This window comes from Microtus pennsylvanicus, chromosome 12 (assembly GCF_037038515.1).
Source record: "Microtus pennsylvanicus isolate mMicPen1 chromosome 12, mMicPen1.hap1, whole genome shotgun sequence".
NCBI classification, from domain to species: Eukaryota; Metazoa; Chordata; class Mammalia; order Rodentia; family Cricetidae; genus Microtus; species Microtus pennsylvanicus.
In genome coordinates, this window is record NC_134590.1 from 4,628,073 (window position 1) to 4,689,517 (window position 61,445).

The window sequence follows — 61,445 nt, forward strand, 5'->3', positions numbered from 1 at the left end:
TTCACTTTCGTCTCATGACAATCTCATGCTACATTTGCAGGCAGAAAATTGGATTTTATAAATTCAGTAACTTCCATCAAGTCACATAGCCAGTGGGTGACAGAGAACAGCTTTTAAACCCAGGCAATCTTGCAGCTTCTCCCTAGCCCAAAACAGAGCCAAAGTCCAGACCTACACACACAAAACCCTGTAGACAGGGACGAAGAACACAAGACAGCTCGATTCTGTTTCATCTTCTGAACAGTCTTCCTATTCTGCCTTCTAATTCAGCAAGAGAGCCTTGCAATATAAAATTAAAACAACTCAACAACCGTGAACCATGGGATGGGTGGAGGGGGGTGGAAGTGGAATTGTTTTGTCTGATGAGTCATCTTTGTCCTTGTCTGGTAAAAACATTGTTTTGTCTCTCTGTGGCCCTTAGTGGTATTTAAGGTTGTACCTAGAGATATCTTGAGCTTGTCGTCTTTGTCTGACTATAAAAATAAAGCCAAATGGCATGCTGCTGGTGCCCGTCCGCAAGGTGAGCCCATGAAGGTGGGGGCCATAAGAAGTAAAATGAGTGCCAGGAAGTTTCTTAGCCAAACGAGTGCAGTGCCTTTCCTTCTTCCTGCTGTGTGTCTGTAACACACGCACCCTCGACCCCACTTGGAAAGAGCTCCCTATGTCCAGACATGTGCCCACACTCTGGACCCTTGTCAGCAAGGCAATTCTTAGAAAAGATGACAAAGTGCAATGTGTCCGGTCAGCACCAGGACTGTGTCCCTTCTGAACCAACTTGACGTCTTCCACCTTCCCTCTTCATAGTCCCAGCCCCGGGTCTTGGTTTCTGCTTAGCTCATGCTTATGAGGAGCCAGGCGCCATTAGGTTCTTGAGACATTAGTAACAAAACAGACAAAAACTCATCTGGAGAAGTTGGCATTCTAGTGGGGTCAGGCAGGAAGTAAACACAATATCATATAAATGACTATGCTGTTTAATTTGCTAGGAGCTTGTTAGCACTGTAGGGAGAGATGGGGTGGAGTTGGGCACCACACGGAGGTGAGAGGAGAAGGGACAGGTGTGTCCTGCAGCCTTAGGAGTATGATGAGAGGGGGTGTCACAACTTGAGGCTCACGAGAGCATAGGCCATGTGGATAAGAGGAAAGAGCATTTGAACAGAGGATGCCATAGTGGATTTCTACAGCCGTGTGTTCTGTGACCCTCTCTGGGCTTACTGAAGGTCAGCTGACACACGGTGCTCTGCCTCCTAAGCCGTTTGCAAGTGCAGCCTTGATGGCCAGCCGTGCATCTGTAGACACAGTTCTGAGTAACACACAGTGATAAGAATCCCTTACTGGGACTGGCACTGCAGGGGCTCACGGGGCTTTGTGGTCACTGTCACCACAACCCTGTGATAGCATCACAATAGCAATGAGAGAGCAAGTGGCTTGAAAGGGAAGCACTGGCTCTATCACAGGGCAACGTTTCTCAGCATGGTCTTGGGCACAGGGTGGAAGCTGTAAGAGGGGAACTCAGCCTAGGTAGAGGTCTCTGTCCCCAGAGACACTAGCAGGATCTTCCCAATTAAAACGGTAAAAACGTCTCCAGACTCTGATAAACACCAAACTGCCTTCATTGAGGCCCAGCTGTCCTGGAAGGACCCTAATGGGTCATACTTCACTAAGTTCCTTCTCAGTCTCAGAATCTATCTTCTGGTGCCGGTAAGAGCTGGCTTAGTGGTTAAGAGCCCTCGCCGCCCAAGCCTGAGGACCTGTGTGCAAATAGCAGCAACCACACAACAAGCTGGCTAAGGCTCTACGTGCCTGTAACTTCAGCACCCATGGGAGATGATGACAGAAAGGTTAAGGGGGCCTTCTGCTTGCCAATGTAACCAGAACCAGCAAGCGCCATGTTCAGCAAGACTGTGCCTCCAAGTTATTAGGCAGAGGGTGATGGGGGAGGACACTGCACACCTTCCTCTGCCTCCCCATTCACGTGCAGACGTGTACACCCACCTGTGTGCATATGTGTGTTTGTTTGTGCATACACTATGCACATACACCACAGTTACACATTCATAGACACAAAATTAAATAAAGATAATTAATGTTTGAATACTAACTATTGAGCTAAGTGGGCGGTGTGTTCCCACCCTGTGTCTCCATTTCACAGGAAGGAATGCGTTCATCTTCTGTCTAAGGGCACCCACCTGTAGTGGGTGACAGACATGGGCTTTTAAATCTACAACTAAGGTGTCAATAAAATATAATAAAGAGAAATAAAACCGACAGAGTTCTGATTGGGTGTTCTCCGCCTTCCGAGTTTTTTGCAGGGACTGTACAGATGTTTTACACAAGCAAGGAACCACTCAGCCTGGGCTTGCTAATGCGATTAAGAGTTCTAAGCAGATGAAAGCATTTCATCAGTGTGTGAAAGGATCAAGGAACCCTGCCCTTAGACAAAAGGTGAGCTTATTCCTTCCTGCGAAATAGAGACACCGTGTGGAAACACACCTGCCCACTTGGCTCGATAATTAAGTCTTGTCTGGATGCAGTGTAAAAATAGGCATTCCTCTGTCTGAACATGAAAATAGCCCTTCCCTAACAAAAGCCAAACGTTTCAGGGCTAAGAAGATGTTTACTTTCGTGAAAAAGTCTTTTCCTCTAGGGATAATTTTGGGTCTATGTAGGTGTCTGTCCGGCAGGGGTAAGCAGGTATATATGGCTGAGAGGAAGCTGTCTGAGCATGCTTCCCGCTGAGAGCAAGGTGACAGCAATCACACCGGAGGGCAAGAACGTGTGCTCTGTGAGGCACACCCTCCCCCTTTCCAAAGCTGGGGCTGTGTGGAAATGACAGGGACCGTAGTTGATGGAGCTCCTGAGACTCACCCGGTAGCATGTACCCATTCAGCAGATACAGCCTGGCACGGCTGCTCCCTGTAACATCCCAAGGAATGAACAAAAATCTCCGACCTAGCAGAAATTTCTTGAAAAGGTAAAAATAGTCAAACACAGAAGGAAGCTCCTATAATCCCAACACTTGGGATGCGGAGGCAGGAGGATCTGGAGTTCAAGGTCAGCCTCAGCTACACAATAAATTTGAGGCCGGACTGGGCTACATAAAACGCTGTCTCAAAAAATGAATGAATTATATAGGTAAGGGGATGGAAATGATTGCAATTATACAAATATCTCCAGGGTGTGTGTGATAATTGAAGCCAAGAGAAAACCGAGCAGGACGACACTGGGAATTTACTACAAACGGAGTGGGAAAATATTTTAGGCGTTGTGGACCAAACAATCTTCCAGCTCTGCAGCCATCTCCAAGGTCTAAATATAGAAACGGTCTTTGTTCTAGGAAACCTTTAATTGAAGATACAGATGGCTCTAGGTCATAATTTGCTAAACCCCGAGATAAGGTTAAAAAAAAGATCTTGGTCTCAAGGAAATCACAGATTTAAATGAGGTTTGGGGGTCTCACTGGAGAAGAATGTTCTCCCCCAAACCAGAAAAAAGTAGGGGAAAAAATCAGGTCTGTGTTTATAGCGAGTCTGATAGCGTTCAAGGGGCAAGTGGGAAAGTCCTGAGGCAGAGACATGTCTGGTGTGTTTCCCACGTTAGGAGGAGACTCTGTCTGTCTGGGACGGAATAAAGGAGCAACCCTATCCACCATCATTCCACCTGCATCTCCAAGTCATCTCCGGTGCTCTTCCGCTTTCTCCCTTTTCAGTAAAAAGAAACTGTGTTGCGACAATGAGTAAGGGCTCCAAGAAAGGCTCTTTCCTGACCTGGGGAGATAGGAGGCATCAGTTCATCATGACTTGTTTCCATCATGGCCCCAGGGGGGACTCAGTACCAAAATAGAGATGGCAGACGAGGACAAAACCACCTGATCCCAGACACCCCTCCCCCCAGCCCTTCACCAATACAAGATACTCATGACTAAAGCCTGGTGACCCAGTAAGCAGCCACAAAGTATTATCTCGCTGGCCTGGCGATGTCTTGCTCCTTTCTTACGCGTTTTCTAGACTAGGCCAATGATTTGAACCATTCACAGGAGCAGAAGGACAGCTGTTTTTCTAAACCCAGTACACTGTGTTCAATAGTTCTCTGGATGCTGAGGCTTCCATAAGAGCAAGGCCAGGCCACCTCAGGGGTCCATGGACTTACTAGTGCAGAACAATACACCTGCAGCCATGAGTGACCACCTGAAGTGGAGGTGGTGGTGGTGGAGGTGGCGGTGGAGGTGGTGGAGGTGGTGATGGTGGTGGTGATGGTGGTGGTGGTGGTGGAGGTGGTGGTGGTGATGGTGATGGTGGAGGTGGTGATGGCGGTGGAGGTGGAGGTGGCGGTGGAAGTGGAGGTGGTGGCGGTGGAGGTGATGGTGGTGGAGGTGGTGGTGGAGGTGGCGGTGGAGGTGGTGGAGGTGGAGGTGGTGGAGGTGGCGGTGGAGGTGGAGGTGGAGGAGGTGGAGGTGGCGGTGGAGGTGGAGGTGGAGGTGGAGGAGGTGGTGGAGGTGGAGGTGGTGGCGGTGGTTGTGGAGGTGGAGGTGGTGGCGGTGGTGGAGGTGGTGGTAGTATGTGAAACGTGTTTTCATTTCATCCCAGATGCAGTCTGCATGGGATACAAAGGGAATAAAAAAACTTTACTTAAACCCTGTGTTGTTCCCCAAAAGAAAAAAATGTTTCTGGATTGAAGATGCTAAGTCATAGCTCAGGTTCCAGAGACAGGAGATTCTCCTCAGGATTCTGGCTGAATACAAACGGAAAATAACAGAGAAACTAGGGCAAGAACTGCATGCCCTTCAAGCTCTTTGTAAATAAATTCTCCTGTCAGGATTAGGTTGGCCTGCACAGTGAAGAATTGAAGGTCACATTCTCTCTGAGCCCAGAAGTCAGGCCCTGCTCAGCCTTAGCTGGGAGGGTGCTATGGATGCAGGGAAGGAAGGGCCTTTCTCCCTCCACTCAGGTGGAAGAATGAATGACTCAGCAGTCCAGCCTACTCCTTCAGAAGACAGAGGCTCATACTCCCCTCTTGTGGCCACTTGCTCACATGCTGGCCTGTGCATGGGAGGGCATGTGAAGCACGTTTGTTTACTATTTCAGACCCTTTTAAAAACCTGGGGATGTTTAACACCTTAAAGCAAGGGTCCTGAGTTGTATTAAGTTTTCACTGATCCTGAACACAGCCTTTGGCTCTCCACCTCCGTCATCTTGGTCCTCCTCAGGGAACGTGACTGTAAGAGAAAATCACTGCTTGAAAGCATTTAGTATGGAAGGGAGGCCGCCTGTACAGAGGACCATGACATGGGACAGAACAAGGGGAAAGAGGGATGACATCCGGCTGTGACACCTGCCACGGTTTGGACTGGAAAGTGAAGTGGGAAATGGATGAACTGCTTCTCCTGAGCCAACTCTCAAATGCAGACAAATACTGACACAGCCCTACTCTCTGCTGGGTATCTCAGCGCTTTATCAGAAAGAATGTCTTGGCAGGTGTGCCGAGTTGTAGAACCCTTACCTAAGACAGGGATCTGAGCTTCCTCAGGCCTGCCTTCAACATGAGGGAATTTTATATAACCCTCCTATATGGGCTATCGAATAGGCAAGCAGAAGTGGGGAGACGGATCAGTCAGTGAAGTACTGGTCAATTAAGCATTAAGATCTGAATTTAACCCCCCACATAAAAGCCAGGCATGGCAGTGTGTGATTGTAATTCTACTACTGGGGAGGCAGAGACAGGAGGATCCCTGGGGCTTAGTGGCCAGCCAGCCTAGCCTAGTTGGTGAGCCCGAGGACTCAGTGAGAGGCCTCATCTCAAAACACAAGGTAGTAGGCCCCTGATGTTGACCACTGAGCCTCTGAACACAGCTGCACACCCACAAACATACATATACACACACAAACTAAATAAGCAAAAAATAAAATATAATATATAAAATAAAATATAATAACTATATTAGTCAAACATTTAATCATAATTAAATTAAAATAATTAAATCATAAATAAATTTAAAATAATTTTGATACACATATTTTACCATGTATAAAATATGAGAGAATTTGCACAGTAATAAAATGGGTGTGCTTCTCTATTTTACATAAATAATTAAATCTCAGTTGAATATCTGATATTGTAAGACGTAGAGTATCGCCAATGTTTTTCAGAGATTATTTTTACTTTGATTTTACAATCACCTGTACTGAGAATACTACTTCACATGAATATATACTACAAAATGGCAGAAGTATGCTTAGGACCATTTTAAAAGTTGCTGGAATACAGGCAGCTAAGGACTTCTGAGAGAGAGCAAGTTCCTCTTTCCCGAGGATGAACCCCTTAATTGTTTATTCTGAACCACGTGGTCAGCCCTGAAATCATACACACAAGCAGCACTACACAAAATCAGCAGGGTGATTTATGTATTTATGCATTTATATGTAACAGTAACAAAGAAAAACAGCCATGGGTATGAGAGGGAGGCAGGGATGGGGTGGGGAGGAATGGGAAGGGTCGGAGGGAAAGAGAGAAAGAGGAGATGATGTAATTATGTTTTACTTCTTAAAAATAAAAATTACTTTTTTAGAGAAGGAAAATTTTGGAAGTTCTGCCTTAATTTCAACCTGAAATTCATTTAAGGATTTTTTTTTTTTGTGAAACTCAAGTCAACAACTCAAACAGTAATGATACACTAAAATACAGCACTTACATGCTAAGGAACATGATACACTAGGACACAGCACTTACATGCTAAGGAACATGATACACTAAGGCACAGCACTTACATGCTAAGGAACATGATACACTAGGACACAGCACTTACATGCTAAGGAACATGATACACTAGGACACAGCACTTACATGCTAAGGAACATGATACACTAGGACATAGCACTTACATGCTAAGGAACATGATACACTAAGGCACAGCACTTACATGCTAAGGAACATGATACACTAGGACATAGCACTTACATGCTAAGGAACATGATACACTAAGACACAGCACTTACATGCTAAGGAGCATGATACACTAAGGCACAGCACTTACATGCTAAGGAGCATGATACACTAAGGCACAGCACTTACATGCTAAGGAGCATGATACACTAAGACACAGCACTTACATGCTAAGGAGCATGATACACTAAGGCACAGCACTTACATGCTAAGGAACATGATACACTAGGACACAGCACTTACATGCTAAGGAACATGATACACTAAAATACAGCACTTACATGCTAAGGAGCATGATACACTAAGGCACAGCACTTACATGCTAAGGACATGATACACTAAGGCACAGCACTTACATGCTAAGGAGCATGATACACTAAGGCACAGCACTTACATGCTAAGGAGCATGATACACTAAGACACAGCACTTACATGCTAAGGAGCATGATACACTAAGGCACAGCACTTACATGCTAAGGAACATGATACACTAGGACACAGCACTTACATGCTAAGGACATGATACACTAGGACACAGCACTTACATGCTAAGGACATGATACACTAGGACACAGCACTTACATGCTAAGGACATGATACACTAAGACACAGCACTTACATGCTAAGGACATGATACACTAGGATACAGCACTTACATGCTAAGGAACATGATACACTAGGACACAGCACTTACATGCTAAGGAACATGATACACTAGGACACAGCACTTACATGCTAAGGACATGATACACTAAGACACAGCACTTACATGCTAAGGACATGATACACTAGGATACAGCACTTACATGCTAAGGAACATGATACACTAGGACACAGCACTTACATGCTAAGGACATGATACACTAGGACACAGCACTTACATGCTAAGGAGCATGATACACTAGGACACAGCACTTACATACTAAGGAACATGATACACTAGGACACAGCACTTACATACTAAGGAACATGATACACTAAGGCACAGCACTTACATACTAAGGAACATGATACACTAAGGCACAGCACTTACATGCTAAGGAACATGATACACTAAGGCACAGCACTTACATACTAAGGAACATGATACACTAAGGCACAGCACTTACATGCTAAGGAACATGATACACTAAGGCACAGCACTTACATACTAAGGAACATGATACACTAAGGCACAGCACTTACATACTAAGGAACATGATACACTAGGACACAGCACTTACATACTAAGGAACATGATACACTAAGGCACAGCACTTACATACTAAGGAATACAGGCAGAAAAAACTTGGCTTTGTTTTCTGTGACTAAGCCAGAGCAGGAAGCCCTGCACACACAATAGAAACACTGCCATCTGTAACATGCCTTAGTCTCATGTCTGAGCTGAAGCGCGTTGTTACCTGTGATGTTACCTGTGAGAGGGCATGTGGAATGAATTCCCTGTCTGCTGTGTTCCAGAACCAAGGCTATGATGAAGCCGGCTACCTGCTGTAACTCCTCAGATTTGTTACATGTTTGGTTCTAAACTAATGTTTTAGTCCTTGCACACGCAAAGACTGATTGATACTGCAAAAATTTTAAGGACCCTTGCATCCACTTTAGAGGGCTGTGGCTCAGCATATGTGAGGGGCTGGTTTCAATCCTATCCCTGCCTCACACTCCTTCTGGCAGGACCTCCTCTCTGTGACTGACTGCACTCAACTATTGGCCAAAAGAAACCTTCCCTTCCTTCCTTCTTCACATTGTCTTTGGGAGGTATTGTGTGACACAAATGTGAACAGTACATCATGCAGATGTGTTAGCTCTGGAGTGGGGAAGAGCACCTGGAACTGTGGTCAAAAATCAGCATTCAGTGACCCTCCTTAGCTCTAAGGTCTGTCTTCTCTGGCCCAAAGTGGATCTGTCAATAACTGAATAGCTGAATGTCTTAGTTAAGGTTTCTATTGCCATGAAGAGACACCACAACCACAGTGACTCTTACAAAGAAAACATTTATTTGAGAGGCTGGCCTTCAGTTTCAGAGGTTCAGTCCATTATGATCATGATGGGGGCATGGCAGCTGACTGTCCTGGAGCCGAGAGAGCTACATCTTACAGGCGACAGGAAGTCAACTGACTGGGTGGTATCCTGAGCATAGGAAACCTCAAATCCCACCCCCACAGTGGCACACTTCCTCCCACAAGGTCACGCCTCCTAATAGAGTCACTCCTTTTCAGGGTCATTTTCTTTCAAGCCACCACACTGATTTTTCAGATTCTGACTTCTCTTAAAACAGTAAAATTACCTGACAGCCTCAGACTGTGATTTCTCCATGACAACATGACCACAAAAGATGATGGCAGCTTCCCTCTTCAGAGTCTATGTTTTCCTAATTCCCAAGTCCTGTGAGCTCCTTCATGCTTTCCTGACATGAAGGCCAGTGCCGGCTGCCAGTTATCCAGCCCCCACCCCGTGTGTGTGTGTGTGTGTGTGTGTGTGTGTGTGTGTGTGTGTGTTGTGTGTGTGTGTGTTCTTCCTTCTGACCCTCTGCATGAGTTCACACGACCTCCCAGCCCCTCAAGAGCAACTGCATTTGAGAACATGAGCCCAGAGTAGAGTGGGATGGGAGAGGATAGGACTCTCATCAGGGACTAGGTAGCAGTGATGGAGCATTGCAGGACACATTTGCCCTTCATTGTTTCTATAACACAACCCAGACCTTAGCACGACTGACACCATAGTGGAGGTACCATTCAGGCTTTAGACCCAGCACGTAAGCAGCAGCAACTTGCCAAAATGAGAACAAAGACCTAGCCCATCCAAGTCCATAGTTCTGGGAAGATCCCTGAATGTACTAACCTTGCCTTTGACTTCTGCGGTTCCACTTTTGCCTGGCTGTTCTTACTAACTGAAGTATGACTTCCTAAGATCTGGTTCTGCGCTTAAAAGCTTGCCCTGAGAGAGGCTCGGGACGCCACTCAGACCCCACACACACTGTGGAGTCGCCAGCCGGGTAACCAAGGCTTTCTATTTGTTTAAACTCTGTCCCAGTAGTCTTCTCTGCTGTCTACCTCGCATTTCCAAGTCTCAGCCGAGACGAGAAGAGACTATAGTTACCGGAAGTTGATTTTGTTTCCTGGGGAAAAGCAATTGGGATCTTTTTAGAAATCTTTCTCTGCATCATTCCTTCATAAGAGTTTGTAGAGCTGTGAATGACATTCACATAGCAGAGTTCCACAGGAACACACGTGTGACTCAGTTTCTCCCACCAGAAGTTTCACTTGCCAATTAATGATACCACAGCAAACTGTGTTTTCAAAGACCTTTTTAATGTGGAATTTTTACATATTATTATTGTGGACGTTTGTATATTTGTATGGTAGTTTTGCATGTGTGTGTGTGTGAGTATGTGTGTACTTGTGCAATGGCATGAGGGTAGATCTCGGAGGACAATTTTGTGGGAACTGTCCCCTCTATCCACCCCAGCCTGAGCTGAGATCCAGAGAGTTCTTAGGTTGCCTGTCTTGTGAAGGAAGTGCCTTCAGCAGCTGGACTATGTATGTTGCCAGCCTAAATTTTCTATTTCTAAAGCCCGAGACATATTTCATTTAATTGCTGATGCTTCTTAGTCAAGAAGGCAGGAGTGGGTGGAAGGAGAGCAGGCATTTTAAAATAAACCTGAGATGGATAAGGTCCTCAACTGTCATCAGGCAGGAGTTGGAGTACACTTGGGGGAAATGTTCCAAAAGCCCCTTAGGGAATAAAGATGAAAATAAACTTCTGGAAAACACTAAAATACCCGATACACCCTAAACCATTCATTTGGTCCTCCTTGCCAAGAGCCATCTAGTGCATATGCCACCAAGTAGCTTCCCTAACATTTGCAGGGAAGCCACGTGTGCTAGACCAGCAAAATCTCTCTATACACCCTAGCTCTCTCAGGCCTAAAAACCCACGCTCACCGGAGCCAGTTTCTGCTGCAAGCAGCCTTCCGCTATTTAAAACAATGTGCTATGGGAACCAACACTGCAGCTAAGAAAACACCAGACGGACTTGGAGGAGGGAAGCGTTTGGCTAATAACAGCATAATGACCTCACCCATGAGAAGGCTGTAACCGTCTGTCTCCATGGGTCTAACACGCCCTGCTAACCACATGCACAGAGACAGTGAAATTCGGCAGCATCTCCCTTGAACACCGGGTGTGTTGATAAATGAGGCTAGATAGGTAAGTCTTTCCCATAAAGTCAGAGCAAGGGGGGAGTTATGGAGCTCGTGTTGCCTGTGTTGCCAGCACACAGCTAACACCCCCTCCCAAACTCGATGAGGTTCTGTCTCAGAAGAGACCGCGTGGTGCTCCCTGGATTGTGTGAGCAGCTGCAACTGCAGAGCCTGGCCAAAAGGATGTATTTCATCTCATCTTCCTGAAAGCAGTGTTCCTCGCAGAGTGCACCAGGCATTCGTGTGAAAAGAGGAGGCGTTCTATATCCTATTACCTCCGTGACAGTGTTCAGCAAGGTTTGGCCTCCTGATTGGTGCCCATCGTCGTTTTCATGACTTATTATAATAACATATCAGGCAGAGCTCGATGGGAATACCATCCCTTCCCTTCTCAGTTGCCTAGGGCTGGAAATCATCACCATCCACATTTGCCGGAAGGAGGGATCTAGGCACAGGGACGTTGTGTAAGCTGCCTAAGGTCACAGAGGTCAGGAGTATCAGAAGAAGGATGCGAAGTTAGCTGTGATTCATCATTTTCTACTAAACGTCTTCCAGAAAAATAAAATGACTAGGGTATGCCCTTGGGGACACTGAGTGTGTAAGTCAACTAGGGAGCTGGCACACCTTCTTCCTGGCCGTAGCCAATGGCCTCTTTGATGTCCTTTCTTATAGGGCAGTCACCGTGACTAAAGGACAAGAAAGTGGCTGACATTGTACTTCAACTCCAAATAGCCTTCAAGGTAGCATTGCCCAGGTTCTAAATCAAGGTGCTGGGAATCTATGCCTTTGCATAAGTCTCTGGGCTGCACTGATGTAAGCTAGCAATGGATTTGACAGAGAATGTTCTGGACCAAATGTCACCAAAACTTCCAGATAGAAATGGTTTCTTGCTATTGTAATAGACGAGTTTGGTGAAAACAAACGGAAACAGAACTTAGTAAAAATCCACTCACACACAGGTGCAAAATATCATCAGGAAAGCAGCTGTGGACTTTGACGCAACTGAGAATGACCTTAAGCCATTCCATGAAGGGAAATCTGCATTAAATTTTACGTTTTCCTCAGCTTTTAGCCCTCCACCTCAAGTCACGCTCAACCATCATGTTTTGTAGGCCCTCAGAGGTGTCTTGTGGTTTCTCGCTGCACTCACTCTGGGGACCATGAGTCTGGTACCCCTCGGGCCACCTACCAACAGGCATCACCCCCACCTGACAAGTCCCACAGTGCTTTCCAGATAGCACCAGTTCCAATGGACACCGTTTCCTTCACTGTCCACTGTCAGCCTCCTCAGGAACTCTGCCTCCACCGTGTTCTGCCACTGCCAGTCATTGATTCCTCCACCAGCACTGACACGGTGTCCTCCCACCCACAGATGGACCTTGTTAAAGCTCAGAGCAGAGCTTCAGTGCTAAAATGGCTCCAAGAGCTCTGGAGTCGCCCGCATGCAGACGTTGGCTGTGTTTCTGCTACACTCGGTCATGTGTAAACCAACACCAGGTCCCACATGTCCAAAAGTCCTCGAGAGATTCCATTAAAACAGCTGTCCTGTTTATGTGGAGAATCCTTCTTTCAAGGATGCAGGGAGCCAGTCCTCCGAGAGTTAGGGCTGGGTCATGTGTAGGAGAATTAAACAACCAGTTACTCTAGCAATGACCCTAAGGAGCTAATTGTGTCTGTTTAGCTTCCTGCTCACTTACAAGGAACCTTTCCAAGGAATTCTTGCCTCCTCCTAAACGACCATCCCAGTCAACTTTCAGACCAGTCCAAGTTCATGCAGTAATGTGCTAACACAAGGCTCAAACTGACCCAAAAGTAGAGATTCAAATCTAGCTGCAGATACAACTAACAGTTGAAATTTTGCTAAATGCTAAACTGAAAAATAAAGACTGAGCCATAACTGATAATTCCTTCACAGCTGTGGACTTCAGCCTTGTCACCATCCTCCCGGGAATATTGTAGGAAACAAGAAAGTGAGCTTACTATTCGAAAGGCCTGCTGGCTGGCACGGCAACTTGTGTGTTTATATAAGACGGTTGACCTTCTTTGTCAGTTTGGCCAGATTTATAATCACCATGGAAACACACTTCTGAGCATGGCTGTGGGAGTGTCTCCAGAAAAGTCGAATGAGAAAGGAAGATTCACCATGAATGTGTGAGGCACCATCTCAGGGGTTGGAAGCTAAGAGCCAGTCCCTCCCACACACTATAGACACAATGTGTTCAGTCACTTCATGTTCCCATCACATGTCCTCCCCACCATGATGGACCGTACCCTTCAAACCTGAGCCAACATAGACCTTCCTTCCCTCCCTTCTCCAGCTTCTTGCCAGGAACTTGGTTACAAGAGCAAGAGCAGGGACTAACGCAAGGGTGTTATAAATCATTTACTTGTGATTTAGAGCAGCCAGGTTTCAAGTTAGATTTTCAGCCCATCGTGTAGTAGGTTAAGCTGTATCCTCAAAATACGTGTTCAGGCCCCAGTTCCTGGGCTTGCGAATGTGGCCTGATATGGAAATAAAATTTTGTAGATATTGTCAAACTAAGATGGGGTTTTATTAGATTAGGGTAAATCCTAAATTCAGAGGCTGGCATCCTCTGAAAAGGTGAGGAAAACAGGGACAGGGAGATGGCTCAAGAGTTCAAACCACTTCCTGCTCTTTCAGAGGTGCAAGGCGCTCATTCTCGGGCAGCTGACAGTGACCTGTAACTTCAGCTTCAGGGGGCCTGACAACCTCTTCTGGCTTCCAAGGACACTGCACAAATGTGGCATACACTCACATAGACATACCCTCATACATATAAATAAAAGTAAATATTTTTAATCAAAAAGACACAGAGATTTAGAGGAGACCCAGAGGGAACAGGCCATGTGGAGACAGAATTGGCACCGCTGCAAAACAAGGCTTGCAGAAGACCACTGGGAGCCACCAGGAAGGAAGGGATAGTGGAAGATTCCATGAAACCTTTGGGAGGAGCACAGCTTTGAAATTTTTACATTTAGCCTCCAGGATTCATAACAAAACAAAAGTAACTTCTTATGTTTTGAAGCCGGGCAAATTTATGGTGATGTTACTCAGCCTTTCAAGCTAAATTGACTTTGGTATTGACAACAGCGGACTATCTTAGGTACTTTTCTGCCTCTGTGATAAACACCATGACCAAGGTAACTTATCAAAGGAATGAATCATCTGGGGCTCCCAGTTAAAGAGTCCAGCACCGTCATGGCTGGGAGCATGGCATTAGGCAGCAGGCACAGCATTGGAGCAGCAGCTGAGAGCTGACATACCCTTCCTCAAACAGAAGGCAGAGAGCACAGTAGGAATGCAGAGCATTTTGAAACCTGAAAGCCAGCCCCCAGAGACACACCTCTTCCACCAAGGCCATACTTCTTAATCCTTCCCAAACAGTTTCACCCAATACCAGGCTCCAAGTATTCAGATATGTGACTAAGGGGACCATTATCATTCACACCGCCACAGGAGCTACCAACATAAATTTCAAAAGATATTAGAGTGGCTTTGGGTAATTGCAATGGTTGGAAGAATTTTGAAACATAAGAAAAGCATAGAAGACCTTGAAGGATTATTTAAAAAAATACAAATGAATGAAAATGAGGACATAGCCACTCCTAGGTAGGATTGAGAAGGCTTTTATTATAGATATGAGACAGAGAACAGTCAGGTGATGTGAGATTCCCCTCTATGTGCTGTGAATACCATTGGTTAATAAAGGATTGCTTTGGGCCTATAGCAGGGTAGAACTTAGCTAGGTGGGGAAAACTAAGCTGAATGCTGGAAGAAAGAAGGCAGAGTAGGGAGAAGCCATGGAGCTGCTGCTGGAGACAGATAATATAGTTTCTGTGTGATTATTTTGGGACTGAGCAGCCAGGAACCAACAAGCGGCCCTCCTTACAATAGTCAAAGACATCTGGAAGAGTCTAGACTGAACATGGCCAACAGAATAGATGGACCACGAGAGGAATGAGAGTAGGGGAGAAAGAAAAAGGTAGTGAAGAGAGAGAGAAGAGAAGGTAAGAGAGAAGACCAGAAGTCAAGAGCACCAAAAGAACCTAAGGAACTATAGATGAAATGGCTGGAGTTATATAGTGAGGAGAAGCTGGTGAAAGGAAAGTTCAGGGGCTGGAGAGGTTGGGGGTGGGGGTAGGGTGAGAAGCGCTCAGAGAAGTCAGGATTTTAGCAGGAACATTCTGCTGAGAGCCAGGTGGCCAGGGTCTGCTGTGATATGTTAAGTAGGCCCCTCAGTTAACCATTTGTCCTGAACTTCTTTGAGACCTAACAATGGACCTTAAAGAGTCTACCAAGGGCTCAAAACAGAAAGAATTAGAGCCCTAGGAAAATCCGTCCTCCTAGTTATCCTGGCTACATTGTATTATGACCCAAATGTTTACAGAAATATCAGTGTGCTTCTGAGGAGAGCTAAGAAAGAAAAGCATGATGTTATTGAACCCTGGAGGAAAAGCCAGGCTTGCTAGAAGGCATCAGAAATCTGCATTATGTTCTACTGCTGGGTAGAAAGCAGGGCTTCTAAGTGATAAACCTCACTATTTAACTGAGGATATTTCCAAACAAGGCGTGGGAAGTGTGGCCTGATTTCCATTTGCTGTTTATAGTGAGAAGTGAGAGGGAAGATATAAACAGAGCAAAAACCGTTAAGCAACTTGGTGATTTGGAAAAGTCTCAGCAAAATACGAGATTTGAGAGAACGGGGCAGATGCAGGGCAACAGCACTTCACAGTGGAGACAGAGTGCTGACCCTGGCCAGGGAACCTAGACAACCTCTCCAGCAGAAATCAGAAGTCCAGATGGGTGCATCCTAGACACAGCTTGTAAGGGACTTACTTGGGCCCCATGAATCCCACACAAAGAATCAGCAAGTCCTTAAGACTGTGACATCAGCAGATACACTGGCCTGGGAAGAAAGGGACAGACATAAGACAAAAGGAAGGCTATGGGGCCTCCAAGGTTCCTTATAGCTGCCAACATGTCTGATGTCAAGGAAAAGGGGAGTGACTCCCGCTGAGATCAGTTTGTCCCCTCCCAAAATCTCTGTGTTCAGACACCTCAGAATTCAACTCTATGAGGAGTTAAGATCGTTAGTAAGTAAGGTAAAATTCCTAATCCAAAGTGGCTGCTCTCCTTAAAGGAAGATTAGAACACTGACACATAGAACAAAGACCATGTGAGAACTGAAGAACAGGGCAGATCTCCACAAATCAAGAAGAGGCTCTACCTAGACCAATACCTGGATCTCAAGAGTTCTAGAACTATGACAAAAAATAAGTTTGTTGTTTTAAGATAGCTGGGCAGCCATGTTTGTTATGGTAGTCCTGGCAGCTTCAAAGGTGGCGTAGGGTGCTGGGACCTCTGTAGGCCCAGGGAGCATAAGATGTCTTTGCGGTCCAGAGGCCAGAGCACAGAGCCGTCGAAGACCATCTGGCCGAGGAGCAGCACTTGGTCCTGCTGAGCTTTGAACTTGCTTGGGACAGATGATCCTTTGGTTCCTCCCATTCTCCCTCTCAGAATAAGGATGTCTCCTTATTTTATCATATTTTGGAAAGCAGGTAATATTTTTAGTTCAGAAATAAATCTTCCATACCCCTAATCTAAATGTCTCAGATGGGGAGGGTTGGAGGTTTTTGAATTGGTAATATTTCTGTGAGATGAGAGACTTGGAAGAGCCTGGAGAGGTGTCTCCGTGGTCAAGAGCAGCTGTTCAGTTCCCAGACTCCCACAGTGACTCCAGTTCCAGGGAATCCAATGCCCCCTTCTGACTTCGGTGAACACCAGGCATGTGTGTGTTCCACATGCACATGTGCAGGCAGAACACTCATACACATAAAATAAAATAAATAATTCTTAAAATGAGATTAAAATGAAACCTATTAAGGATATTGAAGTGGCAGGAATGTGCCGTGGCACGTGGGAAAGAGGTGAATTGGGGGGGCCAGAAGGCAGACTGTGCTTGAATTGTAACCCCCCCAAATGTGTGCTCCAACCTCTGACTCTGGCACCTATTAGTAAGACCTTACTTGAAAGTGGGTCTTCACAAATGGAGTCTGGGTAAAATTAGTCATTACTACATGATGACAAACTCACTCTAATGACTTGCAAAGACAGAGACTGAGGAAGAACTGAGGACTATGCCTATTTAATGATGACACATTTTATGAATATTCTTTCTGATTTGTGGTTTGTAAAATTTACAGATCCAGAAACCATGGTTATGGAATGAAACCCTTTGCTGAAATGTGTTCTTCAATCTTTCCCCTAAAATAGGGTGTTAGCCCCCCTCAGAGACCAAAGTGAGGCAAGAGGTGGGAAGTGAATACCCAGCTTCACCCTGACAGTTGAGCAGAATACTAGATGTTGGCCTGTGTCAGGTCTCCTGGCCAATGTTGACATCCTGGTGACATGGTGTATGAGGTCCTAAAGCCTACTCTGTCAAAGTTCTGACGCTTCCTATAGAGATTGGGCATGTTTTCTGTGTCTGGCTTCCGGCTCCATCTGTGAGGCGGGCATTGTTGTAGGTTCATTGTCCTCTGCTTGGAAAACTGTAAACCGTTTTAGAAATGACAGTGTCAGAAACAATGAAAGCTTGGCTGTCTGCCAGTGAACATTCCCAAAACAAAGCCGTACTTTAAAGACATCGTGGGCTCCACACCCTTTTCAACTGTTTTCAGTCACTCTTCCTTCGACCTCAATTGTAAGAGTTTGTATATATTACAGTGTTCTGAATTTCTTATAACTGAACAGTAGATCTTTCCAGTCATAAAACTGAGTCAAATCCCTCAAGTTTTATAAGCTAAAATAGCTCTCTTCATATACAAATTACACTTAAAGCATAATTCCAGTTTGCCTTAAACAATCTGTCCGTAAGGAAATCCATTTTATCATTTTTCCAAAATATGTCAAATTTAGAATTAGAAAAAAAAATTGAGTTGGTCAAAAGTTTTTTTAATGCTCTCTAGCTAAAACTTTCTCTTTATTTTCATTGGATTAATCCCATTGCCTATAACTGATCTCATAAAGATACCTTAAACAAATGGGAGATGCTAATTCAAATAAGTTAATATTTGAAGCGTCTGAGAAAATTCTTTAACCAACAAAGTCAAATCCTCAGGAGTGCTTTTCGATATAGCCTGAATGGTCTCACCTCTCCCAGGTCCCTTAGGGCACTATTGCAAAATGGTGCCAGGGCTGTCTACACTGCTAAGACCAGAGAGATGTGAACAGAAAGGGGGAGAAACAGAGACTAACACAGCCACCCCTTCTCCTTCCTCTTCGAGCGGCTCACACTCCAGGCCTGGGCTGAGGAAAAAGATCCCATTGTCTAGGCACCAGGGCGTCATATCCTTAAGCCTTCCATTAGGCGCAATAATCCTGATCCGGGACACGTGCGCCCCTTCCCAGCTGTGCGGGCTCTCGGGCAAACTGCCGGACTTCCTCTGCTCCCAGATTTCCTCACTGCAAAACAGAGATAAGTTTTGTTACCCTTCTCTCTCAGTGTTCTGAAAATAAATAAGGCAAATGTTTCTGGGGTCCTTGGAGAGCACTGGCTGAGGCGTCTGCTAACATTGTAGCTAAGAGCTTTGTTTGTTTGCTTTGCTTTGCTTTTTATGAGTCTGTTTTCCTGATGACTCTGTCATGCATTCAGAAATCCCAAGTTCAGTTACAACTCCTCATCTAACTTTAATGAAGAAGCACAGCATCCAAACGTTTGTCTGGACACCTAGAGACTAGAGCAGCACCCCCACCTGCAGGGGATGCCGCAGTTGCTTTCTCAGTTGACTAACACAGGTGTGAAGCCGGGAATCCCTCTTCACTGGTTACAGTTGGAGGCCCTGGAGAAAGCACAAGCCTTCCCAAGCTTTGTGTTGTCTGACGTAAACCAGAACAGTGAACGCTTGTTGAGTGTCCACTACATGGGAGTGGGTTTGTGTCGTTTATTTGCATTAAATTATTTAAACTCGGAACAATTACCTGATCCTATGATCTGCATCTGTAGCGTCATCTTATGGATAAGAAAGCTGAAGCATAGAGATGTCATGACCCCATTCCCAGGTCTACACAGTTAGGGTGAGAGGAAGCCGAGCTGCAAACCCAAGCTCCCTGGACTTCAAGCCTATTGATATATCCATTATGCTGAACTACCTTTCAAGAGGAACATAGTGAGACCTCCAAAGACGTGTCAGAATCAAGAGGCGTGAAGCCTAGAAAGCCGTTAGCATAGGGCTGGACCTACAATAAATGTGCAATAAATATAGACAAAATAACTGAAATAGTCAGACACATAAATAAAGAACCAGGACACAGGACCAGGCCTTCTGGTGTATTATTACCTTAACCCTCGGAGGCAGAGGCAGACAAATCTCTGTGAGTTCCCGATTAGCCAGGGCTCCATAGTGAGACCCTGTCTCAACAAATAAACACCACAATGCAAAGTCCAAAGTAAGCACAGCTAAGGTCTATTTCCCAGGAAGACCTCTTCTTGTCCACCTAGCTTTATTTACCATCGTGGACTTACAGGAGGTGATGGCTGGGGACGAGCACGCAACCTAAATTTCCAGAGCTGCTTGCACAGCATTAAGTAGCCGGAACGCTTGGCTATTAACATTCAGGCTGCATCTAGGAGGACAGTTTCCAATCGAGCGTATAAAAAATGCATCTGCTACAAGAGTCCTCCTCTCCTTCAACCCCGACTTCCCAGTCACCCTGGGAATAAACAACTGTGGGGAGTCTCTTTGCAGCCTCTTAAAGTCGCACCCCACCCCCACCCCAAGGGACCCCAATCATAGGATCTCACAGATCGTTTGAAAAAAGAAAAAAAAATGCATGAGGAGCCAAGAGCTTACGTTCTGGCCAAGTTAGGAGCCTATGAGAACAAGAGCTTAGGGGAGGGCTGTTCACTCCGTGCGTGCAGCAGAATTAGCTCTCTCCCTCTGGGTCTGCTCTGCCTGCAAAGCTCAGCAGCACCGAGGGAGAGAGATTCAGGAATCTGCAACAAAAACGATGACAGCCTGAAATAGCCCCTGGTGCCAACCTCCAAATTCTCATCTGTCACTTCAGACCCTGACTGGCTGGCGGGGCAGCAGAATTTCAACTCCAATAAACCTGAATGTGCTTCTAGGCAAAGAGGCCAAGCTCTCAGGAGGAAGGGGGTTGAAAGAGTTCCTCTTGGGCTGCTGTCAGACTTTTACTTCCTGCTGTGTGCACAGAGGGGATTCAACATCTGCTGAAGCCACCAAGGCACTGGATCCAGCCACTTCTCCGCAGGTAAATGTTAATGAATTCCCTATGCATGTGTTAGACTGACTTCTGTTATCTGAAAGGGCTGGTTAATGATTTTGATTAAATAATTCAAAGCCATTTACTTATTTTAAAAATCCATTTTGAGTATTTTATAAGGTTAAAAAGAGAATTTTACTTTTCGTAGTCATTTTTCTTTGCCTCCTACAAAATTAATAAACTATAGTTTTAATGATGACCACACCAGAAATAAATACTTCAAATCAAACAGTATGCATGTTTCTTATGTTTAAACTATCTGCAGTTATCCATCATCGCGGTGTGCTTAACGGCAATGTGGGACTGGAAAGCTTTGTTTTTTGGAAGAGTTAGGAACTCTCTCTGATAGCATATTCTGTTTCTGCTACTTTTAAGTTATCCCTTTCCTGGTCTCTCTCTCTCTCTCTCTCTCTCTTTCTCTCTCTCTCTCTCTCTCTCTCTCTCTCTCTCTCTCTCTCTCTCTCTCTCTCTCACACACACACACACACACAGTTTAGCAGGTTTTTCTCGACTCCTGTGCTCATTAGTTAAGATGTCCACAAGGGGACAGGAAATTTGCACCACTCCTGATAATGTCTTCGTTAGGCAAACAGATGCAGAAGGAGCGTGAAAAGCTAAGAGCAGCCGTGCAGTCTCTCAGACGCTTCTCCTATCTGGCTCTTCTCAGACGCAGCATTTTCCTGGGAGCCCCGCTTGCTCATTCCTCCAGGTCCAGATTTCCATGCTGGAGAGAGCTGCTCGCTGCTTTTGTCTGCAGAGCAATACAGTTGACAAGGTGCCCCAAGAAGTCCTGCTACAGTCTCATGAGCACTGCCTTTGTCTGCAAAGAAGTTCAGTATGTCACTTTGACATTGTATCTGCCACTCCTCTGGAGCAGGCCCTGACCTCTCGGATTAGAAATGACCCCACAGTCCGCACTCCCCCCCCCCAAAAAAATTTATTCTCTCCTTTCTCATGGACACCAGGGTTTTTTTTAGTCCAAAGCTTGCTCAGCTAAATCTTTATTATATAAGACCACATAGATGTGATTTATATGCACATTGTCACACTAAAAAGGTTTTCTTTGTTTTTCTTCAACACCCCCTTCTTAGAGAACATTTAAATTTAGGATTATCTCGTGAAGTCTAGCAAGGTAGAACTATCTATTTCATCTTCTTGTCATCCAATCAACTAACGCTACTTCCTACATCCGGGAAAAGAATATGTGTGTTGTTCAAAGATCGTGCCCCTCTCCCCTTGATTCACAGCTTTTGGACAGTCATCGAGTGGTTAGAGTATTGGGGGCTGTCTTCAGTTTAATCTCCGGCAGGCATTATGGTGCAGGTCTATAGCAAAAACAAGAAACAGCCATGACAGAAAGAGGCGTGTCGTGCAGAAGCATCTGGGCAACTCCAGATGTGGCTTCTCTCACTCCCTCTTGACTGTTATGTTTTCCCAGCTGACTTGCAGCCATGCATGAACATGTCTGCTTTGGTTAAGTTTTAGCATGATGTCCAGATATACATTGAGGACATTTTTTCCCTGTCAAGCATGACAAAAACAACTGATCACAAAGCCTGAGGCATGTTGGACTTTCTTATTTTCCTGGAACAATCTTCAGGGGGTAAACCAGGAGAACCTCTTACAGATCTCATAGGATGCCTTCTGTCCCGGCTGCATTTGTACCTGATTCCCACCTAGCCATAGCCTGCTTCTTTATCCTGGACATCAAGGGTTATACAAAACTCTGACTCTGGAAGAGACTGGCCGCTTCAAAGATAGCCAATAAAATTAACATGAGAAAGACACTGGCCTCTGGTTTCATAAGTGATGATCACATAACTCTGACTTATATAAGACCATATAGACGTGGTTATATGTGCACATTGTCACGCTAATTAGCTCACGGACCCTAGACAAGTGACTTTACCTTTTTTGTTCTATAGAACCCTTAGTGATGTCATCGGAATCATAAAAACAGCATTAGATAGTGCTGAGATATGATGTGAGAATTAAGTGGAAAAAAATCTACGCCTGGTATATATTAAATAATCATAGCAACTATGAAAGGATTGGTCTAGTTTTTCCTTCACTGCGTAAACTGTGGAAAGGGAAGGAACTCTAAGCTTTCCTTCGTACTTATGCACTGTGCTCTAGCAAGTCCTCAGACTCAAGCTAAAATCCCCAAGTCAGCATGGCAGAGTGGACAGACTTGGGCTGCCCCTGAGCTGCAACCTCAGCTCCCTCTCACAAGCTGTGTGGACTTGGCCAGTCACTTCCCACCTCCACGCCTCAGCTGTCCATCTCTTAGGCAAATAATCCCCAGAGGTGAGGTTGTTGTAAGGGTCAAATGAGATATTTATGAAACACAAGTGTGTGTGGTACCAGCTACAACACTAAACTCCCCAGAAACGCTACAATCGCCACAGGAAACCTCATGCCCCAAGCTGTCTATTATGATGTTGGAACGAGGCTTCTAGTGGCATTAGAAACGAATAAGGAAATATTCTTTCAGTTATCTTTTCTTTATTCGAAGAAATGTAGAGGAAACCATTTTCAGGGCCTCAACACAGGTGCTTGTTCCTGAGTCTCCATGCTCCCTCGGTTGGCAGCTTCTGAAAGGACCCAGTCAAATGGGAGGGGCCGCTTTTCAGGCCAGCTCTTCCGGAGGCAGAGAGGAGCCATGCTGCACTGTGGCCAGCTCTGGTTTAGGGATCTCCTTGGACAAGGGGGTGGCCCCAACACTTTTCCTTTCAGACCTTTCTGGAAGGCAAGAATAGAGGTTTTGACTTGCTCCGGGGGTGTGTTTTCCTCTCTGTTGACATCCAAACAAAAAGGCTTTTTTGGTGCTGGTTGTTGTGTTTTTTGTAAACTTCTCCCCTATTTTCCTAGCACTGAGATGTCAGCTGCTTTTTCTGGCTATGTAAAGTAGGAGCTGCCTGTTGTCATAGTGATGAAAGGGTACAGAGAGAGTCCCAAGTCATGACCAGCTCTGTGAAACAGCTCTTGTTAGTCTTAAAATCTTTCAGTGGAGATAAGGTGTCCAGTTCTGGCTCATTTCTTGCCTATTATGCAACCAACTTATGTGCAGCAGTAGCTAAATGTTTCCTTTAAAGATTCAGTGAAAAGAAGGTATTAAGAAAGCAACTAAAGCAGCAGCCATCTCCTGTGGGGGGCAAGGGGGAAAACCGGGGAGAGAAAGGAGAAATAAAAGTCACCCTACCCAATGGCACACACTGCAGTTGTTACTCAGCATCAAGCCTGTGTTAAAACCAGCGGCTAAACTCAAAGGCCCTGGCTTCCCCTGTTTTTCCAAGGGGGAACCGATCGTTGTAAGATGAACTGGGGCGATGGATGAGAGCTGAGCAAGGATTGGTTTTACTGTTCTTTTCATGATGAGGTCTAATGCTGACAGAGATGGACTCTCCCAGAGAGAAAATTGTAATAATAGCCTCAGGAAAAAAAATTGCTTACTTGACCGGTAAATTTGTAAAGGAAAAAGAAAGGGAATAATTATCGGTTTAGGGGTTGGTATTTATTTATTTATTTATTCATTACGTTTTGAAGAATATAAAAGTCTTTTCTTGTCTTAGTACTAGGACAAAAGGTATAAGCCATTTCATCTTCCCTGAGATGTTAGGTTTCCTAATATCTTAGGTCAGACAATTACCTAAAGAATGCTATTTTTACCTGCTGCCTCAAACTACTGATGCATTCAGTGTTGCTTATCCTGTGAAATGTCCGGGGGTTGGGATGGGGGAGCAAGGAGATGAGCCGGAGCGAGGCTGTGCTCCTCAGGGCCCGTGTGTACTGAAACAGTCATTAATCAAGCCATCCCAGGAATGGAAATTGCATACGCAAGCATGAGGTGGCCTTGAGGACAAAGCCATCTTCATCTTTCTAACGGTTCTGGCCAACCCGAATGTGCAAATGGACAATGTGTGATAATGTGTACTGCAGATCTCTAACCTATTATTCACGTGCCAATTTTAAATACCATTTCATCTTAGTCCATTTTGTGTGTTTTATCATCTCATGTTTCCTGCCTTGTGTGGAGAATCTCCACGTGTGTCTTTAACATCCGTGTCTGTGTGGACTGGGTCTGCTCTGTCATTGCCTGACAGCAAGCATTCTCCATCCTGCAGACTGTGATTCACCTTTGCAAACCTGCTGACGCTGCAAATGCAGCTCCGGGCGCAAGTTCTCACCCCACGGTGATGCCATCCAGATTTTAATTACTTAGTGTTCCGCCTCTCCCAGTGCTCTTTAACGGGCTTATGGAAAACCACTTAAATCTGTAAGTGAAGCTCTAGAATTGTGTGGTTTCCACACTTGCAATAATGAAGTCATGCCCTAAGAATAGTGATTAAATCTCCTTTATCTCTTCCCTCACCTGTTTGGTCAAGGTTGGTTTCCTAGGAATGAAAACGGGCTGTGCTTGAGGCTGCTTCGGATTGGTTTCCTTAATAGTACTCTTTTTTGCTCAAAATGATGTCATTCAGACCAGGGGCTCTCATGAGAGAAAATGCAGAGGCACCAAATACAATGAATCTGTATTTTTATACAGCATGAAAAAATTCACCCTACCTCTGAACACATATTGCTTGCAATTGTATACTGAGATATATGTTGCATGGTTAAAGCGTGTTTGTTCTAAGAGAATTTGATGGAGCTTGACAAGGTCAAAAGTGACTTCTCCCTGCTCCCACCCTCCCTTCCTCCCTCATCTGAAGGCTAAAAATAGGGGTTGTGTGTGGCAGGGTGGCTGGGAGGAATAAATGTGAGCAGGAAGGATCACAGCCTATATGATGAACAAGCAATTGACCCATCTGGGAAAGAAGAGCGAAGGAGACTTGAATCTAAATTCCCCCCGCAAAGCACTTCACTGCTATATTTGGGGACTCTGTTTGATTCAGGTTGCATGTGCATCTCAATATCTCTGTGGATTTCTTGTCAGATCCAAAGACCCAGTGACCATGAGCCTCGTCTACCCCAAATGAAGAACCACATGGGAGTCTGTGGTCTGGGAAAGTCTGAGAATAGCCCTGGACAGGAGCACCTTGATGTCAGCTGGTGGCTCAGCAGAAAACTCAAAATAGAAAGGTTTTGTTTGCCTTCTTTGGGTGACTTTAATGCCAAGCTCTAGATCTCCTCCTGGAGACTCATTAATACTTTAAAAGCCCTAAAGCACAGTGTTAACTCTAGATCAGGTAGCAGCACCCATTGGGCAGGTGAAGTATGACTAAAAGCTTTGCTCTCAGAAAGCAAAGCCTGTGACTCTCACGCAAGACCAGGAGAGCACTGTTCGAGTCTGACTAGGAAGTGCCTGTAATAGTCATCTCGTTTGCACCTTCTCAGAAAGGAAATTCTCCATAGCTGCCCTAACTTCTAAAAATAGTGGCCTACAGGCTTCCTCTGACACAAACAACCTCCACGGAGGATACCTAGCCTTATTTGGAAGTGTGGATGTACATGTTCCAGGAAATAAAACACTAGCAAGAAGGAGAAATCAGGGAGACTAGTCGAGGCAGGAGTCTCCCTTTTAGGGTCTCTGGTAGCTCCTTCTCAGGTCCCTTAACTTAAACAAAGATGAACAGATCAAATGCCTGTCAGCCCTCAAGATGAGCCGCTGAAGCCAGTCTCCTTGGTCAGGAAGAAAGGGGCTTAGCTGCTTGATGACTCAAGGCACAATGAGGTTAATTCAGGAAGGAGGCAAAACTACCAGCACTTAAATCCCCACGTAGCAGTAGTGACCAGTAGACAAGAGGACTCTCTCAGAGGTACGGGCGACTGTAGAGGCGCCCTGGCTTTTAAAGTGGAGAAGAGAGAGGGACAGTAAGGTAAGGGTACTCACAGGGGACATGTGGGTTAGTCTAAGCAGGTTTAAGTGGTGAGGCAATCTAGAACTTAAGAAATTTAACTTAATTTCAATGAATATATGTTCCTAATTAATATGACTTAATTAATGTTATAAAAGCTATATGAACTAAAAAGAAATCAATATAAAAGTCTCCCCTGCCCTATCCTTACTATAAATCTCTACAAAATGTTGCAGAAACTGAAACGGAAGCAATTGCAACCAAAAAAGGACACACAATGAATTTATTATTTAATTTGGATAGAGAGTGATGATCTAGGGTGTGCCAAATTTTGGATACCTTGTCCTCTAGAAAGCAGACACTTGTGGACAGAGATAAAGACCAATCAGAGGGTTTCCTTCAAAGAAATGTCCCATTTTCCTACCAAATGCAATGAAGAAGTGCTGTGTGGCTGTCGGAGGCCCAGCAACCTCTCTTTAGTCTCAACCTCCTCACACTCTCACGCCCAAAACTAGAATTGCTCCCTCAGAGACCAACAGCGGTTGACGCATGCACAGCCGCTCCATGGTGCCTTGCAGCCCCGTGTCTCCAGGCTCGTCTGGACTCTATTGACAGCTGAAGAATAGGACATTCCAGCTCTATGGCTGGCTTTTCCAAGCCTGGAGCTTGAGTTGCTGCTGAGAAATCTAATTACTCCTTCCTTTCATGGTAAAATCCAATTACAACCTCTCCCATGGTGAAAGCCAATCCTTTAAACACAAAAAGGAGCCCAACAGAGGGTCTGTGTGTGTTCTTCTCCATGAGGTGGCTATGCAGACAGGACGCAGGGGCCTTGCTAGGGACAGTCATCATAACCTACTGCTATCCACTTGCTATCCCTTTGCCCTTTAGATGTGATACCAGGAATTTGAGGAAATTTCCTAAAGATCTATTAGTTATGCCAAAGCAAATTTTGAGCCAGCATCTAGTCCCTCCACACATATTTTTTGATTCGGAAAGATGACTTTTCAGAGCTGAAGAGATGTCTAGCATCTAAGAGCACTTGCTGCTCCTCCAGTGATCCTGAGTTCAGCTCCTAACACCTGCAGATGGTGGCTCACAGGCAACTGTAATGCCACTTCCAGGAGATCCAACACTCTCTTCTGGTCTCAACTGGTGCTTACAGAATCACAGAAATATATGTAAATAAAAATAAATAAGTTGGACCATTTTTTGGTTTTTTGAGACAGGGTTTCCCTGTATAACAGTCCTAGCTGTCGTGGAACTAGCTCTTGTAGACCAGGCAGGTCTTGAACTCACAGGGATTCACCTGCCTCTGCCTCCCGAGTGCTGGGGTTAAAGGCACCATCACCCCCCAGCCAAGCTGAACTATTTTGAAAAGATGGCTTTCCCTGTTGAACTTGGAATAAATCAAATAAATTATTTAGGCCAAGATCTGTTTCTGACATCCTTAATGCTGTAGCTGTAGCTCAGACTGTGAAACAGCAGTGTTGTCTGGAGAAGGGTCTCCAGACTTCCTAAAGGCCAGCTGAAATGAGTGGAGACAAGCGTATTTATAGAAATGTGTATTTTGTGCTTGCTTTGGCAGCATATATACTACAAATGTATATTTTATAAGTACTGTACATAAATATAAACCAGCTAAAATAATGAAATTGTTTATTCCATTCAAATCTCTACTAGTACAACCTAATCGCTGCAATGGGTCTAGTATCCCGGTTTGTAACTTGCAAAGAAAAGAGGTGGCAAATGCTGGAAGAAGCCTCCAGCCCACTACTGGGTTTTAAACAAAGACAAATGGAATACGGCGTGAGAAGCGGTTACTTTTCATAATAGCATAAACATTACCCTAAATGCCATCAGAATCTGTTCTACAGGCACACACACACACACACACACACACAGAGAGAGAGAGAGAGAGAGAGAGAGAGAGAGGGAGAGAGAGAGAATAGCTCTAAAATCAAAGCCATGTTTCTGTATTGATTCAACGTGAGCTGCCAACCTACTGATGTGATATGACAGAAATTCACTGAGAGGTAACCTGAGATTCAGAAGAAAAACAACCGTAAGAATTGACTTTATTTACGACAGTGGAAGCCTATAATTGGTTTAATGCCACCACGCTGGCCAAATATTCAGGCTATGCTGTCACACTGGAGCCATTTGTAATTCTGGAGCGACCGTTGGTTCAGTGCCCTCCACCAAGCTTTCATTCGCCACCAAACAGCTCTGAGTTAACTCTCCCTGAATCAATGCAACATTCTGTCACATTCAAAAAGAACAAAACCCCAAGTGTCCTCCATTTTCCCCTCTTGCCCCTAGCTCTAGCTCACACAAATACACACAAATACATTTGAAGACCTAACCCTGGAGTCCGGCTTAATCTCTCTATAAATCTTTCCAATCGTTTCCTAAAGCGTGGAGAGAATAAAACACTAGGAATTTGTTTAAAGCGAAGAAACTTTTAGTTTAGGCCTCGGTGCCGCCAGTCATTGATCCTTATTCGGGGGGGCTTCCTGACTGCTTGTGGCAGGGTCGTCATAGCCACTGTGAGCTAAAGATGGGAAGTGAGCCATTTTTCTCTAAGTGTTTTGTTATCATTTGATGTTTTGTTTTTCTGGGCAAGAATATAAATCCATGAAATCTAGATGTTGCAATTTTTTGTTCCCACAAGGAACAGAACACCAGCCTCTGCTTACACTGTGTTTTGGTTCTTTGTCGTGGCGTTTTTCTCAAACCCCATGCGTCTGTAGAGTGACTGTTAAGGTCCAAGAGTGAGTCACATGGGAGATGTCTAATTCACCCCACTGCCTCCAGCATCACGAGAGCAAGGCTGAGGGCTCCAGAATTCATATGCTAGTACTTGAAGGCGGTGGGTGCATATTTTTGTGTTATGAAGTCAGAAATAATTGTCAAGAAAATATTTCCATGTCCACTATTAATCAGCCAAATTGCAAAATATATTTGCATTCGGCTAATTGGACCCACTCTTTACTAGATAAAATGTTATGGGTCCTAGGACAGAGCACAGTGTGAAAAGGGGCTGGAGACAAGTTGAAATTGAGTGAGCTAAGTAGCACTGAAGAGGCCCAAGACAGGGCGTCCCTCGCTGTATGAGAGCTGAAGATATGCAAACCCATGACTCCTGTATTTTTACTCAAAGTGGTTATCAATCCAAAACACAAAAAGGAAACGGTGATTCCAGGCGACAAACTCCGATCTGAGAACTTGAGGAGAATCTCATTGGAAATTATTTACCAAAGCGTGGGAAGCCATGGAGAAGCTACAGGGCTCTTAGGGACAGGGTGGTCAAAACTGAGTTTGTAAATAAAAGGGGAGGAATTCTCTGAATCCAGAGAAAGCTGTCGCAAAGGGCCACCTGAAGGGACTGAAAACCACAGGCCCTCGCCTTCTGCACCCTTGACTCCTCCTTTCAGGGTCCCTGTTGGCTGAACCCAACAGAAAGTGGGTAAGAAAGTCTGTTGACCCAACCCTGGGAAAGAAGGGTGTGGGTGTAGAGACACACATGGACAGAGACTGTGTCAGATGTAAGGGAGACACCCCTTCCCAGAGTGGGAGGCACACAATGAACAGACACGTTGCGGTGCAGTTGTGAAACAGCTGAGAACCAGCTGTGAACCAGCTGTGCTTTTGCCTCTCTGGGTTCTTTCAAAAGGCAAAAGTAAACCTCAGCCTCTCCCCTTTTCCCAAGAAATTCTTCAAACTAACTCCAACCATAAAGCTCCTTAGGATTAGTTGCCTCCGCACCTGTGAGTGATGAGCTATGTTATATCAGTGGGCAGACAACTGGCATCCTCAGAAAAACCGTTGGCCATGACAAGTCTACATGAGATGCTTCCACCATGTGCTAAGACCTGGAGCCGGCTCCTTGGAATGAGTGTTTTTATCCGTAGCTTACACAAAAGACAAAACCTTCTCAGAGCACACCACGGTTCCCAAAGAGGCCCCGTACCATGAGAATCAGGCTACTTGGAACTGTATTTAGGTATTAATTTGCTGTTTTCCTTAATCCTGAAAGAGAGCTCTCTCAATGAATTATTCTTGGTTCATTCACACAGTTGAAAGCACTTGAAATCCCTCTCAGTTAGAACTGAACAACTGACTTATTAACGAAACGGACAATTTCCACTGAAGCCAGCGGCTTTATTTTATACTCATAGAGTTTAACTAATGAGAGAAATTCAAAGAAAAGCAGTCAGATGAGAAGGCCAGAACCAGGCATCCAAAGGAGAAAAGCTTGGTGGTGGTGGAAGGGGGAACTAAAGGGAGAAAGAGAATAGAGTATCTGACCATGGCAGGAGCCAGCCTTCAGGCAAGAATGGCCTTGCTTTTAGCAGCATGAAGCACATTGCCTGTTTTATTAAGCCCCTATAGTATCACAAGTGTGAGGAGCTTTCAGAGGAGGCTGCTGAGAAGCACATGTGAGATCCATGAAGCTGGGAGTTTGTGCAATGTGTGGAGCCTTCTTCGTTAAGATAAAGGAGTCACCATCAGGTTTTGAACTTTGTGTGGCCCCTGTGCAAAGGAGGGATCTGAAACTGGAGGTTCTTGGTTTTGTGATCTGTCCCTTAGGTAGCTAGGTAGCTAGCTAGAAGATAGATAGATAGATAGATAGATAGATAGATAGATAGATAGATAGATAGATAGATAGATGATAGATATGATATGATATATGATGATATGATATATAGATGGTTGAATAGATAGATGATACATGGATGGATGGATAGATAAATGATAAATACATAGGTAATGATAGATGATAGATAGATAGATAGATAGATAGATAGATAGATAGATAGATAGATCTCAAAAATATGCAAAAATACTATTGAACAAGAAATAACACAAAAATGAAAAAAGTCTGTATTCACAGAGAAGGGGAAAGAGGGCGGAGGCCGTAACCAGAACTGAGAAACGTTAATACAACCAAAATTACTTCCCTAATTACACTATGAGACAGAGCAAGATGAAGCCATTCTAAAGGCAAATTCTCGAGGGAAAACAACACTGAGAACTGCTTTGTGAGTCTGGGCGTGTGGAGGTGGGGATGAGACACAGGGGAATTAGTGTGCGGTAGCAAATGAGGGCCTCTGAGAGATGAGGAGGAGGCGTGCAAAGGCCTTCATAGCAACCCTACCCTGGAAAGCCCGCAGGATCCTCTGAACATAATTAAAGTAATCCCTCAATAACAGGCCCCAGAAGACAGGGACTGCCCTCATTTCTTCTGAGTGAGAGACGGGGGTTGGGGGAGCCTTCGGGGATGTCCTTGAAAAGCACCCCAATAGGGGTGACCAGATGGGAACAGTGGTGAAAGGGCATGTTGGCAAAGTGAGGTGCTGGGCAAGTTTTCCTTGGTGGGCGATGCTGAGAACTGGAGGTGTGAGGTCACAGGAGGAGCGCCTGAGTGTCACACAGGGAGGGTGCTCACCACATCACCTGGCATGAGGTATTATTAACGTCGGTGGAAAGAAGGTACTTTTTCAATAAAGTTATACTTCGGAAAACACAATCAATACTAAGAGACTCAGCTTCCATTTCTGTCACCTATTACTGAATGCCAATATATTGTCCCAACACGGAAGCCCTTGTATAACATCGGAACGTTTTGTGGGTCAGGGGTCTAGTCTCACCAGGAGTACTGACCTGGTGAAGGACTGTCCCTCACAGGTCGGTATGCGTTGTCAAGGACACGTGGAAAGCTGAAATCATTAGGACTGGTAAACGACGTTCAATGATGTAACAGCCCAGGACAAGTGGCTAAGGGCTCCTGAAACAAATGTTCTGAGAGGGAAATATTAAATTTTTGTGACCCGGATCCAGAAGTCTGGACCATCACTTCTGCCTTAAGCACTCAGTCAAACAAGTCACTGAGGACAGCCCAGATTTGAGGACAGAAACAAGATGACATTCAGTGAGCAACCAATACCTTAGCGCCTCCACAGAGAAATGGAAGACGTGGTCGCTTGGAATACAGCTCGGGCCTGTGGAGCTTTGCTTCTTAGGAGGATATTTCTTTCTGCTGCCAAGTGTTTCATCTGGATATTTGTTGTGGTGACACAGACTGGCTGGCGAATAGGGGTGTTGGATTTGGGATTCTAAATTGCTGGTTTCCGCAGAAAGGCCTTACCTAGAGCAAGAGTCTAGCTGGCATGCTTTAAAGTTTCAGCTGAAGTCGCCCATCTGGCAAGAGCCATCCTGTTCCTAGCAGAAGAAAAAGGCTTCTTCTCTTTCTTTTCCACCACCCTGCATCTTCAGAGTTGCTGGGTTTATGACAGTAAACACTGGTGTGAAGGAAGGAAAGAGCCAGAGAGCGCTAAGGGACAAAAAGATTCCAAATCTGTGAGTTGTTAAGGACCAGAGTTGTTAGGCCATTTTCTGCCTTGGAGCGTTTCAGGAAATTGAAAGGTTCTCCATTGTCACAGGTGTTAGGAATCCCTAGATGCTCTCCTTTGAGTCTCCTGGGAAAATTCCTCCAGCCCTGTCTTGTAGATAAAGTAATGAATGACCTGGCCAAGGTCTCTGGGCAGTGGGGAGACAGTTCCGATCTAAAGCTCAGATTCCACTTCCCGGCCAACCCTTCCTTCCAAACGTTCTGCAATGAGCCAGCTTGTAGATTTGGAGAAGAGCTCCCATCATCTCATGTCAGTACACAAGGTATAATTCCACACATGCAAAATTGTGTCCCTGTCTGCATCTCTCGTGTCTAGAGCCTCATCTGCTCTGAAAACAAAGTCTGCATTTGTAGAAACAGCACACTAAATCTGACTGTCTCAGAATAACTGATTTTTTCATGTATCCCGGAATAAATGGTACTCATCGTCCTGAGCGAGGACGTCATGGTTTTTGTTTTCGAGCACTTTGCAAGAGTCAGCAAATCGAGCCTCCACCGTCTTCAGTGTGGCGGTTGTTCTCACAGCATCTCATTTCCTACCATAGGCCTCACTTCTCTACACAAACCCGAGCGTCTCAGTGATAGCCTACAGACCGTGAAATCGTTCCCATCACCGTGCGACAAACACAGTTACCCTGACGAGGCAGCAGGATCAGCCACTTATCCCAAGACAGAGAACACACTAGAACTGTCTCCTGCTACTAGTGTGTCCTCTTGGGTCATTTTCACATCACATTAAACATAAAATTTGGAAGTAAAGAAAAAGGAAAATTCATTTCCCAATGACTCTTAACCATTAGCATTCACTGGGAAAATAAAGTATTTTTGGATACCATCAGTCATAAATATATCTAACGTATTCCCCCCAAATTTACTATTTAGTTTTTTACTTTTGCTCTTAGTTCCATATACAAAACGCTTATTTCTTTTTAATTGTTATCCTTTGGGAATTTCCCATATGAGTACTTCATTTACATGCTTTCCACCTCTTCCTCTTCCTCTCCAGTTCCCCGTTCCCCTAGGAAAACATTTATGTTTGATACCATAGTCAAAATATGTTTTAGAGAAAAGACCATCTGGGGGTTGTGAAATGTATAGGGTTACCTCTGGTTTCGTGATAGAACATTACATTGAGCAGAGCTGGAGGTCCCTGGCAGCTTGTGTCTTTTCTCGTCGTAAGTGGAAACACATGAAGGATCAAGCTTTATAGGAACAAGGCGAGGTAAGAACTGAAATAGGTTTCCATTCAGATGTGGGAGACTAGTAAAATGACAGTCACTTCCAGAGTGGACAATAGCCAGCTGGCATTTGTAAAACCATCTGGTAGTCGTCCCAAAGGAAGCCCCCACAAATCTGACACTGTCTCCTTGATTCACAGGTCCAGACAACATGACGCCTGCACTTTTCTTCCTGTACATCTTGGGGACTGCAGCTGCGATCCCGGTAAACATCCTTCCCTTCTGTGTTATAGCTCTCCCCCCTGGCTCTGCATTTGGAAAAAACTTTTCTTGACTTGAGGTGCTGAAGCAGGAAGATCCATCTCAGGCCCCAGCTGAGCCTAAAACGACCCAGTCCCAAGCAAAGACACCCCCACCAAAACGATCCTTCTAGGATGGCTTTGGATTCTTTGTAATTCCAATTACATTTCCATGAAGTAAATTCATAAGTAAAAGGAAAAAAATCAAGATAATATACTTTAAAAACATTTCCCCAAGCAATAAGGTAAAATAATTATGCAGCTGAAAATGTTGACTATCATCTTATTAGACAGAGTCTACCCAAACAGTGGTGAGGGAGAATAAATTGTAGATCTGTGAAAAAACAAAGAATTTAACATGTATTGCATAGCCATTCTCCTCCATTATTCTCTTCAGGATCAAAGGCATGCTGTCTGATTTCTGAGACTGAGACTCTCTCCTGATACTCTGCAATAATAAAAACAGGATTCAGTGTAGTAGAATCGTATATGCTATGGTAATCGATGGCTGCTACCTCAACTCTAGGTTGTCCAAGACAGTATGCTCCAAGTAGGCGTGACTAGGGTGTCTTCTACTTCATGGTCAGGCACACTCTCCCCAGCACCATCTACAAGTAATAAAAACCACTATATGCAAAAAGCCATGTCAGCGGTTTTGGCACTATTGATTGGAAGCTTTCCTTTTAAAGCCTGGTGATCATTTCTGGATATCATCTTTCATTAAACCACTTGCGCCATCTGTTTTTCTTCATCCAAGGGAAGAACTAACCTCCTTTAGACAACATTGCACCCTCTACCCTAGACTAAGATTCTATTCTTCCTTTTAGATGAATGGGAGCTGCTTCCAGACAGCAAAAGCAAACTACATGTCTCCCTGATCAAGCAGTTCATAGAAAGAAAGGGTTTATTACGAACATTAACAATGATGCTGTAAATTAGCTCACGGGAGCAGTCCAGTTGACGTCACACACTGTACTCTGAAGTTAGAAAAGTGGGATGAAGTAGCATAGAATTCCCACAAAACTGTTGCTTTTTCCTGAAAATACACTTTCCCTTTGGAATGGCCATACTTGCAACTTTATAAACAGACACCCAGAGTCTTTGAGCCAAACGTTTGAAGACACTCCCACATATAGACACAAGCCAGATGTTTCCTTTCCGGGGTGATTTATCATAAGCAGACCCAGCCAGACGCTGAAAAGCTAACTGTCTTCTCAAAAGACTGGCCAGTGTAAAATGCTGCAGTATTTTCCAACCCTGGTTGAATTCTTCAGCAACTAATAGTTTCTGTGTGGCCGAGAGATTCCAAGCAGATTCTCAAGAGGGCAGGAGAAATAAACATAGATGGTGAAATATATTTCAATTACCAGAAAGAAAATGAGCTGCCACACTAGTGTGTGCTCCGTGGAGGTAGGAGGAGCAAGAAGGTACAGGAGAGAGGCAGAGAAGGGGAGCAGGCATCCAGCAACAGGCCCAACCTCCCTCTCCATTGCCGCTCCATGACGCCCTGGGGAAGAAGAAACTTGCCAAAGTAGGCTCCACTTCTCATTCTCCTCTTTGCTTCAGCTTCTTCCAAATCATTTTCAGTGTCAATCCTCTTAGTTGAGAAGGAGGTGAGATGCGAAATAGCAAGCAGATCGTAACAGATCCGGTAGCCACCTCTCCTTTACCAGCACTGTCGGCACTAACGGGCCTGCTGGTGGGTGAGAAGGCACTGACTGTAGAGCCTGGGCTCTATACTTAGGTCCCCTGCATACCCACAGGATCTCCATAAAGGCAAAATTCTGCTTCCCACACTGACAGTTAACGTGTTTTCATCATGGAACATTACTGTCAGGAAGACTAGTTTTCACGTGGGAGCTCTGAAATTTACAAAATAGTTTTTGTCCATCCACTCAGTCTCTGTGTTTCTGCTCGCTTTGCCAGAGGAGGTGGAAGGAGAGAAGGCAACAACTTGTCGAGTCCAGTAAAGATCAAAGAGCAATCAAGGCTTGAAGCGAGACCTCCCTCCAACTCTAGTTACCCAACTTCTGTTCTGTGCATCACTGCCCAGCTCTTGGTTGATGTCTCTCATCTTGTACGAAGCCATGGCTCTTGCTGAAGTTAGACTCCCCAGTGGCTGCTCCCTACCAGGCTCCATGCCCTGTCTCGCACAATCTTTTAATTGGTTCTAAATTAAATAGCTTGTTTAGTCAAAGGTGTCCTGACGGCTTTTAGTAAAAGCCAATGGGACCAAGAAAATAAATATTTAGCAAAAATCTTATAATCTTTTCTGTTAATTTTCTGTGAGAACTTAAAAGCAGCCAAGGTGCTGTTCGGTGCTATATCCTGGGGTTAATTTTGTTTTTCTCCATTTATGTCAAATAACACTTTCCAAGATCATAAAATATGTATGTTTCTGTCAAGATTGAAAATCCCAAGTCAAGAATAATCATTACTGAAATATCTTCTGTTTTATTTTCATCCAGTCTTTGCATATATAGCCTTTCATAAATTTGACTATAATTCTTCAATGTAACAATAGATTGCAGGCATTTTTTGGTGGCGTAGGCAATTCTAGAGACCACCAGCAAAGACTCCAGCAGCGGTGATACTGACAAAAATAACTCGTGTATTTTAAGCTGGCATCTGTCTGTTAGTGGCACAAAGTCTTTGTCTTTTTCAGACAAATGCAAGGTTTCTCTCTGGCCATGCCAACCCCACGACCGCAGCATTGGTGACACCCGACGACGCGGCAGCCCCCGGGGCCGGGGTTGAAGCTGCAGCAGACATAGAAAACCAGGCCAGCGATAAGGTACAAGTCATCACCATTCTACTGTCATCTCCTTAGTTCTCCAGAGAATTTCATACAAAAGCGTGCCTAAGGTTTAATATATTCATGTCTCAGTTTCATTTTGTAAGTACAATAATTACATGAACTATCTCGAAACACTGAAAGTTATAGGGATTAATGAGTGTACTTACTCCCTGTAGTCAAGTGCTATATAAAATATTTCATTTTACAAAGTTTAAATTCAGGATAGACCTGTGCTTTAGAAGGTGAAGAACGGCATTATTTAGATGATAATGCATGGAGAAAGAAGGGAGACAACTTAATATTAACCTTGTGACGGTAAATATGAATACCATGTCATTTGTTTTAAGAATAAACTTTTGTTCTTTTAAGGCTGAACAGCCTTCAGCACTGAAGTCAGAAGAGGAGAACCATGAACAGTCAACAGAACAGGACAAAGCCTACAGCCTTGAGGAGGATCTCAAGGATGAGGAGGACGGGGAGGGTGATTTAAGCGTGAATTTGGACTATTCACCGACAGAAGGAGTGATCGATGCACAAGATGGTACAAGTGAGCCTCCTCAACAGGAGAAGCTCCCAGAGAGCACCGATTTCCCTGAGGTTGCGTCTACTTCCTCTGTGGATTCCAACCCACAGGCAAATGTCACAAAGGGGGAGGGAAGCCAAGAGCAATCTGAAGGGGACGCGAACCAGCAACTGAACAAGAACAACCCTCATAACCAAGACTTAATGGACGAAGAAAGTCCAGAACAAGATCCAGGTGCTCCCGATGAAGAAGAGGAAGAAGAGGAGGAGGAGCCAGGAGACGTTGGTGCTCCTGGTGATAACCAGGAAAGGGAAAAAGAACCTCCTGAGGAGCAGCCTATCAGCAAGCAGGAGGGGAACAGTGACCAATCTGATGATCCCTTAGAAGAGTCCAGTCAACCAACTCAATTAAGCAAGACGGAGAAGAATGGGTTTGAGCAAGGAAACCAAGAGCAAGAAGGTAACTCCAATGCAGAAGGGGAGGACAAGACGGCAAGCAGTGCCAAGCACATTCAGCATACAGAGTGGCAGGGCCAAGAAGGAAAAGCTGTCCTTGAAGCTACTGGTAGCCAAAAGGATGAGGATGGAAAGACAGTTTCCGCAGAACCTACCGACGCTGTTGCCATCCTGGCCAGTTATGATGGCATCAAGGATGACACTAAGCATGGTACAAGTGATGACTCTTTCATCCCAAGCCAGGAGCTCCTGGAGGCTGGGAAAGCGGATGCCCTTTCCTATTACCTCAAACGTGCTGAGCAAGCAACGGATGAGAATGAGAAAGTAGACAAAAGTGAGGCTGGAGACAACCCAAGGGTGAGACTGTTTACCATGATGCTTATCCAATCAGTTAGCCAGGAAATAGCCGCCCCCGCTCTGTATGCTCTCATGCCCTGCTGTGTGTGCTTCACACAGAACATTCCTAAGATACAGGCCAGGCCGAGCATCCCCCCTGTGAAGTGATGGACCAAAAACACTGCAGTTTTGTTCAGTCCCTGCGACATGTGCATGTACATAATGAGATATCTTGAAAATAGAATCCATATTTAAGCACGAAGTTTGTTTTACAAACACTCCCTACGTGTTTCTAGCTTAAGCATAATGTCATACAATATTTTGGATGTGACTGTATTTTAACTGTAACCTGTCACATGAGCCTGTGTGTTAAGTCTCTGCTGTTGGTGCCACGTCAGTGCTCAGACAGTAGCTGGATTTCAGAGAATTTCATATTTTCAAGTGTTCAGATTATGAATGCTCACCTTGTGCAATTATGTATTTGTCTGTCTGTCCATCACCAAACTGAGAGCATGCTCTGTTTGAGCCCCTCTTGGAAGCAGACCTTTGATTTGAGTGACAGGTATTTGAGAAGTACAAGAAACAATGAAAGAGAAATGTGAATATTACATAGGAAAGGAAAAGAAGCTTTAAAAATTAATTAAATTTGTTTTTTAAAAACTCCCAAGGATTATTCCATTTGGGAGTAAGCAGCTGGGACATTTATTTTGTCTGGGATTTGTTAGAGATAATAAATCCCGAACACATCCAGTTTGCCCTTTGAATCAGCCGAGTAGATTTCTATGGCTTAGGGGGCTTAGCTGGAAAATTCTGACAGACCTCAATAAGGGAGCCATAGGCAGCTGCAATTCTGCTGTCTTCAAAACTGGGGTCACATTGGTCCTGCTGAACCACTGTGTCCGTCAAAATGCCTCCAGCACAAGCAGAGCGGCACCGTTTGTTGAGTTAATCATAAAAGTTAAAGCAGACACACGCCCTATGAAAGTATGGAAACTGCAGTAGGGAAAAAGAGGAAATTCTGTTTTCATTTGGCTGCTAATTCCCAGCACACTGCCTGCCGCTCCCCACCCCAGGAGGAATTGATCCCATCTGCCTCCCCCAGAAGGAACTGACCCCGTTTGGGGTGGCAGGCAATATCAAATCCCAAGGTCTTTCCTGCCATTTAAGGTAGAAACTTTCTTACACCTCAAACCTGCTAAGAAAGTGTTATCAACACATGCACAGAGGTCACTGATGGACTTCCATCCTCGTGACAGAATCCCAAGACAATGTTATGGGGACAGTGCTTTGGACCCAACTCCAAAGCAGTGATCTTCCTCACATGGAATGATTCTTGCTCTCCAAGGGTTACTGTCTCCCTCTGCAACTTTAGGGGTTTCCCTACTGAGAGCAAAGCATACGCAGCTCAGTGACTGACTGTACGCACAGCTCAGTGACAATAGTACACACAGCTCAGTGACTGTGTGCACAGCTCAGTGACAATAGTACACACAGCTCAGTGACTGTGTGCACAGCTCAGTGACAATAGTACACACAGCTCAGTGACAATAGTACACACAGCTCAGTGACAATAGTACACACAGCTCAGTGACTGTACGCACAGCTCAGTGACTGTGTGCACAGCTCAGTGACTGTGTGCACAGCTCAGTGACTGTGTGCTCAGCTCAGTGACTGTGTGCACAGCTCAGTGACTGTGTGCACAGCTCAGTGACTGTGTGCACAGCTCTGTGACTGTGTGCACAGCTCTGTGACTGTGTGCACAGCTCAGTGACTGTGTGCACAGCTCAGCGACTGTGTGCACAGCTCAGTGACTGTATGCATAGTGCAGTGATGACTGTATGCACAGTTCTGTGACTGTATGCATAGTAAGACAGAGGCAAATCACTGATCTCTTGATTACACTAAAATTCTGTTTTGTTTTGAAAGGCCAAGAAAGCAGAGAGCTCGCCAAATGTTGAACCTTCAGATGAGGGCAACTCGAGGGGGCACAGTGCTGGTGAGTGCATGCTTTGCAAGCTGCAACAGGTCCAGGGAGGGATGGAGCCTGTCATTTGGGTTAGCATCCTTTTCCAATCTGATCCAGAAATCCATGTCCCCAATCTCCCCCAAGGAAATATTCTATTAAGTGTTGGTATTTCTTGAATGTGTTTGATAAACTGTGGGTTAATGGGCTTACAAACTAAAAGTTCTATTGCGCTTTTACACAAAGCTATCTTTATCTTCCTGCAGCCCCAACATCACTTTCAGTTCTGAGAAAGACTGATTCTGTCGCTTGCTCTTAAATTTATCCTGCTCCAACCACAAACATCTTTAATTTCAACAAAGTTAAATTCTCCTGGCTTAACTTCTGGCCTCTTTGCACATTGTTTTTCATGCACTTCAGATTCTGACTGTCTTAGGCAGGGCCATGGAGAGCCATTGTCCTCTTCCAGCTCCGATACAGCCTGCCGCAAGGAGACATCCGAAGCCCCATGCACACGTCTGAGGGCAGAGTCCGTCCACACATTAGCATCGGTTCATGTGCTTTCCAGTGTCTTCCTCCTGCCTTCGCGTTCTCAGGATCTGGGTTTTCTCTCTAATGGGTGAAAGAGAAACTATGCATCTGGATGACTTTGTGTTTAATATACAACTTCTCTGTGTTTACACTTCCTTTCCACTCTTTCCTGTTAGATTCCTGCGTGAACTTCCAGTGTAAAAGGGGACACACTTGTGAAGCAGATCAGCAGGGGAAACCCCACTGTGTTTGCCAAGACCCAGAGACCTGCCCCCCTGCAAAAATCCTCGACCAAGTAAGTATTCTGCACAAATTCCTCAAGATAGAAATAGTTTGTAATTTAATCTATTTTTAAGTGGGTGCACAGTTTATCTAATATGTGAAGTAATATTGAGTGGTAACAGATACCAGAGAAATCAAAGTATTTTGATTATGTCGTGAAAAAGATTAATAGCAGGGCTGAAGAGATAGCCCAGCAGGTTTCTGTGCAGGCCTAAGGATGGGAGTTCAGGTCCAGCGCCCACAGAAATGCTAGGTGGGAGTGGCAGTATCCTTGTAACTCCAGGATTCTCAGAAGGCAGAGGTGGGGATTGCTGGAGCAAGCTGACTAGCAAGACTAGTGGTACAGATGATCTCTGGGTTCAACTGAGACATATTAGCTCAGCAATAAGATGGGGAGAGATCAGCAAAGACCCCTGACATCAGCCCAAGCCTCCCACACACATGCACCCATAATGGGTGCACACACAGAAACACAGACTGTAGTATGAACACTACACCCATAGCACATAAAATATTTAAAATTTAAAAGATAGTGGAGCAGGCAAACTCAAATTCATTCTGTCCTGGGGACAGTAAAAATTACAGTCTATGGAGATCTATATGGAGTTAAATTATCATCATGGGTTTACCTTGGTGCCAAATCAGAAAATTGGTTTTTGTTTGCTTGTTTGTTTTGTTTTGGGTTGGGTCGGGTTTTTTGTTTTATCAAGACAGGGTTTTTCTGTGTAGCTTTGGTGCCTGTCCTGGAACTCACTCTGTAGACCAGGCTGGTCTCGAACTCACAGAGATCCGCCTGCCTCTGCCTCCCGAGTGCTGGGATTGAAGGCGTGCGCCACCACCGCCAGGTCAAAAATTGGTATTTTAGTAGACTCTGTCTGAACACATTACTGGCACAACACAACTACCAGAGAGACACTCCGTGAGTTCCGGGGACGTGTTCTCCGGCGAGACACTCCGTGAGTGAGTTCCGGGGACGTGTTCTCCGGCGAGACACTCCGTGAGTTCCGGGGATGTGTTCTCCGGCGAGACACTCCGTGAGTTCCGGGGACGTGTTCTCGGGCGAGTACTGCGCTCCTCACTTCTCCGTGTCTCCCTCGCCTAGGTTTGTGGCACCGACAACCAGACCTATGCCAGCTCCTGCCATCTGTTTGCTACCAAGTGCCAGCTGGAAGGGACCAAGAAGGGGCACCAACTACAGCTGGACTACTTTGGAGCCTGCAAATGTAAGACACTGACCACTGCTCGGAGCATCATTTCTGGGTGGGCTTAGGGTGATTTTTGTGCCTCTCTGAATTATATATATTATACAAACAAAAAGGTTTATATAGTTATGAAGTCAGACTGAAACAAAGCCAGCTCAGGAATACCCAGACCTTATCCACAGGAGACTCTGACTCCATGGGGCTGTGCTGGAACCATAGTTTTACTTTGCTTTTTGTTTTTTAAGAAACCTAAACAATTACAGGTCTCCTCACTGAGTTCAGAGGCACCATTGTAATATAGACATGAAAGACAGGGGTTTTATGAATTATACTTACCTTCCTCCCAATTTCACTTAAGTCTTTGCCAAGAATTGTATTGCAGTAGATTCTTCCAGAAGGTGTAATGCCATCTTCCTGCCCCAGAATGTTTTCAGTTGTGTTGAGCTCCCTTGCAGATAAGTAGTTCCACACTTGTACAGACCCCACTCACAGTATACGTGCGTGTGTGTGTGTGTGTGTGTGTGTGTGTGTGTGTGTGTAGTATTATTGTTCGACTTGCTCTGTCCACTGATGTGGACAAAAGTCACCCATGTGCATTCTGGGCAGAAGCCCATGAAAGCTGCTATGTCACTGTGCTCTCTTCGTTTGTCCCCACGCTCAGAAGCTTTGTGCTGAAGCGGTAGCCACAGTGTTGAGGCCCAGGGAGACAGTGATGAGCTGAGCCCTTTTGGCAGTTGGTGTCTGATGTGGGACCACCTGGAGACTAGCATGGGGTTCTCCAAGTGCAGATTTGTCTTGTGGTTTGCTGCTGCAGAGGGAGCTCCGCTCAGCCTTTTCCTCTACAGCTAATCAGCAACCCACTTGCCCTCCAATTCCAAATTCCTGGTCCCTGGATTTAGCGCTAGTTCTCAACTCTTTATTGCGTGTCAGAATTATTCTGGCATCTCTTAAGACATCCCGACGCCCAGAACCCACCGCAAGATCATCAAGACTTTCTTTCCATAGAATTGTCCTCTGCTAGTCATAATAGTGTGAGTGCATCATCTTGGCACTTGCGAGAGCGAGGCAGAAGAATCCCAAAAAATATCCAAGAACTTTTGCCATTTTATCGGTATGTTGTGAAGACGTACTAGGAGATTCTACCGGGGGGTAAAGCCCACCATAAGGAGGAAGGAGATGTTGAGCTTCCTATGACGAAGACTTGTCCTTTGAAGTATGGTCATATCATGCTCTCTGCTCCTCCCAGCTATTCCTGCTTGTACGGACTTTGAAGTGGCTCAGTTTCCCCTGCGGATGAGAGACTGGCTCAAAAATATCCTGATGCAGCTCTACGAACCGAATCCCAAACATGACGGTTATCTAAATGAAAAGCAGAGAAGCAAAGTAAGTTCCACACTCTGCTAGCTCTGCATCTGTCTGCCGGACCCGAGAGGTGAGGTGTGGTGAGATCACTCTGGCTTGCACAGCAGCAGAGTCTGCCCCCACCCTTCTGCATCTGGTTAGCCTGCATGCATCAACATTCTGCAGTGGTCACCATCCGTGCCACAACTTCCGTAATACAGCCAAACCACCCACCTTTTACTCACGGGGCAGTAGCCTGGAAAGTGATCCTTGGGCTGCATCTACAGAGAGCTATGATCAAGCAAAGTTAACTAATGCAGCATTTATGTGATCAGCTTTCCATGCTTGTAACAAATACCTCAGACAACACAATTTAAAGAAGAAAGTTCTCTTGGTTCACAAGTTTTAGAAGTTCTAGCTGTGACCAATGTTGACTGTGTTGCTTTGGGCCTGGGTTGAGGTAGTAAATTGTATCAGGGAGTATTCACTTCATAGTGGGCCAAGGAACAAAGCAAAAAAGAAGAGGTGCTGGGCTCCCCACATCTCCTTTGAGGGCATGCTCCCATATGACCAGGAAACTTCCAACTCGGCCCTACTTCTGAATGTTTCCACCACTTCCCATGAGTGTCATGGGCTGGGGATCAAGCCTTTGGGAGACATTCTATCTGTGATAAAGCAGGCTCAAAGTGTTTAAATCTAATATTTTCACCCTCATAGACCAGGCACAGATTCTGCTATAAGGGAAATTAATTGCTCATAAAAGCAGCAACACGTTAAGGTTTAAAAGTGCAGAACATTAATTCCAGAAGTTTCAAGAGAAGATTCTTTCATCAGGTAGTTAGTAAATGTATCCCAGGTGCCAAAATTGACCCATATTCTAGAGATACCATGATGGACACATCAAACTTCCACCTAAAAGTGTTATAGATTCAAGGCAAGAGACAGATTACTATACAAAAGTAAGTTCATGTGTGTGAACTGTCTGGCAATAAACTGAACGTTTATTGTACCCATCCAGCAGGTCCAGTTATTCCAGGGTCTGAAGGGGTGCTACCTGAAAGAACATGGGCGAGAGAGAGGAACGAGGCCAAGCAAAATTCTCTCGTCAAAGCCTCCGTTTATTAGCGTAGTGGCAGCGGCTTATATAGCCCCTGGATGAGGAACCTGGGTTGGGGTGGGGGGCTTTGCCGGGGCAGCAAAGGTCACTAGTCAGCACACCTGGTAAGCGGAAACATTCATTTTGTGGCTCCACTTAACAAACAGCTCTCAAGGTAGTTGGGATGTGGGGGTTCTCTGCAAACATCCTTAGGACAATGGTCCCTGCTATCAAGATAGTTGGGATGTGAGGCAGGTTCCATTAGCAAACAGCTCTCAAGGTAGTGGGGCTTTCTGCAAACATCCTTAGGACAATGGCCCTGCTATCATCTTTGGGAAAATAGCTCCTGACAGTTTATTTTATGGAGTCATTTTAAAACAAAAAAAGAAAGAGGAAGGATGGGAGGGAGGGAGGGGGAGAGAAGGGAAAGGAAAGGAAAAGAAAGGAAAGGAGGGGAAGGGAAGGGAACGGAGAGGAGGCTGCTGTGTTAATAAGAATCCATTTCATCTGGGTCAGGCTTCGCACCCTTGACAGGTTTTCCTCTGTCATATAGTTACCCTTCAAGTAAGATGTAACAAGTGACAATTCTGAGATACTTTCCTGGTACTCTGACAACCTTCTGCCTTCTTAATCTCAGGTCAAGAAAATTTATCTGGATGAAAAGAGGCTCCTGGCTGGAGACCATCCCATCGAGCTTCTCTTGAGGGACTTTAAGAAAAACTACCACATGTATGTGTATCCTGTGCACTGGCAGTTTAATGAGCTGGACCAGCATCCTACAGACAGGTAGAATCCTTCGCCTCCCACCCCAGGACACTTCAAACACCATGGGGAATGTTTCCAGCTTCATTTGCAAACACTAAATACAAACCACTGTGGTTAGGAATCTAATTAAAAATCACTTAGAAAATAATGGCAGACAGAACCAGTGCAGCTTCTGAATTACCATACTGAGTTTCCTTATTAAGTCTCTGGGTTGCCCACAGAGATGCCTTCTATTCTCATTCTGGAACTAAATCCACAAGGTAATCTCATTGGCTCAACTTGGGTCAAGTACCATCTCTGGGACAATTCCAAGCTTGCCGGTGAGTGAAGCCAGCTCTCACAAGCCCAACTTCCAGGTGCTCATATAGACTGGGGTTGGATGATGCACAATTCCCAGCAAAGAGGCGAGTCTCAGGCACCACGACTTGTTCTTGCCCGCAGCTTTCCACTGTGTATGACTGAGCCACTTGGCATACACAGTGACCTTGTAGAAGGAAATGCCCTTGGTGTTCAAGACTCCCGGGCAAGTCAGGCAGTTAATGGGTTGTCATTGTCCTCTTACAGAATCCTGACGCATTCTGAGCTTGCTCCTCTGCGAGCTTCCCTGGTGCCCATGGAGCACTGCATAACACGCTTCTTTGAGGAGTGTGACCCCAACAAGGACAAGCACATCACCTTGAAGGAATGGGGCCACTGCTTTGGGATTAAAGAAGGTAAATTCATTGTCAAGAACAATGTCTACTTCCTCAGATAAATGCTGAGTCTTGTGGCTTAATAGCTAGATCCTACTGCAGCAGTGTGTGTGTGTGTGTGTGTGTGTGTGTGTGTGTGTGTGTGTGTGTGTGTTCGCACACACAGGCCTTTAATCGCAAAACTCAGGAGGCACAGACAGCTATATCTCTGTGCATTCTAGGCCAGCCTGTTCTACACAGTGAGTACAGGGACACCAGGACTATATAGAAAAACATTGTCTCAAAACAACAATAATAACAATGTAAACAAAGCCTAAGTAACAATACTGAGGCTGTCTTCTGACTGACCTCCATGCACACTTATGCATGTACACACACACACATACATCAGATGCTTTATGGATATGTCTAAAAATACATACAGATGAGCATACAGTCAAGCAACAAGAAAAGACAGACAGTCCAAGGTCAGACTTCCCCCCAGAGGTTGTATGTGTGACTTCCATCTTAAAATTCTTCTTCATGTCCATGTACAATGGGCTGGAATTAGCAAGATCCAAGTGTGTCGGGACTGAGTCCTTTCACACTCTGCAGAAGACCAACCCTGGTGCTCTCAACCGGCCTCTGTGAATAAAGCCGATGATGAGCCCGTTTCTCTGAGCAGCTCCTCTCCTGCGTGAGCTGCTACACAACATAGCAAATCACCCCTGAATTAGCGGTCTAACATCTCAGTTTGCCAGGGTTGGGAGTCTGGGAATCACTTTCCCCGGTGGTTCTGGCTTAGGGTCATGTGACCAACCTGGTAGCTGGTGCAGAGGTTACTGCAGGACCTGCTTCTAGTCACCTGACTATTTGTAAAAATCCCACCAGATGGTGCCACCTACCCTTAGTAACCCGAGGCTGAAGTCCACGTCCTTCTGACATGTTCTGGTGGTCTCACAGGACAACACTGCTTTCATGTGGGGAACACGGGCCAAGGGAGATCATGGGAAACTATTTTGGAAACTGTACTCTATTAGTACTGACAAAAAATGAATAAGCTATTAGACCCAGACTGGTATAAAAACAATCAATTTCCTTTCTAATATCTATTCTCCAAGCAGAGTATTTATACAAGTTCAAATATATCCCCCAAATGGTTAAACCTGCCTTTTCAACTTCCTGCTGAAAAGACAGAGCATCCCAAGTGCAGCTGAAGCCCACTGTTAACAACGTGAGGAGCTCAGCTGGGCCAGACCATTTTCCTTTGCTTTCTTACGGGACTTGGGACTTTAAAGACCTGATATAAAAAAAAAGGCAAATTTGAATTAAAGTCATTCATTTACTTAAGGAAAAAGAGTTTTTCTTCTCTGTTTCCTTTACAAATGTGTGGGGGTTCTCCTAGAGTCCGCCTGCCCAGGCTCTGCGCTGGGAGGAGTAAGAAAGGTCAGAGCCCAGTGACTCCAAAGCTACTAATGGCCCTGTTTGTCACTGTGGTCTGGCTGGCGTTACACTGTTTTGAAGCTGGGAAAGAATTATCACATACTAAGCCAATAAGGCAGTCATTAAATGTTCCCTTAGAATAAGCAAACAAGTTATCACTTTGGGAAACCGCGGGGCAAGGCAAAGAAAGAATGCCATGTCTTTATAAATGCACTTTCTTCCCTGTGAACACTAGTAAGAGCACAGGAGGAGACAGACTTGACCAGCATTTCCCAGAATTTCAACTGCTTGTGATCTAAACCAGCTATGCTTAAAGGGCACAGGCCCACCGTTACCAGCTGCGGGCACGCCTCTTGCCCTCGGTCAGTCTCCTCTTTGGCAGTAATAAAGAAGCTCAGAAAAGTGGTGGAAGGGTCCTCGTGATGCTGACACCATGTGCCTCAGTCAGGGTTTCAGTTAATATGATCAACACCACGACCAAAAGCAACTTGGGGAAAAAAAGGTCTATTTCATCTTACAACTCTCCGGCCATGGTCATCACTGAGGGGACTCGGAGCAGGGGCCTGGGGGCAGGAGCCTGGAGGCAGGAGCTGATGCAGAGGCCATGGGGGGAGTGCTGCTTACTGGCTTGCTCCCATGATTTTCTCAGCCTGCTTTCTTATAGAACCCAGGACTACCTGGCCAGGGGAAGGGGTCCGCCACTCACAGTGGGCCGGGTCCCCACAGGCTTGTCTACAGGCTAATCTGATGGGAGCATTTTCTCAGCTGAGGGTCCTTCTCAGCTGGCTCCACCCTGTGTCAGGCTGACAAAAGCCCAACCAATACACCATCTATTGTATCTATTCACATCACTCTTAGAAAAAAAAATCTTTCCAAGTGAAACTGATGGGGTAAGTCAGCCCACACAGGGTCTCCTGAGCCCTTTAAAGACTTTACTCCAGGGGTGTTGGGGTGTGATCAACAGAGAGTCCTGTGGTCACGCGGCAGAGCGAGTTAAGAACGTCTGAGGATGCTGTGGTAAATCCAAGAGCAGATAAGACCTGACTCAGAAGTGGTTGTGGGGAAATAAGTAATGCGGTCAAGACACCTTAAAATAGAAGCATACTCTCATGGGGCAGGTTTGGGGCATAAGTGGGCAATGCCTGGTAACAGCAAAAGAAAGTAAACAGGCCCAGAGCGAGGGAGCAGACAGCTGAGGGAATCCAGAGAAAGCCTACAGTGTCCCCGTTCCGCCTTGGGCCAGGCAAAGTAGCTCAAGGCACTTTTCCTCAGAGGCAGGAAACACGACAGAAGCAGATTTGGGGCAATGGACACACTGAATTGTTAACACTGACAAAACAAATACGATTCCTACCTCGAGATATGAGTCATACGAGTCATAATTGCTAAAGAGTGTGGAAGAGAGTTCTGGGTATAATTCAGTAGCAGAATTCTTACCTCAAATATGCATGGGCCTGAGCTTATCCCCACCAAGAGAAAAAGAGAGATCTGGGCATAAGGGAATTAATCAATGCTAAGGAAGAGAATTATTATGCCAACAAAATTGTATTAAGTTATGGGGCAAAGGTCTATGATTGAACACCAAGGCATCACACTGTAGATAACACGTACTGAAAAAGGGGTTCAGAAAGAAGAATGAGCAGTCCCCCCAAAAGGAAGGAGTGAAGGAAAGTCCATGTCAAAGAATGTGCTACTAAGGGAGGGGCCTATGCAGACTGCAAGGAAGACCAAAGGCAGAAGACAGTCACGGGTCCATTGATGTAGAGATAGGGTGTCCAGGCAGTCCTGGAAAGGTTACCTGATCCAGAGCAGTCTTGTGGCCAGCAGAGGAGGCTGTGTCGTCTGCCATCCAAACCTGATCTGCGGCCACTTACGCCGAGACGCCTACCCTTTCTATGGCACCTTAGTGTCCCTCCTCCACAGCGCTTCTTGGCCTGCTCCTCCCATTGCCTGCCCTTGGTGGTTCTCAGCGGTACAAAGAATTCCAGAAGCATTGCCTAGGCATCCACGTGATAGCTGTCCGCCCCAGGGACTCTGATTCTGGAAGCCTAGAGACAGCTTCAAACATTCAAACTACGTGAGAACCACTACCCTGCCGTCTGTGGGTGGTTTCACACATCCACAACTCTCACCTGCCTTTCTCTTCCCAGGCGACTTTCTAAGAGTGCATCTATTTATTCATTTACTTATCCATTCATTTACTTGTTTATTTTTACAGAAGACATAGATGAAAACCTCCTGTTTTGAATGAAGATTTGAACGACTCGTAACTTCCCATCAGCCTCTTCCTCTGCTTTAACCACCTCTGAATCCATGCAGCCCTGACACTATAGATTCATATTTAGCAAAATATTTGTTTGCATGTAAGAGAATACAATGATAGTAACTGCTTGATGGTGATATGCACATGTGCCGGGCTTTAACATTACCTTAGGAAATATAACTTTAACATTAAGTAGGGTCAATGTCTACAGAGGACTGCATTGCCTGGGAACAGTTTAACTCACAGTAATGTCTACTTTTATAATTGGCGATTATAAAACATGAAAATGTGTTTGTATTGTCCATACACCTTATGCATGTTAAGGACGCGGGAATTTGCTCTTTTGTGGTTAACATGCCTCATGTTCAGTATCTTAATGTCTAATAAAGAATCTGTAAGCCCTCAAATGTCTGCACAAGTTGATTTCCAGTTATTTATTTAAACAATTAAAAGTAAAAGACCAACCCAGGGCTTCTGTTAAACAATGCTTGCTTCCTGCTCGAAATAAAAAACGCATTTAAAGACAAGACTGAGATGTTTTCCATAGCAAACAAATTGCTACAAACTAATCATGAGTATCCTTTGTCCTTATGTAAGTTCCAGTGGGGGGTGTTGAATTCAACTGCTTTTTAGCCGAGTGCGCAGGTGACTCTAAGTGGCTGTAGCCAGCCACTTCCCACTTCTGTGCAGTAGCACTTGTGGGTGGCAGAGAAGGAGGCAAATGATGAGCCGTGGGGGATCAGACAGCAGCCCTCCTACGGCCTGACTGTGTCTTAGAAAAATTTTTGGGCTTTTCTGCAACACTAAAAACTGGGGCACAAAAGTATAAACGACACCACACTGTTTTCCAGCGTCTGAAGGGAGGCACCAAAAGTTTCTGGCAGCCATTGTGTTCCACTTTATAATATTTGAAAGAAACAGGTTATGTAGTTTTCTACTGAAATAGAAGCTATCAATACAATTATCTTTGTTTTTATTTTTATGAGGTCAATAAATCTCTTGCTTCTTAACTAAAACCTCATTAAACCATATCCATTCTAGATAATTAAGTGCAATTTGACCAACCAAAATCTAATTGTTTATTTTCATCAAATAGGAAGTTAATTTTAGAAATTATTCTAAACTTCAGAATATGTTTATATATACCAAAATGTCCTAATTAGAAACCAATTTTTAGAAGCTAAATTTTAGAAACCACATTTTATAATTATACTAGCAGGTGTCAATTAGACCTGCATTTTATTTTACTCTGAGGCAACTTTGTAAAAAATACTTTAAAATAAGGAAAACTGGTTTTAATATTAAGGATGCCATCTAAACATTTACTAAAAATTATTGAAAATAATTTTCATTTCGAAATGAAAATCCTAAGAATGGAGATGTTCAAATCTTACCCTGGGTCTAAGGATCCCAGGAGACAGATCACAGAAGTACTTTCACGTTCTTAGTGGTCAGTTGCTAATGACGAGTTGGTTGCCTTAGAGAATCGCTCTGGTTCCACCAAGGCCATGAAGTTGTCTTCTCAGAATCAGTCTTTAAGCCGATCTCGATAATTGTGATCATCTAGAAACCGGAGTCCAGGTCTGAAGCCAACTTCTCAGTTTAGCCTTGAGTGTGTGAGTCATATTGCCCGTGATCATGCAGGCATTAGCACCACAGCTTAAATACCAGCCAGGTGGAGGGATGTCAGGCCACACCGCTTCCCGGATCTGCCGCTCTGAGGACCATTGGAAGTACAGGTAATTAAAGCAATATAATTTATACTGCTCAAAGTAAGTGGGACAGTCTTGGGTTGGGAAGTTCAATTATTTTTACTATGTCCACTTATCAAAATAAAAAAGAATTTTTAGAGTGTGAATCTAGAAAATTCACAAAGGAAAAATATGAAACAGAGAAGATGAAAAGAAATTTGTGTTCAGGCAAAGTGATAGAAACTCAACCAGCACTGAGTTTCAGTATACTGCAGTAGCTGACAGATGGAATCTGCCCCAAATGCTGGGGACACGTCTTCATAAAAATATGCTGCCAGAGACCATAGGACAATGACGTAGTTTAAAACGCAAGCGTGACCTCACTAGTATGAAGGTTCGCCCGCAGGGCAGAGCAGATCATGCTGAGTTGCTTTACTGAATTATTCACATTGTACTTATTCTAATCAGCCCATTATGCCTTGCAAATTTTTCTCATAGAGCTTCCTTTCTAAAGAACTGTAATTATCAAGGATAGCATCCAGGGCATGTGGGCTGCTCAGTCTCCTGCAGGCAGGAGCTTTATTCTGGAAAGCATTCTCTCCATTTAACCGATCACTTCCCCGCTGTAACATTAAAAACAAGAGATCTATGCACAGAGATGGCAATCTCGAGTCACTTCAAAGGCAGAATGGCAGAAGGTGTAAGGAAGGGGGGGTCTGAGAGGTAATATAACAAGCCAGAGAATGACTGGTATAAAGGTACTTGAAGCTTTTAAAAGTTTTTCAAGCTTTAAAAAAGAATGTGAATCTGGAGGCAAGATTTAGCCTGACTACTGACAGCATGTCCACCTAAACTGTCTGTTCACCGCGGAAACAGGACGTCCCTCACTTCAGGCTCTCCCTTCAGAATGAAGGTTTTCCTCCTGGCCGCCCTGCTGAGCGCCGCCACTGCTCAGCCCATCCCTGTGAGTACTTCCTCAGCTGCTCCTTCAATCAGCACTGAGGCTTCATATTTCTGGGCTAGGAAGCATCCCACATCTTCACAGAAGAGGAAAGAGGAGTCTATGAGTGCAACGAGATCAGGAACCTTCCTGGGTGTAAGGGTCTGCTTCTGGAGACCTTAGCTAGATGCTGACCTTGGGCAAGGAACGAACTCATGCTTTCCCTGAGTTTGAACAACCCCCGAGTGTATAAATGATTAAAAGTGGTTCCAAAACACATATAGTCCCACTTGCAATAGAAAGCGCTTAGTAAACTCGGCAATATAAACCAAGTACTCTACAGGGACCCAGGTGGAAATTTAGTAGTTGGATTGAGCCTCGTTTATAGCAGCACTGCCCACATCATCCAGGGTTCTCTTAAAAGGCGCCTCTCAAAGATGCCCAACACCAAGACTGCAGCCTGAAAGACTTGGTTTTACAGAGAGGAAGATTTAAGACTACCCACACTGGTTAGAACCTAACTGCTTAGAAGCTAATATTAAAAACTTACGTCTGAAATACACAGTGCAGGAGTGCGGCAGCTCATGAAAATATTACTCATGGATGTCTTTACTGTATCATTTTGGAAAACAAGATTTTAGTAACAACCTATGCCTGTGTGCAGCACGCCTGGATAACCAGCCTGTTTGTTACATTAGGGTCACAGTCGATTCTTGCAACATTAACAAGAATTGTTGATGTAGTGTGTTCTTGGTAGTGCTAAGGCCCAAACCCAGGGTGTTCCACACCAAGGCTAATGCTCTTCCATCTAGGTACATTCCTAGCCCAGAAAGCATTACTGTCTGAAGTTCCAAACAAGACGCACGGCTTGTCTCTGTAGGAGCACTATGCCGATGGGACTGTGGCAGAGTATATATTTCACTGGTTTTAGTATGTGCTTTCTTCACCAGTTAGCGTCTCTGGAAATGAGCATGTGTTTCGGTCACAGTGTGACGATGCATCGCATCCATTGCTCTGCAGGTGATCCGTGAAATAATGACATGTTTTCTGACAGCATCTTAGAACACACAGAACACAGTGATACCACACCGCCAGCCGCTTGACGTTTTCTTATGCACGGACTAAATCCACGCTCCCCACACCTGTCATAGACCGTGCCCAGCACCGGAGAAGCATCCGTGCACATTTGTCAACAAGGGGGCTTTCAAAGGAATGGGAGACCATTCACAGACTTGACGCTCGAACTCCCTTCCTTTGAACGTCTCCATCCTGAAAACCAATCTAGAGCAGCAATGACGCTAACTAAACCATTGCGGGCCATGCAGTGGATGACCCAGGAAAGGAATTAAAAACATGTTTCGGATGTAACTTTAAAGCTGAAAAGTGCTTGGCATTCTAAATCACTGGACAAGATTCATTCAGCATTTCCCTGTTAAATATGTAATGTATTTCAGAGGTGACAGGCATGATGCTCACAGGCTTTTTTGCTGTTCTCATATAAAATAAAATGTCTTCATGGATAAGATATGGTCGCCAGCCACTTTACCTTGTTGCTTTTCTTGTTTCCAAGCTTGGCCAATCTGGAGGAAGCTCCAGTGAACAGGTAAGCTTGACCTTCCAAACGGATGCTCATCGTTTAAAAGCTGTGGTTTGCGGTCAGAGCCATTCACACTGCGTTTCCTTTCACAGAGATTCAACTTTCTCCCACCACAAATCCCGCCCTTCTTTCCTCAGCTTCCCTTCCCCCAGGCTCCTCCTCTGGTAAGCAAGGTGTGGGAAGTCTCAAGAGTATCATTTGGGATGGTGGCTATCAAACATTCCGGACCCAAACATAGGACACGTTAAAAGAAAAACTGTCGGCTGTTCACAGTCTTCCCCCAGCACGGCTTGTAGCGGGAGTCCCATGATCCACGGCGCCTAGTCCACGGGCGCTCGTGCTGACGGCGCTGACCACGAAGGGGGCTTTGTGAACAGCAGCCTCTGTGACAGCATTCTTGGTGTTACTAAATCACGTTGTTGCTCGCTTTTCTTAAAAAGAAAAGTTTCCTCGGGTTTCTATAACAGGAACCTTAGACACCATGTTTAATTAATCAAAATAATTATAACTCCTAAAAGGAAAATAGTATATCAAATCCAGAGTTCCCGAAGGACAGTAGCCTTATTTACTGGCACCCTGGGCCCAGAGGCCTAAGACTCTCAGCACACACAGAAGGCTAAAACGGTGCTGCGTGAATGACGAACAGAAAACAGCAGAGGAAAACGGACCTGGCTTGGTTCACTCACAGTTCACCTTTTTTCTTCTTTTTATAGAATCCAGTTCCGTTTCCCTTCCCTCTTAATCCGAATCAGGTAAATATTTAAAACTTCCTTTAAGAAGATCACGTTGTTGCTCACTTTTCTTGAAAAGTTTTCTCGGGTTTCTGTAACTTTTTCTCAAAAGTCAAAGCAAAACATTACTTTGACCTTCTTGCTGACACCCTCAGTGTCTCTGAATAGTTGGGACTTTATAATCGTCTCCGTGAGGGCTGGAGAAATACTAAGTGCATGACGGGTCCTTTTGATACGTGCTCCCAGACACAAAGGCAACACTGGTGGGCTGTCAGTCAAACACCCCCCAAAGACAGGTCCTGAGCAACAAAAAGAAATCCTTAATCTGTGACGTGGAAGCTCCCCCGGCCAGCAGAGGGCGCCTGGGTTCAGAAACGAGCAGAGTGGCCTCTGGTAGAGAAATTGGTGGGGTTGCAAGAACCTTCAACAGAACCTTAGACACTGTGTTTAATTAATCAAAATAATTGTAGCTCCTAAAAGGAAAATAGTATATCAAATCCAGAGTTCCCGAAGGACAGTAGCCTTATTTACTGGCACCCTGGGCCCAGAGGCCTAAGACTCTCAGCACACACAGAAGGCTAAAACGGCGCTGCGTGAATGAAGAACAGAAAACAGAGGAAAACGGGCCTGGCCTGGTTCACTCACAGTTCACCTTTTTTTTTCTTTTTGTAGATTCCAATTCCGATTCCCTTCCCTTTTGATCCAAATCAGGTAAATATATTTAAAACTTCCTTTAAAAAGATATCTACTTGACTAATTAAAACTTATTTTGTTTGATTTAAAGAATGGGATGTACAATCCCACATATTCCTGAAGGCTGAAGTGCCTAAGCCAAGCTGTGACCACATGGAGGGAACAGGGGGCCAGCAGCCCTAACTGGAGACCAGCCTGAGGAGCCTCTGGAGGGGATGGGGCAGGGAGGGTTCGAACGCTCTTCTCACTTGGAGGCTGCTGCGCTTACAGGGATGCGACCTTACTGAACGTAGCATGTCCTAGCGCTCTAGGTAAGGGTAAGGTTAGAACACTACAAAAGGTGTGTTGGTTTACCTTGTATTTTTAACAAGGTTTTCCTCAAGTAGTGATAGTTATTTGTAAGATGATATATTCAGCTATGAACCAAAAAGAAAAAAAATCTGTGTCTTTATTACACTTTGGTTATTCAATCTTTAAACACTATTGAACTTGTGAGGAATAGCCATTGGCTATTTTTCATGGACCTTCTCCTAAGTATAATGCAATGCACACGCATGAGAGATCCTGCCCTCCCTACCATGCTGAGCCCACAAAGCAAACTGTAGAGTGCCCATTCCCAGAGATGGTTTGGAAAAGGGTACAGGAGGGTTTGTAAACTCTCAGAGGTAAGGATTTAATGATAGAATTTTAGAAACGCTAAGGGCTTTAAAAGTATGTTTCCATTTACCAGACTAACTTGAAGTTGTAACTCAAAGTTGAAATGCTAAATTATAATTCTTGGATTATTTTGTTTCTTCTATTCAAGGTTCTGACACCTAATCAACTTATAACGGTAAGTATATTTTGCTCTGTTGATCTATCGGGAATCTAAGAATGTAGCCCCTAATACCAAACAAAATGAGCTATTCGTTCTGAAAGCCACTGGGCTCACTCAGTTCATCCGACACAAGGTAAGGACGCCTATTTAACCCAAATACAACCAGGCACATGGAAGAACTCTTTCCTTCGGTTCAATTCACTGCACTATAAAGTGACAAGACCACGCCTTCTATGACTGACACATTTGATGAGCGAGGATGCAGGAGAGAGGGACAGAATAAAGCATTTTAGGAGATTAGATTCCATTACTTACGAGTTGCCACAAACACATACCACGTGGAACATTCCCACATACAAACCCCTGAAGAGGGCTGTTTGTTTTTGAAGCAGTGTCTCTCTACATGGCCTGGAACTCACCATGTAGACCAGGCTGGCCTCACATTCACAGCAATCCACCTGCCTCTGCCTCTGCCTCCGCAGTGCTGGTATAAAGGTGTATACCACCATGTCAGGTCCAAAAGATGTTTTTTAATCAACTGCACATGACTGAACTGATAAACAAACTGTTTATTGGTTAGTAAGTACCATAGATCAGAGCATGTCAGAGGAATGTTTTGAATAGAATCATAAAAGAAAAAAACTACAAAGTTCCATTTCTCTATCTAAAAGACACACATTTCTGAAATAGGAGCACATTTCACAATGAAGAAAATGCATGTTACTCTTTTAGAAGCTGTTCATAAAACATTTTCATAGTTAATAGTGTCTTAGAAACAGACATGCAGTATTCTTTTAAGGGTCAGAAAGCTGGGCCAGAATAGTTTGTATGAGAGATAAAATAGAAACTGGTTCAAGTCATCCTGAAGATCACTTAAACATACCGGGAAGCCTAAAGCCAATTTCCCACAGCACCCTGTTTAAACATCACAGCCCATTCCCAGAGAGCAAATCTATAAACGCCAAGCACACTTGCTAAGTGTGCTTCATGGAGCCTTCAGGGTGATTACCGGTGATTATGAACTCAGCAGGGCTCCTTCCCAGGCAAGCCTGGCCACAGAAGCACCGAGCAGCCAGGGATGGAAAACGGATCTTGATCTCACTTGCAGAGCTGGACCAGTTTTGTGGATTAGTTGTCCTCCAGCACGGAAAATACAGACCCTGCCAGACTTCTGGGGTATCCTCTCCTCAGAGAATCTGATTCGTTCAAATTACCAGAGGCCTTCTTAAAACATCTAACCAATCTTACAGAACTGCCTTACCTAGCCAATGACAGTGTCTACTCAGAACACCCCCCGACACACACACACACACACACTTTTCCTCTCTCACTCTCCCTTCTCCCCCTTTCTTGCCCTCTTCCAACACTCACTACCCAGAGTGCTGTTCATGCATAAGAACCACTGAAGCTGGCCAGTGTCCACTCAGTTGGCTTCACTATTCCTACAGGCTCTGGGGCAGGCGGCTTAAAGAGGGGTTCACCACTTCACCAAGTCAGTTTCTTATGCTCTGGGGCAGGAGCCTTAAAGAGGGGTTCACCACTTCACCAAGTCAGTTTCTTATGCTCTGGGGCAGGAGCCTTAAAGAGGGGTTCACCACTTCACCAAGTCAGTTTCTTATGCTCTGGGGCAGGAGCCTTAAAGAGGGGTTCACCACTTCACCAAGTCAGTTTCTTATGCTCTGGGACAGGAGCCTTAAAGAGGGGTTCACCACTTCACCAAGTCAGTTTCTTATGCTCTGGGACAGGAGCCTTAAAGAGGGATTCACCACTTCCACCAAGTCAGTTTCTTGAACAAGCTGCTGAGTTTTAAGCAGCCCATTTCCAGCGAAACAGTTGTGCAAGCAAACCCTCAAGACAAAGCACACATTCACAGCTGTGCCAAAGGAGATCATTCAACAGATGCTCATATCCACGACAAAACCATCACTTGCTTCTTTGACTTTCTAACTTTGAAATACAGTAGATAGTTAGAAGGTGGAGAGAAGTACCTATGTAAATTGAATAAATTTAAATATCTTCATTTGAAAATCTTAAATAAAATATCATTTTCAAGGAAGCATTTATGTACAAAACACTTTACCTAACGCGTGGACGACGGCAAATAGAAACCAGAGGGCAAACCCACTGACGGTTCTCTCCTTCGCTTCTTTGTAGCTAATCACTTCGATTTTGAACCAACTGCAGGTAAATCTGTTTTTTATAAACCACAAACTCACTAGGGAACTGATGCTGGTATTTAATTCTTTTCTTTCCTTATTTTCAGGGCTTCCTTGGGGTAAGATTCTATTTCTGATTATACTAAGTGACATCCAATGTCAGGTAAGAGAGACTTTCTTCTAAGCTCCAAAGCATAAGACAGAATCAGAGTCAGTTACAACCCACAGGCATTATGAATTCAGTTCCCAGACCTTTAGATCAGAGTTTCTGCGTCTCCATCAGTGAGTATCCTGACAGATACACAAGGGGGGTTCACAAATTTAAGGTTATAGAAATCAACACAACATTAAGCCACGAACTTTCAAATAATTGTACTTTACCTTGGATTTCTGTCTAATGGGCAACTCGGAGTAACCGAATGAGAAAAGCCTTTTGTAAAATGACCAAAGGTAGCTCTGTCCTGTCCTCAAGGCAATTCTCAACCCCAATTTTGAGGGGGGGGGAATTGGCTTTTCACCCACTAGCCTTCCATGCAATAAGTTTTGCTACCGTGGGATATTACTAGTATTTTCTTTACCACTGTGAGGACCTCCCTCCATCCGCCCACCACTCCCCATGTGGGAGAAATAAGCTGCTACATGTTACAGGAAGATCACAGTTTTTCAGCATGTACCGATAATCAAAGCACAGGATTTTCTATGCCAATCCCCCAATCACACGACTATTAACACATAAACAAAATAACCATGAAACAGGAGAGGCGGGTGGAGGCGGAGGAGGAACCTTGACGATGTCTCGCGTATTAACTATAACTGTGCTGGCTATTTCAACAGAAATAATTCTCAGTTACAGCCAAAGTCACACAAGGTGAGTAAATCCCCAGAAGTCGGCCATGACCTCGTATGTAGTTTATTGTAAGGGTTTTATCACCACAGACAATGTCTGTGTGAATAAATGAATGCCATGAAAAGAGCAAGAATTCAGAAGAGCAACTCAACTGCGAAGGGTCTGTTTCTCAAAGGATGTAGTCGAACTGTGTTTTAAGCGGGCGGGGGTGTGGCTCAGTGGGAAGAGTTCTTGCCTGGCATGTGTAAGGTCCTGGTCCCAACCGCAATAAAACATAAATGTATTTAGAAAAACTCCAGAAATGTCTTAGAATATGCATCACAGAAGTTCTGGATATATTAAAACTAATCATTTTAACCCCAAGATGTCTTGAAAAATAGCTGGAGTTTTCAAATTCCTTCTTTATCTACCACACTTTTAACTTTCAAGATAACTATGGCATTAAGTAAAATTAGGATAAATATTTATGTCTGAATGTTTTCAAAAACTCAAGAGCGCCTGTGTCAGGCACACACTGACTGCGGCCATCATCCTCAGTTAAGAAACCCTGAAATAGACTGTCTTTGGCCCACAGCTGTGCATAATTTCATCAGCTGAATTTGAATTCAATTTGACCAGACAAAGCCTTTAAAAAGCACACAATACATGGTTCACGTAGGCCCAGCTGTTGTAAGGGATCTACACCACTGCACACAGTCCACAGGACTGACTGCCTCCTTTAGGAGCACCTCAGGGTCAGAACTCGGGTAGGGAACACAGCTGACAAAGAGCACACTCTGGGGCTAGGGAGACTGGAATCGAATCTCAGCTCCGCCCCTTAGGGGAGAAAGTCTTGAGCAATCTTTCCAAACGCCAGCTGCTTCATCTGTAAAACACCTGAGGATGGAGCAATACTTGGCACTATCTAGCATCCCTACTGATGCTACTAAGGTCTCCTAGAGAGAAAAACTTCACCCCAAACGCAGACATGAGCAAGAACAGGGACCACCAGTGACCTCAGACATGAGCAAGAAGAGGGAGACCACCAGTGACTGTGGGCAGACATGAGCATGAACGGGGGACCACCAGTGACTGTGGGGGACCACTGGTGACCACAAGCAGACACTCCTGACAGGAAGGCCGGAAGCCAGTGGTTTGAATGTCTTCTCTATTGCAGGTGGTGCTGAGTTTTGTCCAGGTTACCCGTTCTAAGTTATCTGCAGCTTGGAACAGTCTTACCATCTTGAATACTCTGAAGAAAGTTCTGTGAAACTTCAAACAGCACAGCGAAATCTATTATCTACAGACCATCTGCTCTAAATAAAATTCTCACTAAAACATCTGTGTGGCTTTCAGTGCACGTGTTTTGTGGCTGCTCAAAGCTTCTCGAGAGCCTTAGAAAGGAGCTCAGTCTCGGTGCTGGGAAATGGCGTTCTCTCCAAGCCGGCTTCACCCAGTGCCTCCTGAGCACCCATCCTCATCGGGTCCAAGTGCCCGTGACACACCTGAGGGCCAGGCGTTTCTGGATTTACCTTGAAATCCAGGTCTCAGAGCTCCTCAGCAGACTTCAGCGGGCTGCAAAGGCTGCAACCAGCTCAGCCCAGCTGTCTACCATGCAGGGTCCTGGCATATACCCACCCCCTTTGTCCTTCCCTCTGGCTGGAGTGACCCTTATTCTCAAATCTCAAGACAAAACTACCACACCCCTTTTCCGTACGCCGGAGTCTTCAGAGGTCCCGCTGGAATCCAAATGGAATCTAGCAAGCATGGGCCTCTCGTTCAGGCTAACTGAACATGCCAGAGGACAGCCCTGGCCAGCGGGTGACACCTGGCTCACTGTGGTCAGATGGCATTACTTCCCCTTCTTCTTTCTGAGGGACCCCTCCATCAGGCATTGTAATATTAGCAGGCACCTCTCAAGCTCCTTCAATCCTTAATATTATCCACAAAGCCACCTGAACTCACAAAGGCTCCCTGCTAACCTGAACAATTCCCTTCTATGTCTATTCTTTGTCAGAAGCAGTCACTGTAAAGTGACAGTTCTAGGAATCACTAATTCACCTGGGCATATTTTTAAAATTTAAATATTCTAAAAAGGAGAATAGGAATGTCTATTCACTGACTTTGATCTTTGACTAAAGATCAATAAGACTTTGCCTCAAAATAGAGAGAGAGAGAAAGAGAGAGAGAATATG

The 61,445-nt window shown here is 44.9% G+C and overlaps 1 protein-coding gene and 1 long non-coding RNA gene across 3 annotated transcripts; one reads left to right on the forward strand and one right to left on the reverse strand.

Moving 5' to 3' along the window:
• Positions 1-17,351: 17,351 nt before the first annotated feature.
• On the reverse strand, positions 17,352-19,697 carry LOC142832801 (uncharacterized). Its single transcript, XR_012907275.1, has 4 exons — positions 19,496-19,697; positions 19,308-19,394; positions 18,414-18,620; positions 17,352-17,707 (listed from the first exon to the last, which is right to left on the reverse strand). It is a non-coding gene; the product is annotated as an uncharacterized LOC142832801 (long non-coding RNA).
• A 320-nt stretch (positions 19,698-20,017) lies between these two features.
• On the forward strand, positions 20,018-50,206 carry Sparcl1 (SPARC like 1). 2 transcript variants are annotated; one of them, XM_075944402.1, is made up of 11 exons: positions 20,018-20,429; positions 34,033-34,097; positions 36,797-36,925; positions 37,298-38,263; positions 40,169-40,238; positions 40,913-41,031; positions 42,121-42,241; positions 43,467-43,603; positions 45,295-45,443; positions 45,987-46,135; positions 49,755-50,206. In XM_075944402.1, exons 2-11 carry the CDS (start codon positions 34,044-34,046, stop codon positions 49,781-49,783), a joined length of 1,923 nt encoding a protein of 640 aa, XP_075800517.1. In that variant the 5' UTR covers positions 20,018-20,429; positions 34,033-34,043; the 3' UTR covers positions 49,784-50,206. The 2 variants fall into 2 exon arrangements, with proteins under 2 accessions (XP_075800517.1, XP_075800518.1); XM_075944403.1 differs by lacking the exon at positions 36,797-36,925 and having other exon boundaries at positions 20,282-20,429.
• The last annotated feature ends 11,239 nt before the right edge of the window (positions 50,207-61,445 follow it).

Bases quoted from the DNA above. Each gene is read 5' to 3' on its own strand.
- Sparcl1 (XM_075944402.1), top strand. From the start codon at position 34,044: ATGACGCCTGCACTTTTCTTCCTGTACATCTTGGGGACTGCAGCTGCG. The intron at 43,604-45,294 runs GTAAGTTCCACA...TCTTAATCTCAG, and splicing joins ATGAAAAGCAGAGAAGCAAA to GTCAAGAAAATTTATCTGGA. The intron at 46,136-49,754 runs GTAAATTCATTG...TTATTTTTACAG, and splicing joins CTGCTTTGGGATTAAAGAAG to AAGACATAGATGAAAACCTC.